Raw genomic sequence first — 72089 nt, 5'->3', positions numbered from 1 at the left:
GTGACCTTTATCCCATTTAAAGTTCCCTAATACGTTAAGTGTCTTACAAAAGGATGGTGTTAGACTTGCTTCCATGGTAATTATGAAAAAGGGATTTTTAAGTTTTCCAATATTCTAGTTTGAAAAACATTATGCCATATCCTAACATGCATTTAGTAATATGGCGATTTTGAAAACCAATTTTCAAGGTTCTAGTTATAATAAAACCAATTTTATTATATGTGAGTAATCGCTTAGTTTTAATAAACCCATTTTATTAACTAATTGACGCGATATTACCAAATATATATTAGAACCCGTTTTATGCTTGTTGTCGTTCCTATGTGACGGTTTGGATATCCTAATATCTATCAACCACACATTACATAAAGTAAAACAAACAACCAAGCATACATATGCAAAATATAGTCATAACCGAGAACCGCTAAGTTTGACCATACTTGTTAGCCGAAACAAGTATAGGTCATAAGTCACACCTAAGGGACAAAACATGACACAAGGATGGAATGTTGACTCCCACTTGACCTTGCATCCAAATGCTTCAAGTATCCTTTCCAAGTTGTTGTGTTCTTGTTGGGCTTGTTAATGGGCTCCAAACTTCCAAAAGTCTTCTTGGGCCCAAGAGTGAAATTTATGGGCCTAATGGGCTTGAATCCCATGATGGGCCGGTGAGGCCCAACAAGCCCAAAATTTCGGTCCAAGGCCCAAATCCACCAATTCTTGCATCTTCAATTTTTACAAAATGTATCCTAATACATATTTTTCTAAAAAAAAGAAAATGCAACTAATCTATTTATTACATACCAACTTATGAATAAATAAATTACATAAGCCTAAGATTATGAATTATTACAACCATATTGAATAATAAACATAATCAACATACACAAACAACAATCAACACATCCAAGGTCTCGGTTTCGGTTATGACACAATCAAACATACCAAATGTTCTAAGCATGCAACCTAAGCAACCAATGCCCAAAATCACCAAAAGGAATCGGCCCCCCCCCCCCCCCCAAAGAGGCTACGGCCCATCCCCCCCCCCCAAAATTTTTGCAATTTTGATATTTCAACATCCAAATGTTAAATGGTTTCCTAAGATCTTTGCATGCATGTCAAGATCTTACAAAACCATGAGGGGTAAAATCCACCAAAATTTCGGACCCCTTTTTCACCCATGAAAAACCCGAAATCTATGAACATGTAAGGAGCATAAGTCCTTGTAACCGGCTCTTGATGCCATTGTTGGGTTTTATACAAGCTTATCAAAGAATCAAGTTAACCATTTTAACAAGAAAACGCAACGGAAGCTTAGATTTTATAACTTGTTATGAACATACCATTATGTTAAAATTAAAACCCAATGAACAAGGATCAATATTACAAGAACAATATGCTCACAAAATGTAAATGTACCTCCTTATACCTTATAGGAAGATGTAGGTTGTTGAAGGGGATGATGGATGAAAGGCAAGCCTCCAAAGAAGAAAACCTCAAGAGAGTGATACCCCAAGCCTTTTGCAACAACACCAAGTTATTTGCTAGGATTCTTGAACACCAAAATTAGCTTACCAAGCTCTCCCAAAAAGCCAAAGTGGCCGTGAGAATTAAGAGAGAGTGAGGGAGAGTTAGTTGTTTTCTTGAACCAATTTCAAAATAATAACTAACTTGCATGTATTGAAAAAGGAGAGAGGAACCATTTTGCATGTCTTGTGATTGGAGAAGGGGTCAACACAAAAGGACAAAGTTTTAAATGGGACCAAACCTTCCACCCACATGGGTGGCCGGTTTTGATTTTTTTTTTTTTTTTTTTTTAATTTTTTTGTTATTTTGTTTTAACATTTAAAACATCTCCATCTCCATTCATTTTATAAAACTCACTTATATAAAATGTACATACATATATATATAATTATTTAACCAATTAAATAATTAATTTATATAAACAAATTATCCAAATAATTTATTTAAATCCTCAAGTGTGTTTGTTTAGAAAACCAATTTTCTAAACGCGTAGTGTTCGGTATTCGTTTAAATGATCAAATCATCAAAAGAATACATTTGGTGTTGTCTAGCTTGTTATTGGGTATGACCCGACTTGGATCAAACACAGTTAGCCACATTAATATAAATATGTGTCTCGGGCATACGTAATTCCAACATTAACAACATACGCCAGGTAGGCACTGTACCCTCGTCGTAACAAACCTTCAGCTTTTATCATCAAAATGACATTAAGCCCTGTACTTTCTTTATCACCATAAACTGTCACTTTACCACCATCCAAGGACTTTAACCTTATCAACCTACTCTTACACACTATATGAGCCTCATACTTAGATAGCCAATCCATCCCCAAAAGCCTCCTAAGGTCATAAATTACAGGGTAACAGGGAACTCACGTCCCTCTAACTCTATCTTACAATCCATAACCATTCTCATTATCCTAACCGTATTTCACTAGCGATTTCTATTGTAAAGGTTTCAGCCACTAGACAACATTTCATTGTGGCTAATTTACTAAATGGTGTAGCTACGAAACATCTATTTGCACCTGAATCAAACAATACAGAAGCGGAAATATCATTTACTAGAAGCGTACCTGTCACAACATCTGGAATCTGTTTAGCTTGCTCTTGAGTCAACATGTAGGCCCTGGTCCTTAGCCTAGACTGGTCAGCATCTTTCTTTCCACTTTCTCCGACTTTGGCATATTCCCTTTCCATATGACCCTTCTTACTGCACTTGAACATGTGGGCTCAGCATTGCATTCATGAGCGTAATGCACCACCTTCCCACATTTGTAACAAGCGTTTGACTATAGCCTGCACTCTCCACCGTGAGATTTCCCACCCTTATGGGACACATCAGAACCAGTACTCCACTTTCATTCACCACTGTGCATCCTTCCACAAGTCATACATGACTTCTTTTCCCACACCCTATGTTTCTTATCCTTGGAGTTCCACAACTGAGTACCGGGTCGTTTAGCAGGAACAACCCATTTCTTCTCTTTTTTCTCTTCCACCACCACCTCTTCCACCGCCAGGTCATCGTAAACCATCTTTATGAGTTCAACAGCAGAGTCGAAAGTAGCAGCTTTACTTGCCTTGACCAAAGTGCAGACATTCTGTGGTAGTCCCCTTATGTAACACTTGATCCTTTTGGCTTCGGTATTCACCATGTCAGGCGCTAACCTAGACATGTGGTTAAATTTCAGTAGTGTACTCGCGGTGTGTCATTTTACCCGCCTTTAAACTTAGAAACTTCATTTCAACCCTTTCGACTTCAGCATCAGCACATAATCATTTCATCACTAACTCTTTCAGGTCATTCCATCTCATAGCCTTAACTTCTTCTCGAGTCTTTCTCTGCTCCACGGACTCCCACCAGTACATCGCTTCATCTCCGAATGATTGGGTGGCATAACCCACTGCTTGGTCGGGACGACTCTCGCTAATTCGGATAACCTTTTCCATGGCGGTTATCCATTGGAGAGTAGCGATTGCATCCCCCAAACCAGTCACCTTTGGCCGGTCGCAACCTTTGTACGATTTATAGTTACACCCACCTCGGCCTCTCTTTCTCTCATCAACCTTTATAAATCGAACTTCACTCGAATCGCCTTCTCCATCATCAGCTTTCTTACCATCATCCCCTGCCCTCTCAGCAGTCCTCACATGGCTTCCAGCAGACTTTTGAGGTTGCATGTTCTTCACTACAACAACTACAGCTTGAGCAATGGCGGCTTGAACAACGGGATCTAGTTGATACCCTCCATTGTTGATTGGCCGACGCAGAGTTTCACTACTTTCTTCTCCTGAGTTAATAATAGGTTCTACAGAAGGTCCTCGGACAATACGTGGCCTACCACGACGTCCCGTGTGAAGTCCTTGTCCAACAACTTTCATAGCTCCAGCCATTCGTATTCTGTAAGGAAACACAAACGTCATCACTCAAGGAACTATTTAGTACAAGGATAGTGAGGCTAACAGGTAATAACAGTGGCCAGCTTTGATTAGCTGATCACGTTACTCTCTGTGTCCTATACACTTCCCTTTGTGATTTCACTTGTGCTAGTTCTACTTTTGACAGTTACATAATCGAACAGTTCATATAATTATATACTCCTATATCTAGAATTTAAGCTAACTTCCTTACACATTCTTACATTACATGTGAAATTAATCATATACTTTACCTTTACTTAGCTTACTTGAGTGACACATGGCTTTCTTGAACTGACATCTTCTTTCTTTTCTTACTTAGGTCCCATCCTCTGTTCGAGTCTAAGCATGTAGGATGCTTAATTCTCTCGAACTTATGCTTTGATACCAACTTGTAAGGCCCCAGTCCTGCTGCCCTACATTGGTGTTGGATTTACTCATAAACACAGTTCTAAATATCAGAGTTAATTAAAACTTTCGTGGAATAATAAAACTTCATCATTCATAACAAAATATTCAAACTTGTATTTAAAATAAAACATAACATAATTTATTAAAACATCATGGCAAATCTTCGTTGGATGCCAGTCCCTTCAAATCATGCCATGTGTCTGCCTCTCAAGCCAGCTGCTTCAATCTATTCACCTACGTGCATACTAAAAGTCAGCTACGTTGAGCGAGTTCTAGTTAAAATATGCAATATACCATACATTCATATGCTTATGTAACATCACGTAAATTTCGGCCAAAAATATCAATTTCCAAAGTCGAGGGATCAGTTCTGCCAATTTCCAAACTACAAGGACTAAAGTGTAAATTCTGATTTCCTGACCTATCGCGGTACGCGATGGGCCAGAGGAGACACCCATCGCGTACCGCGATAGGGATGTCTGACACACGTGACACGTGTGCCACGTGGCACACGGTGGCAGCGTCTGCCTCCACGTGTCACCACGTGGCAGCACGTCCGCCACGTGTCGCCACGTGTAAGCGGTGCCTGCCACGTGTCGACACGTGGCAATTCTAGGCACTGACTCAGCAAGCCTACATCGCGGTACGCGATGGGCTTGCCAAGTGACCCATCGCGTACCGCGATGGGGTCCGAGATCAGCCTTATAAATAGTGAACTCCGGCTCTTCCCATTTGCACACCAAAAACACACACTTTATTCTCTCACTAGCTTCTCTCTACCTCGTAAAGCGTGCCCACGATCCACCTCGAAATTCGTGCCCCGAAACTCCGTTTTCCGTGCCTAGTACCTCGTTATTCGTGCCACGTCCCGACGATGTTCCAAACTAGAAGAAGGTGCTGCCCGACATCTTGACTACTACCTCGAAGTACGTGCCAAGAAGTATTGGTGCCTCGAGAAACGTGCCAAGTGTGGAAGGAAGTGTTGATCAAGTGAAAGTTGAAAAGCGAGTAGTGTCGGAGTGCTGTCCAAGTGTCTAGGGTATTTCTAAGCCGAAAAAGGTAGGCATAATGCCCGACCAAAATAATAATAAAATATTATAACGGCTTAATACCCGAGTCGATATTATTCTCGATAAACAAAGAAATGAATAACAAAGAAAATATAGAAAGAGAAATAAGAAATATATATGAGTATATATATATAGATATAAATATTCTTTGTTAGAAATTTATTATTTAAGTATATTGAGTGTACTTAAATAATAAAGAAAAGAATACGTTTCTTAATGAATAAGAAACATCGGGTTTTTATAAACTTAAAGTTTATTAAATATTACTTTTCAACTAAAGGTTTTAAAGTAAAATGGGATAATGAACTAAAGGTTCATCGAGATAATTAAGACTAGAGGTCTTAAAGTCGGATCGTGTATCCGACTAATGAATGTTATACTCGTACTGTAGGTGCGAGATAGCAAGAAGAGATCTGCGGACGGTGTTGGAAGCCGATCCTATTGAAAAGGTGAATACGCCCCACTTTTACAAACTTGTTTTCAAAGAAACAAACGTGTTATGTGTAAAACTTTACATGAGGCTATGTGTCTCTAAAAACATTATAAATAAGAGTATAAGCCAGCCCTCAGGCTATGGTATACGTTTGTCTGGATCCTTACATATGTGGAACGCGGTGGGCACATCGCACCACGCTTGGTCACGACCTCCAGCCACGATGGGCCAGACGTAAGTTACGTCCGAGTGGGGAATGGCCATGTGTATATTTATGGTACCTAAGTTATGTCATAAACGCTGCAGTGTTTCGCTGAGGTGACCTAGTGCAGAGACTCGAGTTTATGATGATTGTTTTAACTTGATTATTCCTAAGTCAAGATGGGCCGAGACTTACGTGGTCTCGAGGGGTAATTAAGTAAAGGAAATATTTTAGCGTCAGTATATTCACCAGCATTCGTTGCTGACGTATTTTAATAACATTTTGCAGGTAATCAAGATCAGAGCTTGAAGGACGAAGAAGCTCTAGAATCCGATGGCTCGGATAATTTTGTGTAAATATTAAAACATGGTGGTTTTGTAAACTATAAACAAGTAAATACTAAACGAGCTTTTGTTTCGTCTTTTGTAATGTAAATATTTTATATTATCGATCCTTATGTTTTTATAAAGACTTCCGCTATAACCCGTTACTCTGATTTATTTACAAATATGGTACCAACTATGGTTCACACTCCTAGGCCTAGAATGGGGGTGTGACAACTTACTTATACGTATCCGAGGATACATATTAGTAACTTAACATGTTCATTCCTTCTATCGTACATACATAAGTATATACATTCATTCTTACTTTCATTCTTTCTTTCTTTCATACTTTCTTATTTTATATTATGTTACATAAATACTTATACATTTTAAAGAGTCTTTCTCCCTATAACCTCACAGATATTATTAGTGTCTGCCACCCTCCTTCACAAATATTATTAGGGTCTGCTGCTCTCCTTCATAGATGTTGTTAGGGTATGCCACCCTCTATCACAGATATTATTTGGGTCTGCCACCCTCTTACCGTCAATTCATACATACCTTCCTTTTCGTTTATTATTTTTTTTCATATACTTTCATATATACTATTAATCCTTTCTACATCTTTCATATATCATACTTACATCATTCATGGACATTCATATATCATACATACATCTTTCATGGACATTCATATATCATACATGCATTATTCATAAGCATATACATAGAATACACTTACCACTTAAGGTAAGTGTATTAATTAATCACATCGAGTATGCACACAGCCCTGAAAACATAACAAGGAAGTGGGGCTAGAAACTCACCTGGATCCTATTTATTTATGAGTTTATAGTAATGACCCTCTTTAGCTGTGCACGGCTAACTGTATAATAAGTACAAGTATCAACTAACTAACCCTATCAATATTATACTTCTAGATTAATAAAACCCTCAACGAACGAGGGTCTGGGGACAGCGCCCCAGGCAGCAGGGTTCTAGGGGAGACAACCCCTATTCAAATGCCTTTGTATTCGAATACCCTTGTATTCGAATATATTTGTATTCGATTAGAGTTTGTATACGATTAGCATTTTTATTCTAACAGGTTGGTATTCGTATAGACTTGTGTTCAAATAAACATGTATTCGAATAGGCTTGTATTAGAATGAAAGGAACTTGTATTCGAATACAATGTGTATTCAAATGAAACTTGTATTTTCCTTCTTTTCTGTCTTTCTTCCTTTCTTTCTTTCCTTTTGAATCGTTGAACTTGTAATGTTTGTATTCGAATGTCCGCCCCATTCGAATACACCCACTGTATGTTGTCCATACCTTTATTATCATTATCTCTCTATGTTAGTGCACAGTTTTGCGTCTAGAGTCTTTGTATTTATCATTAATGTATATTTGATGATTAATGTAATATTTAATGTTTATTTTGAACTAGTTCGTTAAGTTTAAGTCTAGTTCGCTAGGGATGTTAGCGAACTAAGACTAGTTCGTTAAGATTATGTCTAGTTCGCTAGAGATGTTAGCGAACTAAGACATTATTATGTATTCCCTCCTGATTCGTTAGGGGATGTTAACGAATCAGGGGGCGGTTCGTTAAGTTAAATTATGTAACGAAGGGGAAGCTGGTTCGCTAGGGGATGTTAGCGAACCAGGTCGCCTTCTATATATAGTGAACAACTGTTCACTTGTAAAGAGAGTTTTTGAAGAGAGATATAACATTATTCAGAAAAGAATTAAAAGTATTTACTCTCTCTCTCTCAAGCTTCACATTAACGTTATTACACATACATAACATTAAATCAAGGTTAATTATGAGCTAGATCTATAAACGTATTGATAGTATAGATTTGGATCTATGATCTGTTGATTGTTATCGATACGGGTATCAACACTCTATATATATATTAATACCAATCTCCTATCATAGTATAATATCACCTTTTAAGCGTTTCCACTTCCCTTTTCGACTAAGATCTAGTACGTTTATCCATAAAGCTTGAACCTTTATTGGGTTTAAACGTGTTTAAGCTAGATCTAGGGTTTCTAAGTAACCCGTACATACCACAAGTCTACTAAGTCCATTTTTAACATCAAGTTTGCACTTTTATAGCATAATAATACCCGATTTGCCTTAGGGCTAAGTCTAAGAGCAAACCGTTCTTAAAAGCATAATCTTTGAGTGTAAAGAACGTACCTTTTTCACGCGTAAAGGCTACGGAGAAGCTTCGATGTATGCTATGGACTTTTTCTTGCTTGTATAAACAAAATCTAACAAAAACTATGCTCGGTTTTGGTCTTGGATCTTGATCTCGGTCACGACCATAATATCAAGAAGTGTTTGTGTGTGTTTTTGAGTATGTAGGAGGCTAGGAGATAAGAATGGAGGTTTTAGGGTTTTAGGGAGGTTTAAGGAGTATTTATACTCTCTTAAGCCCATGGACCTAAGGCCCATAACCATTCCTTATTCCATATTTTAATAACCAAGTCCATACTCTTTTTATCTTATTTAATTTAATTAAATATTAACACATTCGGAGAGGTCCAACATAATCGCATAATAGTATGATCATACGCTAGTCGTTATAGCTTTGTTCTTCTCGACATCTCAGTTATACTTGCTCATTGGTTGATTTGTTATCCTCATATGACTTGTTGCAATTACTTATTTTCTATATGAACATTTAAACTGGTGTGTTGCTCACTCAACCTTGTGTTAACAAAACCATTCTATTTTCAACGCATATGCAGGTAATCGTTTCATGTGAAGTAACCGAAGTACAAGATCACTTAAGGATTTATGCTAGAAGAAAACTTAATGAGACATATTGTTAATGATTGATATATATATATATATATATATATATATATATATATATATATATTTCGTTTATTTGGGTTCTGTATGGATGATTGTTAATTGGAAATTGATTTAATAGATATCGAAACTTTTAATATTGCATGATAGTAACCTTGAGAACTTGACAATCAGTTCACGCCCCGGCATTCCGCCGTAGGTTGGGGTGTGACATCGGGTAAGTACTTTTATGAACCTTCAATAGTCTTTACGCGTAAGCTATAACCTTCCCTCGTTGCATTAACACAAAACCTAACCCACGATGCGAGGCATCGGTACAGACTACCAAATCCTCATCACCTTCGGGTAAAGTAAAGATTGGAGCTTGTGTTAGTCTTTTCTTCAACACCTCAAAAGCTTCTTCTTGAAACTTACCCCAATTGAATATTATAGACTTTCGGGTGTTTGTTTGTGTTTTTGAGTGTGTAGGAGGCTAGGAGATAAGAAGGGGGGTTTAGGGTTTTAGGGAGGTTTAAGGAGTATTTATACTCTCTTAAGCCCATGGACCTAAGGCCCATAACCATTCTTTATTCCATCTTTAAATAACCAAGTCCATACTCTTTTTATCTTATTTAACTTAATTAAATATTAACACATCTTTAATAAACAAGTTTCCTTTTATTTGTTATCAAAAGTAGGATGTTACAAACGTGGTTTGTATTAAATTTTGGATATTTACTTATTTTTTATTTAATTATTGAGTTTAACCTTTAAAGTGAAGAATGTGATTCTGTAAAATAAAGATTTGAACATGCGAAAACTGTAACACCCACAAAAATTTCTAGATAAAAATGTCAATTTTGAAAAGTTGTAGAACTAAATTTTAATACACGACATAAGTGAGGGTACTTACACAACGTGTCTATTTTAAATAAAATATTTGTATGCGAAACATTAGTAAGATGCATGTAGTAAAAAGAAACTATCGTTTGAATTATGAGGTCCCAATACGACAATTTAAAATAATCCAACTTCGTTTATGAATAAAAATATACAAACATTATTTATCACATATATATATGTATATATATAAAGTACTATATTAATAAAATGGATGTATGCATTTGCCATTCAAATCTGCTTGACAAAACTATATGTTATAAAAATAATATATATTTAGTAACATGATTATAAAGTATTTAATAATGGATATAAGAATAAACAGCTCAAGTTGCGCATCTCTTCTTCAACTTCCCAAGTGGTATCCGATCCCTTACGATGCTTCCATATCACTTAACCACAGGGATAACTTTATGACGAAGTTGCTTTTCCTTGCGGTCGACTATCTCTATAGGCTGCTCGATATAGTTTAAATGTTCATCAACCTCGATGTCTACTAATGGCATATGAGACGCGTCATCAGCTAGGCATTTTCTCAAATGAGAAACATGGAAGGTAGAGTGTATCCCTTCTAACTCTTCAGGAAAATCTAACTTTTAAGCGACCTCACCCACGCGATCTACAATCTTAAACGGTCCAATGTACCTTGGGCTCAATTTCCCCTCTTCCTGAAACGAATAATTCCATTCCAAGGCGAGACATTGAGCATCACGTTGTCACCTACGCTAAACTCAATCGGTCGTCGTCGCTTATCGACATATGACTTTTGTCGGTCTTAGGCAGCTTTCATCCTTGCCTTGATCTGATCAAACCTTGAAGAGGTTTCTTGCACAACTTCCAAGCTTCTAATCTCTTTCTGGCCAATCTCTCCCCGATATACAGGAGTTCTACAATGTCTACCATACAGAATCTCAAACGGCGGCATACCAATACTCGAATGGTAGATGGTTTTATAAGAGAATTCTGCAAGATGTAGATGATCATCCCAACTTCCTCCAAAGTCTAAAACACAAGCACGTAGCATATCCTCAAGGGTCTGGATCGTCCTTTCAGACTGTCCATCGGTTTAAGGATGATACGTCGTAGTGATGTTCAGTCTTGTCCCCATAGCTTCATGGAACTTCTTCCATAATCTGGAAGTAAAGCGAGTATCTCTATCAGACACGATCGACAATGGCACTCCATGCTTAGTCACAACTTCTTTTATGAACACATTCGCTAACGTTTCTGACGAGATAGCCTCTCGTATCGGTAGAAAGTGAGCACTTTTAGTTAGACGGTCCACTATCACCCAAATGGTATCATGATGCTTATCTATACATGGTAGCTTAGTTATGAAATCCATGGTGATGTGTTTCCATTTTCATTCTGGTATTTCTAGTGGCTGCATCTTCCCATAAGGTTTCTGGTGTTCAGCTTTGATTTGCAAACAAGTTAAGCACTTGCTGACATAATCTACTGCATCATTCTTCATACCCAGCCACCAGTAGTCTCTATTTAAATCTTGATACATCTTGGTGGATCCTGAATGGATGGAGTATCTTGACTTATGAGCTTCATCTAGGATTCTGCTTTAAAGATCTCCATGGCCCAGAATCCACATGCGGTCAGATCTAGCCTTTACACCATGACTGTTTTCCGTCAGCTCATCTTGTTGTCCAAAGATTCTTTCCTTCTTCACTAGCCCTTCATTTATAAGCACCTCAGACTGTACTTTGAGGATCTCTTCAAAGAGAGCTAAGTTAATAATCAACTTATACGACTTCACTGTTGCAATGATTTCTTCATTCTTACGGCTTAGCGCGTCAGCAACCACATTAGCCTTACAAGGATAGTATTTGATATAACAGTTATAGTCTTTATTAACTCCAACCATCGTCTTTGTCTCATGTTTAACTCTTTCTACTCGAAGAAGTACTTCAAACTCCTATGATCGGTGTAAATAGTACACTTAGTACAATATAGGTAATGTCTCCATATCTTGAGAGCATGAACTACCGCTGTTAGCTCTAAGTCATGCGTCGGGTTTAACAACTCGGATCTTTCGATAATAAACAAATACCAAATTACCCTACCCGGTTTCAATATTCGAGAAATTTTAACGCATTTATCGAGAATAATTTACTTATTATTATATTATTATTTAAATTAATTATATATTATATAGTCTAACTTTCTTATCTTGGCAAAAACCACCCAAAAACAAAACCTTAACCCCAATTGCTTCCCTCTTCAATCTTTGGGGACTGAATTACAATTATATAATCTATAACCCACCAACCCGGTTTACCCAAGGACCAACCCAAACCCGATTATCGTATTCGCAAGCCCGATTAACGATTGGAATGTCTTGGACCTTAATTCTCGCATCTATTATGGCAATTGAATCAACGAACGTATTAAACATGCTAATTACGGCCTAACCTACACTCGTATTTTGTTAATTAAATCAAAACGGATCTGCATTTGCATATAAACCTAGCCGACCCTAAGCCTATTCCGTTATACATATAAACGATTGTAAAAATTCAATTTATCTTGCAGAAACGATCCTCAATCCATTCTCGTCCTTAGCCGTATACCTAATTATATTAAGAATCCTCGTAGTATCGCGTTCTGGAACTAGCTTAGGCCAGCCTTATCGTTCGTCATTACCCCGCCTCCGTACATCGTATGACGTAATTGAATATATGGTTTTGATCACGATTCTTTGTTCTTCGTTAACCCTATGTTTAGTTTGATCCACTATAACGGATTGGATCAATTTGATTTCTAGGGTTTGTTTATTCAAACTGATTGTTTCTGGTTGTGTATATAATTAATAGAAACCAGATCTGTTTGCAAGTGCTGGATAACCCATTTGGTTAAACACATATGTTAAGGGGTGGAGTTCGTGGGTTCAACCCCCTGCACCCGAGTTTTTAGTTATTTTTGGTTAAAATGCTTTTTAAATTCATTATTAATTATATTAATAGTACTAATAACTAAATAGATTATTTTAATAAAAACCGACTTTGTAATATCCGTTTAACTCTCGTTTTCGTTCGTGTATAGACATATAAGCAAATATGTATATATATAGAGAGAGAGATAAAGTATATTATAACTTAAAAACTAATGTTTAAACAAGTAAACTTATAAAATTTCAAATAATATTTATTAAGTTATATTTTTCATAAATCAAAATAATTGTTTTATAAAACCTTATATATGTAATTTTATATTATTATAATATTCACTTAATATTGGTTATCGAGTTGTTGCAATCGACCTTACCGTTTACTTAGCGTATCCATTTTCTCTTTGTTCCTCATTAGGCTTTATCGTTCGCGTGTGACTTTCCCACATTCTTATTATCTTAATCACCTTTTTTCGTCTATCGAGGTGAGTACCACATTCCCCCATTTTACTTCTTTTTCCACGTTTTGGAGACATATGCGTAAATTGTATTTCTCATATATACTTATACACAAAACTGCAACTATCGTCTTATGTGTTAACAACTTATACTTTACTTGTTTATGTGCTTATATGCTTTCGCATTCGGGAAGGTCCAACATAATCGCAGAATAGTATGATCATACGCCAGTCGTTATAGCTTTGTGCTTCTCGACATCTCAGTTATACTTGCTCATTGGTTGATTTGTTATTCTCATATGACTTGTTGCAATTACTTATTTTCTGTATGAACATTTAAACTGGTGTGTTGCTCACTCAACCTTGTGTTAACCAAATCATTCTATTTTCAACGCATATGCAGGTTATCGTTTGATGTGAAGTAACTAAAGTACAAGATCACTTAAGGATTTATGCTAGAAGAAAACTTAATGAGACATATTGTTAATGATTGATATATATACTTCGTTTATTTGGATTTTGTATGGATGATTTTTATTTGGAAATTGATTTAATAGATATCGAAACTTTTAATAATACATGATAGTAACCTTGAGACATTTGACAATCAGTTCACGCCCCAGCATTTCACCGTAGGTTGGGGTGTGACATCGGGTAAGTTCTCTCATGAACCTTCAACTGTCTTTACGCGTAAGCTATAACCTTCCCTCGTTGCATTAACACACAACCTAACCCACGATGCGAGACATCGGTACAGACTACCAAATCCTCATCACCTTCGGGTAAAGTAAGGATTGGAGCTTGTGTTAGTCTTTTCTTCAACTCCTCAAAAGCTTTTTCTTGAAACTTACCCCAATTGAACATTATAGACTTTTCGGGTGTTTGTATGTGTTTTTGAGTGTGTAGGAGGCTAGGAGATAAGAATGGGGGTTTTAGGGTTTTAGGGAGGTTTATGGAGTATTTATACTCTCTTAAGCCCATGGACCTAATGCCCATAACCATTCTTTATTCCATCTTTAAATAACTAAGTCCATACTCTTTTTATCTTATTTAACTTAATTAAATATTAACACATCTTTAATAAACAAGTTTCCTTTTATTTGTTATCAAAAGTAGAATGTTACAAATGTGATTTGTATTAAATTTTGGATATTTACTTATTTTTTATTTGATTATTGAGTTTACCCTTTAAAGTTAAGAATGTGATTCTGTAAAATAAAGATTTGAGCATGCAAAAATGTAACACCCATCAAAATTGTGAGATTAAATTGTCAACTTTGAAAAGTTGTAGAACTAAATTTTAATACACGACATATGTAAGTGAGGTTACTTACACAACGTGTATATTTTAAATAAAATAATTATATGCGAAACATTAGTAAGATGCGTGTAGTAAAAAGAAACGATCGTTTGAATTATGAGGTACCGGCCTATACGATAATTTAAAATAATCCAACATCGTTTATGAATAAAAGAATACAAACATTATTTATCATTATATATATAAAAAGTACTATATTAATAAAATGCATATATGCATATGCCAATCAAATCTTCTTGACAAAAATATATGTTATAATCTACCTATTCTAATAAAGTAAATAACTTGGACACGTGTCACTTGGAGATTCATTCTTAGCCACAATTTCCCGCTCAAATTAATTTCTATTTTTAATAAAACCATATTTATATCAGTGTAATCAAAACATATCAGTTCATCTTTTAATTAAATAACTAATTACCTAAATTATAGAAATTACGAATATGCAGGTATTTATGTAACTACAATTAAATTATTTATATCTTTAATGAAATCAAATATATGTCTAAAATGATAGGAAATAAATTTTGAATGAATAAAAATTTTATTCTCACATATTTATTCAACCTAGGGGTGCTTCGAGTTTGCCTTTTGGGTTTATGGCTTCTCGGGTCGGGTTCTTCGGGTTTCAAAGTTTTAAATTTAAAACCGAAACCCAATCCAAATCTGTCACAGTTTTTCTGGTTAGGGTTGTTTGAGTTTGTGTTTTTCAAGTTGGGCTACTTAAGTTTCGGGTGTCTAACAAAACAAAATGTATATAAAAAAGTAAATAAAAGTTACAACGTGAAAACTAAAGCAACGCACACTTTTTTATTCCTTATGTAAATAACCAAATAATGAATAAACATAACCCGGTAAAATAAACATTATGTTTTTAAACAATAAATAGTCGATCAACTATAATAGATGGAATAAGAACAAGTGGAATGCGTAGAGTATTCCCTGTACGTATACATACCTAATAATAATATTATGCTTTTAAACAAATAGTTTATTCGGGTTTTTCACGTTGACCCAAAACCTAGACATCAAACCCAAGAACCAACCTGGATTACTTAGGTTCCGGTTTGGTTGGCATTTTCTCGGATTCGAGTTTTTCGGGTCAGGTTAGTTTTGGTTCGGGTTCGGGTTTTCTCGGGGTCAGGTTTCAAGTAAAAAAGTAAAAGTGACAACTCTAATTCAACCTCCATGGATCCATGAAGTTTTCATCTATCTCTTTCGAAACTATAGTACAAGCATGTTTTATTCATGCTAATTTTATATATGATGTTTTATGTCATTATTAATGAAACATTTTATCATATTTTGTTAGAATTTGCTATTTCATTAAAAAAATATAATTAAAACTTATAAAATCACTAGGTGCGTATTTTTTGTGATTACGAAGGAGCTGTGTAACAATGCACTACGTATTCGTATGGATATTCGATTTTGTACTTATAAAACCATTTAACTTGATAAAATATAGTTTTATTAGTTTAAACTTAATCATTTAATTTTATAGCTTAATTGTATTACTTTTAATCGTCACATGTGTCACACGTGCTTTAAAGCTAGTAATAATATATATTTGTAATATGAATTTAAAAGTATTTAATAATGGATATAAGAATAAACAGCTCAAGTTGAGCACTAATTGGAAATTCCACGCTTTTGATTAGGTATCGCCCTAACTATAACGTGTCAGTTTTGTAGTAATAACTTACATATGAAGTTGGTGCAAATATACGTATATGGGTATAAACTATGAATAATATATATTTCGGTTTATATTCGAAATATTGTTACTCAAATATTAAGCCAAAGAAATAATCATTTGAGTTATAAGATATTTCAACAAAAGTTTAACATTTTCAAATATTAATTATTAAACTAGATAAAATAGTAATATTTAGTAAACTATCAAAAATTTTAAATAATAATATAAATATTACGTTAAGTAATAACACTACATCTATGTATAGTAAAATAATAAATTAATTCATATACATATGAAGAAATATACGAGTGTGGGAAACTTGCATGCAGATGGATTGCCACGTTTTAATGATTGACACTAATTTAACATATATCCCACCTATCACTTAAAAGTATATATTTTTTTGAGTATTACTCGTCTCATACTTTGTGACCAACATCCGGTTAGAATATATATACATCTACCCTGGAATCCCTTTGCACTTAATAAACACAACAGTTTCTTTTATTACTAAGATATTCAGAGGGTAACAAAGAGAGAAAACAAGAAATACATATATGGGTACATATACAAATATGTACTATGTGAGAGGCAATAATTAATGCTGGTGAATAATGGCCAAGAAAATTAACAAGTAGAAATCATTAGTCTTGAAAGTACGTATAGAAGTCCCGACGTCCGACATATCATTCCTTCGACACCCCTACGACCACCCGACGAGTCCCCCAAGCCTCGAAGTTCGTGCCATCAATTTAGAATCTCGGCGCTACTCTGGAATTTACGACATTTCATTCCTTGAAACTCTCGACGTATATTAGAAGTGTTGTTGCTCGTTCTTAAGCTTTATATTCCGAATACCCGCTTTAAGGTAGGAATTATGCTTAAGTTATTATTTTATTATTATATGGCTTAGACCCTAGTCGAGGGTATAGCCTATACCCTGATTGATTATAAGTTAAATATAGTTTTTCATACGTCAATGATATAAACAAAATAATATTTCTTTATAACTAAGAAACATAAAGTTTATTAGGTAAAAGGTATAGTTGAAATATTGTTTTTTCGTGATTTAGAAACATAAGATTTTATACATATAAAGGATCATAGTCCGAATATTGTTTCTTCGTGATTAAGAAACATAAAAGTTTTATATACAAGTGTTTGGTCAAATTAACGTTTCTTCTTGAAGAAGAAACCTTACGTTGACGTTTTTGCATGAAGAAGAAACGTAGCTGAAGAAACACTAAATGAACCCTGGACAGATTATAGATAATCTGGGGGTTAAGTAATGTTTCCCACGGATGAGATCTAGCTGAGAAGGCTGTTCTTCAGGAGACCTGCAAAACAGACACCGTAAGCTCGTCACTGAGAAGGGGGGGGGGGTTCCTCCTTGTGACCACCCTCCGGTGTGAGAATCAGACTAGGTTGCTCTGAATATAAGAGTATATTAAGAGATTGCTAGATAAGATTGAGATATCAGATGCCCTTACCATTCCAAGATGTTGGAGTATTTATAGCCGAAGGTAGGTTTCCTAGAAGGTACAGCCGGCTGAATAGTATTCCTGTTCTACCAACAGTGGATTATGCATAGGCCATACTGGTTGGTGGATAGGTTACGGCCAACAGTAACAAAGTCGGCTGCACTATTCCACCAACTGTAGATTATGCACGTCCCACCTACTGTGGATTATACGCAGGCCATGCTGGTTGGTGAATAGGTTACGGCCAACAGTAACACTATTCTACCAACTGTAGGCTACGCACGCCCCTCAGTAAGAGTTGGTGAGTAGGCAGCGGCTAATAGTGACAAACAGTACTAGAGGGTGCTCCTCCTCGTACTGTTGTCGGTGAGCTGTCACCCTGTGATTGGCTCATGGGTTGTTCTGGTCAGATTGTCTGTCCTATCCATACCTTGGTAGGTATAGTACAAAAGATCTTTCAGAATCATACGGACTGGCTCATTTTGGCGGGATTGTTCCCGCCTTGCTCATTCCTTCATGTGACTACTGAAGTAGCTATTGCCTTGTGCGTGTAGCCCTGCTGTCTGCGGGTAGCCTTCCCTGATGGCTTGTATCCGCAACTGCGGGAACAGGCGGGGTACTTCACCATTGGGAGGCTTTCCCTGCGTGTACAGCTTGCGTACTGCGCGTAAGATTCTATGAGCATGGTGGGTCCTGCGGGAGCAGATGGCCTTTGCGCAGACGTCCCTGTTCAAGGTGAGTCTTGCGGGACCAACTGGTCTCTGCTGGGACCTACCTCTTCAAGTCCCCCCAGTCCAATGTTCTTCTCATGAATGTTTAATAAAGTGAGGTGAACTTTTGGACTTTAAGCAAGGGGTTTTGAAAAGGGTTTTTAGTTTTAAGGTTCTCCGTGGGGATTCTTCCCGCGGGTTTCCTAATGTCACTTGCAAAAATTCCCGATTTTTTTGCTTGATCTTTGGGTATGATGCGGGTAGGTATGTAACCTTCTCGCAAGTCAGGAGCGTTGAGTCTCACTTGTGTGGATTCTCCTTGAGGTTTTAGTGGTTTTGAACATAGTGATCAATTATGTTTAAACCACCAATTCCATCCTGGAGCCTCAAACAATGTAGTTCTCGACGTTCCCGCTATGCGGGGATGTTATTTCCGTTTCCGCAAGCATTGCCCAGAAGATCCTTCTTGGTTTCAATTCCCTGCGGAGCGCTAGGTATGTGAAGGGTTTTGCCTTAACACTGTACCCGCGCTCGTCTTACGGTTACTTTACTTTCAAGGTACCCCTGGCGTCAATTCCCTGCGGGTGCTAGGTATGTGAAGGGTTTTGCCTTAACACTGTACCCGCACCCGTCTTATAGTTACTTTGTTGCCGGGGTATTCTTGGCTTCAATTCCCTGCGGGTGCTAGGTATGTGAAGGGTTTTGCCTTAACACTGTACCCGCATCCGTCTTATGGTTACTTGGTTGCCAAGGTAAGGGGTATTTTCCCGCTTACTTTTGAATCTTTTTGAATTTTGAATTTTGAAATTCGAAAGGTTGGTGAGGATAAGAACAGTCCAAACAACTGAAACGTCGTGCGACGGTTTCTTCTGACTGTGTCAGGACGTGCTGGAAGTTATGGTGACGTGACAGTACATGGTCATTCCAGACGCTTTTTCAGGCGCGTGGGCGCGATTTTTTGGGCGCGTGGCCGCGAAATTACTGGCACGCGTCCTTTTGACAGCTGTTGCCAGCTTGCTTTTTGCCACGCGTCATAGTTTCATTGCACCCTCAATTTCTCTCTCCTCCGCATTAAATTCACCGCATTAATTGCGATTAGTATATAAAGGGGGAGAGGGTCCTTTGTAATTCACACCTTCACCCTTCTCTTCTTCTTCTTAGCGATTTCCGGCAAATACTCCCCTTTTCAGGCAAGCATTTTCCCGAAATCGCTTTCTTTCTGCAAGATGTCTTCACATGATCTCGAGTCTACCACCGATGACAGGAGTACTGCTGGTGAGTGCCAGTGTGCTCTGCCCGGCGATCAGTACCGGTATGTTGTTAGGAAGTTCATGCTCGATCCTTTCGAGCCTGAGTTTCCTGAACCCCATCAGACCGTGTACGATGCCCCCAGAGGCAAGATCGGGGTTTATGCAGCATTCTTTGTCTATGGGAATCTTAGGTTCCCATTGACAAAGTTTGTTTACCGTGTCCTTGAGAGGCACGGTGTTCATCTGACCGATTTGCACCCCATGGCGATCGCCAAGATTCGCCATTTCGAGTGGGTGTGCCGGATTCTGGGCATTGAGCCCTATGTGGACCGCCTGATGACCTTCTATACTTGGAGGTGCATCCAGGGGTGGTACACCCTGACAACCCGGATCAAGGGTTTGAAGATTTGCGCGACCGAGCGCAGTCTCCGATCGTGGAAGCGGGAGTTCTTCTACATTTCTGCCCGCGCCATCCCCATTGCCATGAAGTTTAAAAATGGCCAGGCAATTCCAAGCCACCACGCCACCAACTACCAGGAGGCGGAATGGTTTGCGAAGATATCCCGGGTCCAATCTCCGGTTTACCGGTTTGCGGAGTCCGGGATGGTGATGCTGGGGATGAGCCGGGTATGGAAGGAGGCGTCTCAGGTTCCCATCCTTCTCGAATACGGTTTGAACTCTACTCCTTATGGTATGTCTTGTCTTTCTTGCTGATATGAGTTTGTCTTCTAACTGTTTCTTTTCTTTCAGAGGGGAACAATTTGGAGTCGCTCCTGTACCCGCGGGAAGCTGACGACCCTGTGCGGGTGGGTACTCGTGCTCTTGACGAGAACGAGTTGCCCATCCTGGAGCAAACAGCGGATCGGTTTGTGGAGGTCTATCCGCTGGGCCACGAGATCCTGAGCCACCGGCGGCCAGGTAAGGCGTTATTCTCTCCTCCACCCCTCAGTGCTGTACCCGCTGCTGGAATTCCTTACATCCTGTCTTCTTCTGAGGAATCCGCAGATGGTCCTCCGTTAGTGCGGAAGAAGAGGGCTGCCGGCGGGAAAGGGAAGGAGAAGGCGGCCTCCACAGCCGATCCAGTGCTCCTATCTGACACTGAGTCAGATAGTGAAGAGGTGGCGGGGAACCCCGGTGGTGAGAAGACCACTGTTCCGGAGGCTACGACTGTTACCTCCGGAGAACCAATGACGACGACGGTGACCGGCATCAAGAGACCGGCTCCATCGGGTTCGTCCCCGCCCGTCCGTACGTTCAAGCTCAAGAAAACCCGTAAGTATAACTCTTAGCTTTTATCTTCGTAGATTAATCCTCAAGTCTTTTAACACTTTTCATCTTTACGCAGGCGTGGATGTTGGCGCATTCCAGGGTGAGTGGCCGAGTACTACCTCTCCGCCAATGACGGTAGGCTTGGTCAGCCTACCTGAGGCGTCGACCCAGGCGCCTGCGCCTGCTACCGCTGGTTCAGTTGCTCATTCTGAGCCGACTGTTCCAGCCGAGATGACGTCACCGCCGGCTGTGAGTGCGATTTTTACAGCATCCTTCACAGAGCCGGCGGTTACTTTTGCTGCTGAATCCGCGGCGGCGACCGCGGCGGACACCATGCCTCCGCCATCGACTGCGGCGGAAACCATGCCGCCCCCGCCATCGGCCTCGACGGCCGAACCTTCAGGTACGCGCGGGGCTTCTTGCCAATCTTTGTTACCTTCCCATCTGCCTGACCTTTTGGATGGATTTCCCTTAGGTTCAGGTGATGGGTTCGGTGGTTATCGGCCTGTGATCGACCCTACAGGTGCGTAGGGTTCTTTTGGCCTTTATGTATTTTTTATCATCTTTTCCTAACTGCTTTGTTTCTTTTGCAGTGTCGGATTCCAATGAAGTGTATGTTCCAAGATGGAACATTCGCCAAAAAATAACCCTTCGCACACCTGTGGAGTGCGTGGACTGGGCTCGCCACGCTGCTCCCCATGGTGCGTTGGGGGAAGCCATGGTTAGCTACCAGGAGGGTAGGCTAACCAACGAGCTTCGGGTTCTCCTGGCCCGGATGCAGCCACGCGTCGAGCTGCTTTGTCGTGAAAACGACAAGTTGAAAGCAGCTCGCGTTAAAGAAGTATCTCAGGCGCGTGCTCTCCGGGAGGAGAACCAAAAACTAACCGCAGTGGCTGCGGAGAAGGAGAAGGCCTTCAAGGCCCTCGAGGTTGAGGTTCAAGCGCGACTCGAGGCCCGCTCCAAGGCCGCCCAAGCTGTTAACGAACAGCTTCGGCTAGCTAAGGAGACTGCGAGGAACGCGACCGAGAGGGCCACCAAGGCTGAAGCCGTTGCTGAGCCTTTACGCGTGGAGAACGAGGAGCTCAAGGCCAAATTAGAGGCTCTCCAACGTGCTCATGATGCCTTGGCGATGGAAGATGCCAAGAAGCTCCAGGAGATCTTGGACCAGAGGGGCGTGCTTGACCATACCGAGCGGAAGCTTAAGGGCGTCGAAGAGGCTGCCGCAAAGGAAGTGCTACTTGCCAACCTTAACAAAAGCGAAGCCGAACGCGCCTGCACCCAAGCTCAAGCCGCCCTTAAAGAAGCTCTGGTTGCCAAGGAATGGCTTCTTCGAGAAGCGTTGTCTCAGGTATGTCTATCTTCATGTCTTCACGCTTTTCTTTGTAGATAGGGTGTTGACACTTGTATATTTTCTTATGCAGGTTGTGCATCGGGTCTTTTCAGAGACATCTTACGACGATGCAATGAGCGCAGCCCTCAACGCTTCTCACGAGGATGGGGAACGGGTCGGCTTCCTGCTTGGTCTAGGGTTTGTTGAGAAAGGCGTCCCGCCATCCAACTTCCCTTTGTACAATGTAGATACTTAAGCCATATATGACCAAGCAGTAAATCAATACGCCGCCTTCCCGCATCCGGTGGTGGAGAAGGTGAATGAAATTGCTGCTGCTGATGACGGGCTACTTATCCTTAAGGCTTACCTTGAACAGCCACGCTCTACTGACGGCGCTGGTCCAAGTGGAAGTGGCCCTGAAGCCTGATCCTGAAGATCCCTTCCCGCCACTAGGATAGATTTAGTTTGTATAGATTTACTTTCTTGTAGGCGGGTAGTTACCCGGCCATTCTTGTAACGAATATTTATGAAATGTAAATCTTTGCGCGGCTAAGACCGCTTGATTCATTGGATTCCTTGCTTTATAAACGTTATATGACTTACATACTTAAGTTTAAATTAGCAATTTTCCAAGTGTTTAGAATAAGTTAACCTCTGAACGTGGTAGATAGGTGTGAAGTTTTGCTTCCTCTTCCGTGATTGTGCGGGTAGGACCGTCACTTGCACGTAGTAGGATGGCTAAACTTTACCATCTGACCTGCGTGTAGGTTTACCTTATTTGAGGATAAGTTAACCTTTGAACGTGGTAGATAATAGGTGTGAAGTTTTGCTTCCTCTTTCGTGATTGTGCGGGTATGACCGTCACTTGCACTTAGTAGGATGGCTAAACTTTACCCATATCTGACCTGCGTGTAGGTTTACCTTATTTGATGATAAGTTAACCTTTGAACGTGGTAGATAATAGGTGTGAAGTTTTGCTTCCTCTTTCGTGATTGTGCGGGTATGACCGTCACTTGCACTTAGTAGGATGGCTAAACTTTACCCATATCTGACCTGCGTGTAGGTTTTCCTCATCTTATTTTTTTTTTTTTTTTTTTTAGGATAACCTTTGAACGTGGTAGATGATAGGTTGAAGTTTTGCTTCCTTGTTTGTGATTGTGCGGGTAAGACCGTCACTTGCACTTACAAGGATGGCTAAACTTTACTTACATCTGACATGCGTGTAGGTTTCCCTTATTAACGTTGTGTTTATGCGGGTTTTTTCCGCCTTCCACACGTAACGACTTACTTCTTCCCGTTTATGCGGTAAATACCGACCAGTGAGAAGTTCATAAGTATAAAGGTAAACACATTATGAAAGGAGAATCATTTCCATTAGAAGTGGCTCTAGGCCTTTTCTTTACAAGTTTTGGAATTGATCTACATATAACATTTGCGTAATTGAGCTCCATTCCATGTTCTTGGGATGGGAGTGCCATCGAGCCTTTCGAGCCGGTATGCGCCCTTTCCCAGGACTTCTTTGATAATGTATGGCCCTTTCCAAACCGGGGCCAGCTTTCCCGGGCGCTCTTGGTTTGAAGCCTCGTTGTTACGCAGTATGTAGTCTCCTATCTTGAAGTTGCATAATTTTACCCGCGTGTTGTAGTACTTTTGCATTTGTCGTTTGTAGTTCTCTTCACGCACTGCGGCTAAGTCTCTGCGTTCCTCGGTTAGCATAAGATCCAACCGTCTTTCCGCATCATTGTCTTCTGGCTGAATCAAGACCCTTGGCGAGGGTAGACCAATTTCGACCGGGACCATGGCTTCAGTGCCATAAGTGAGGCTGAACGGGGTTTCTCCCGTACTGGCCTTCTTCAGCGTTCTGTTTGCCCAAAGGACGTGCGGAAGCTCGTCCACCCAGCCGGATCTGTGTTCCGATAGTCTCTTCTTGATGCCTTCGACGATGCTCTTATTTGCTCTTTCCACCTCACCATTACCTTGCGGGTGTGCCACTGAGGTAAAGGTGTGGGTGATTTGAAGTTCTTTTAGCCACTGTTGTAGCTTCTTGTCAGCAAAGTTGGGGCCGTTATCGCTCACCAAATTCTGTGGAAGTCCAAAACGACAAATAATAAATTCCCAAATAAATTTTTTGATATGTTTCGCGGTTGTTTGGGCTAAAGGTTTTGCTTCTATCCACTTGGTGAAGTAGTCGATGGCTACCACTAGGAACTGAACATTTCCTGCTGCTGTAGGAAATGGGCCTGTCACATCGATGGCCCACTTCTGAAATGGCCATGAAGAAGTGACTGGAACAAGTTCATTCTTCGGGCGGTGCGTGTTGGGTGCGTAAAGCTGGCAAGACCTGCATTTTCTGATGTATGCCAGTGCATCCGTATGCATCCCCGGCCAAAAGTATCCCGCGTTGTTTAGCTTGGCTACAACAGCGCGAGGACCTGCGTGTACTCCACAGATGCCTTCGTGTACTTCCCTTAGGAGGTAGTCAGCATCTTGGTTGTCCACGCATCTCAAGAGTGGGCCAAGAAAGTTACGTCTGTAAAGGATGTCATTGACGAGCTGATAATTCAGTGCTTTACAGCGTAGTTTTCTTGCCTGTGTTTTTGACTCTGGTAGTGTTCCTGCTGCAAGGTAATTTATTATTGGTGTCATCCACGTTTCTGTACCGGTTTGGATGACACAAATTTCCTTGTGCGGGACTGATGGTGCTTCGAGGAGTTCAATGCGGATGTCCTTTCCCAAGTGGGTGAAGGCTAGTGATGCAAGCTTGCTTAACGCATCCGCAGATTTGTTTTCGCTGCGCTTGACGTGTATGACTTTACAATCACTAAAATCACGCATAAGGGTTTTTGCCTGGGCGAGGTACAGGGCCATTGTGTCGTTCACAGCCGTGTACGTCCCATTTATTTGGTTGGCCACCAGCATGGAATCCACGTGGGCTTCCAAGTTTTTCACTCCCATCTTACGCGCAATTCTCAAACCGGCCAAGAATGCTTCATATTCGGCTTCGTTATTCGTACTTGGAAAATCCAACCGAATAGCGTAAGTATATTCTTGGCCTGCTGGGTTGGTTAATTTTAACCCTGCGCCTGAACCCTCGTTACTGGCTGCTCCATCAGTGTAGAGTCGCCAGACATCATTGATGTCCTGTGCTGGGGAGGGTTGAGCCTCCTCCTGGCACTCTTTCTCCCGCGAAGCGGGGACTTCTGCAATAAAATCGGCCAGGACCTGGCCCTTTATGGCTGGTCTTGGCTTGTACTTAATTGCATATTCTCCCAATTCAATTGCCCATTTGGCTAGACGTCCCGATAATTCGGGTTTGCCTAGAACGTTTGAGAGTTTGAAGTTGGTGAGAATGGTGATTGGGTGGCCCTGGAAATATCGTCTTAACCTGCGTGAAGCGTGTATAAGTGCTAAGACCAATTTTTCGAGGGTAGAGTACCGGGTTTCTACGTCTGTTAGTACACGGCTGACATAATAGATTGGCATCTGGATGCCTTTTCGTTCTATTAGCAGGACTGCCCCGGTTGCTCTATCTGTTGCGGAAAGGTATAGGATTAACTCATCTCCCGCTTGTGGTGCTGTAAGTGTTGGGAGTTCGATCAGGCGTGACCGAATCTCCTGAAAAGCTGCTTCCGCTTCTGGTGTCCAACGGAAGTGCGTTTTCTTTAAGCAGTTTCTTAATGTTGACACGAAAGGAAACGACTTATCCGCATGGTTTGCCAAAAAGCGATTAAGTGCGACTAGTCGTCCATTCAGTGTCTGAGCCTGTTTGATGGTGGTAGGTGATTCCATTTTAATAATGGCTTCGACCTTTTCAGGGTTCGCTCTGAAGCCATCTTTAGTAACAATGACTCCCAAGAACTTCCCTTCTTCCATCCCAAATGAACACTTGCTCGGGTTGAGCTTCATGTTTATCTTTCTGAGCGTGTTGAAAGTTTCTTCAATGTCTTTCAACATCGCTTCTGGCTCGGGGCTTTTGATGACCAAATCATCCATATAGACTTCCAAGTTTCTCCCGATTTGGGCATGAAACTCTTTGTCCATCAGTCGTTGGTACGTGGACCCTGCATTCTTAAGTCCGAATGGCATCATTTTATAACAAAATGTACCATCGGGCGTCCGAAATGCGGTTTTGTCCTGGTCATCTACGGCCATGTGGATTTGATGGTACCCCTTATACGCATCCAAGAAGCATTTAAGGCGAAATGGTACCAACGAATCCACCTTAAGATCAATTTCTGGTAACGGATAACAATCTTTGGGGCATGCTTTGTTCAAATCTTTGAAATCTATGCACATGCGCCATTGTTTGTCATTCTTCGGTACCATTACGGGATTTGCAACCCATGTTTGATATCTGCTAACGCGTACGATGCCTGCGTCAAGGAGTTCCTTGACTTGGGTTCTACACGCGTTAGTTTGTTCAGGCCCCATTACTCTGCGCTTTTGTACGACTGGCGTAACAGCCGGATCGCACTTGAGCTTATGCTCCGCCTTACTTCGGGGTACACCAGTCATGTCAGCTGGTGCCCACGCAAAGATGTCAGCGCTTTTCTGCAGTAAGCGTTTGAGTAGGGTGCGGGTGGGATCAACGATTGTTGGTCCAATGGTAACGGCCTGGTCGGGGTATTTGCCATTGAAGGCCCATTTTTCCGGTTCGGTGATGGTTGGTTTAGCCTTTTTCGGTTTGGGTTTAGATGAGACAGATGCGATGCATACCTGGGGAATGCCAGTGATCATCGCTACACCCTCAGCTGTTGGCCATCCCATCATGCCGTGGACTGAAGATACCACGGCGTTGAATCTTGCCATCCCGTCTCTTGCGAATAGGATGTCGTACGTGTGGTGTGGCTTTTTCATCACGACAAAATCCACGTCTTCTGTGCGTGAATGATTCCCATCAGTAAGAGTAACGGGGAAAGATAGGATACCCAGGGGGGTTTCTGTACTGCCGTCAAACCCTTCCATTGAAGCGTAGACCGTTTTCAAGCGTTCTTTGTCTTCATCATCCAGCTTATCAAAGAACTGCATGTACATCACTGTCGACGAAGCGCCGTTGTCAGCAAGAGTGCGGGAAGTAATGTAATGCCCCAGCTGGCTTCTGATGACGATGGGGCCTTCTTTGCTGGGGCCTCCTGGCACTCGCGGGAAGCGCACCTCAGCTTCCTTCCACGCGCATGGTTCTGTCACTCGTCTTTTTCTTCCTCTGACCTTGCCATGAACCATGTTGATGCTGATGTCGACGGGCTTTCGTCCGTTACCTCTGTACCGGTTGTCATTCCTTCCTCCCTTCCTGATTGATGCCACGAGATGTGCAAGTCTTCCATCCTTGACAAATGTCTCAATAATATCCTTCAAGGATGTGCACTCTTCAGTACCATGACCCTTTGTCCCGTGGAAATCACAGGATTTGCTTTGATCCGCATTAGGTTTCTGCCGGATCAATGGGGCTTTTGGCCATGGCAATTTTTCCGTGGCAAATATCTCCGTGACGCTCTTCGTGAGTGGCGTCCACCGGTGTTTTCGGTTTGAAGGGTGTGTGTTGTCCCTTCCGCCAACAAGAGGGCGAGAGCTGGATGAGGTGTCAAAGTTTACCCTTGACTGCCAAATTCCTAGCCTCCTCTTTTTGTTCTGCCGGGCGATCCGGACATTGTTTTTTCTTGTCCTCTGCGTGTAGAGGTGTGTACTCTGGGGAAGATCCCTTCCCAGTTGCTTTTCCGTCTCGGCAAAGCGCTTTGCCGCCGTCATGATGGCATCCCATGTTAATGGCATGCCATCCTTACCCGTCAATGTGCGGATAAGTTCTGGGTAATCGGCGCCTTGGATGAAGGCGGCGCGAACCAGATCCTCACTTATGTTGCCGAGACTTGGCTTTTTGGAGTTGAAGCGAGTGATGAAGTCTAGTAAAGATTCATCCTCCTCTCTCACGCAGTTGAGGATCGTCCACTGCTCTTCAGTGTACTTCCTCTGTTGGCTGAAGTGCTGGCTGAACTTGTTCTGAAAGTCCGCCCAGTCATATATGTGGTGGATCGGTAAACGATCGAACCATGCCCTGGCCGCTCCGACCAGAGTCATCTGGAACATGTAGCACCACGTGGGTTCCGTCCAGTTGCTGACGGTAGCCCCCGCAATGAACCTGTTCAAATGGTCGTCTGGGTCGGATAGACCATCATAAGTGCCAATGTTGGACATTTGTTTGGCACTTCTCGGGGCGATTGCTTCCGCAATGTCCCTTGCGAATTTTGACTTTCCTGTATTTGTAGCAGTTGGTCTAAAGGTTTTGGAGAAGTCACGCGGGTTTCTCTCCGCGATTGGTTTAAAAGCTTCCCCAAAATTCCTTTTTGGTTGGACGTCCGTTTCCTTACGCTTCCCTTTCGCCTTATGGCGAGGGTTTGCGTCGGTATCGGACTCCAACTCGTCGTCTGAGTACTCGCAGTCACTGCTCATATTGAGGTGTTGGCGAGTACTGCCGAGTTCGTCAGCCTGTTGAGCTGAACGCAAGCGTTCATCCAATTCGGCTTGGAATTCTCTTTGCCGTGCTTCGGCCCACGCCTTCACTTGTTCTAGTGTTTGGCGAGGGACCCTCGTTCGTTTTTCCAGCTGGGTATCGGTGAACCCCAGTGGAATATTTACTGCACTTGCCCCGGCTTGGGTAGTCGGGGTAGTGTTCGTAAGGATTGTATAACCGCCGGTGTTCCCCCCAGTTGCTGGGGTTGTTACCGGGGTTTCTTGGTCGGTTACTGGCCTTTGGACCGGAGTAACGTTAACCATTTCTCCAGGAATTGTGAAAAAACTAAAATAGTTCTAGCTTTTATGCACGGATGGCGCCAATGAAGAAACACTAAATGAACCCTGGACAGATTATAGATAATCTGGGGGTTAAGTAATGTTTCCCACGGATGAGATCTAGCTGAGAAGGCTGTTCTTCAGGAGACCTGCAAAACAGACACCGTAAGCTCGTCACTGAGAAGGGGGGGGGTTCCTCCTTGTGACCACCCTCCGGTGTGAGAATCAGACTAGGTTGCTCTGAATATAAGAGTATATTAAGAGATTGCTAGATAAGATTGAGATATCAGATGCCCTTACCATTCCAAGATGTTGGAGTATTTATAGCCGAAGGTAGGTTTCCTAGAAGGTACAGCCGGCTGAATAGTATTCCTGTTCTACCAACAGTGGATTATGCATAGGCCATACTGGTTGGTGGATAGGTTACGGCCAACAGTAACAAAGTCGGCTGCACTATTCCACCAACTGTAGATTATGCACGTCCCACCTACTGTGGATTATACGCAGGCCATGCTGGTTGGTGAATAGGTTACGGCCAACAGTAACACTATTCTACCAACTGTAGGCTACGCACGCCCCTCAGTAAGAGTTGGTGAGTAGGCAGCGGCTAATAGTGACAAACAGTACTAGAGGGTGCTCCTCCTCGTACTGTTGTCGGTGAGCTGTCACCCTGTGATTGGCTCATGGGTTGTTCTGGTCAGATTGTCTGTCCTATCCATACCTTGGTAGGTATAGTACAAAAGATCTTTCAGAATCATACGGACTGGCTCATTTTGGCGGGATTGTTCCCGCCTTGCTCATTCCTTCATGTGACTACTGAAGTAGCTATTGCCTTGTGCGTGTAGCCCTGCTGTCTGCGGGTAGCCTTCCCTGATGGCTTGTATCCGCAACTGCGGGAACAGGCGGGGTACTTCACCATTGGGAGGCTTTCCCTGCGTGTACAGCTTGCGTACTGCGCGAAAGATTCTATGAGCATGGTGGGTCCTGCGGGAGCAGATGGCCTTCGCGCAGACGTCCCTGTTCAAGGTGAGTCTTGCGGGACCAACTGGTCTCTGCTGGGACCTACCTCTTCAGTAGCATATAAATTACAAATAAACAAAAGGGACTAAAGCCCCAAATGTTTTATAAAAGGAAAGGACATGTCAAGGTTAAAGCTACGCATACAGACTAAAGGTCTAAAGCTAGACCGTTGATCTAGTATTTACAAACGGTTAGTCTCGTACTATAGGTCCGAGGTAACGCTCAAGTATAAATTAGTAAATTGCAGTGATCATAACAAAGGTGAATACGCTCATATCTATAAAACGCTTTAATCGAGTCATTTACCCAGAAACCAAAGTTTACATGGGATAATGTATCCCTAAAATTTTAGTATCTGCTGGCAATTGAGCTAGTTATACTTGTGTTTGGATCCTTACATATGTGGGTAGAGGGTAGGCATACCCCACCACGCGTGGTACCAGGTCCTCGTCTCATTGAGCCAGTCTATAGGGCTGTGAGGGCTGGACAAATGTGATATAATTGGTACTCCAGTCTAGAGGGCCGCTGATTGTTTCGAGTATGAACTAAAGACTTACATAAATGATTTAGCTTGCTTATTTCCTATGCCACGATGGGCCGGGTCTTAAGATACCCGAGGGGATAGTTAGGTTCATATAAAAATATTTTCAAGTCAACGTGTTCACCAGCATATAGCTGACGTATTTTCTTAACATTTCAGGAAAGCAAGTATATTACATGTAGCAAGGATTTGAGTCACTCATGGAGTTAGAGGTTCGTTATATGTAGATGGCTCATTTTAATTATTAAAATATTGTAAACAAGTTTACCAAAAATTATAAATCAAACACTCAGATATTCACTATCCGAGAAGTTTTCGGAATATATAATATTTTATTTGCAAGTACTAGGATACTTAATACCCGAGAAGTTTTCAAAATAAATAAATATTTTATTTTAAACAAAGTCTTCTGCTAAATACAACCCGCAACTCTAATATATTTACAAAACATGTACCAACTATTGGTCACATGCCTAGACTCTAAGTCGGGGTGTGACAAAAATGCTCAGGCCCATTATTTGTTTTAGGCAAAGGGAATCATTTGTCTTCATTGTCTTAGGCTCCTAGCCCACCGTTTTTGAAGTCTCCTAATTTATTAGTCGATAAAAAGTGGACCATGCAAATATTTAAAAAGTTTCTAGTTATTTTTTCTTAAATAATTTTATTTGAAAATATATTTAAATTTTAATACTAACTTTTATTTTTCTCTAAATTTTTATGATAACTATGAAACCAAAGTTTTTTTTTAAAACACTTGTTTAGTTTTTTTCATAAGTAATTAAAAAAGTAAAATTTAAATAATTTATAATAAATATCATAAGTAATTTAAAAAGTATAATTTAAATATTTCATAGGTAATTTATTTTTTTAATTTCTTTATTAATTTGGTTACTATATAAAAAAATATGTAATAAATATTTTATAATAAATATTATTAGATATAATCAAAAAAGTAGAGAAAAGTCTTTTTACATGTCAGTATTGTTCACTTCCGTCATTTGAAATGACTGAAGTGAATAGTATGGTCAAAACGGAGAGAGAAAAGTTTTGCCAAGTCTTTCATATGTCAGGAATATTACTATTCACTTTCGTCATTTCAAATGGCGGAAGTAGAACAAATGTATAGGGGTAGGCTATAAAAGGATAAAAGTGGGGTTCTGTTATTTGAAATGGCGGAACAGAACACATGGAATAAATGTCACTTTCGTTATTTGAAATGGCAGAACACCAGAAAAACCTCCAGCTCACCAGAAAACTTCTAACACGCTCTGCAACCATTATGCGTTCCGTCATTTGAAATGACGGAACACCTAGAAATCCAAAAATATTTTCTCTCTCCTATAAACCATTTCAACTAGAGAGGAGCATTTTGTCCTAAATACCCGTACTTGTACTCGTATCGTACTCGTACACCTACCCGTACCGATTTAGCCTATTCGGTACGGGTATTGGTACTCATTTTTGTTGAATTTTGGTACAGGTACAATCGGGTATAGGTACGGGTACGGTACGAGTACATTTGGTATTTTGTACCTGTTTGAATTATATAAGGGTTTAATTGAGATTCTTCATATTTAATATATAAAATAAATTCTCCAATCATGTTATTATTGAAGAACTACCAAACGTTTCTTCAAAATTAAATAATATGACATCCAAGACACGAACCAACAAACAAATCAGTTAAAGTCGGCGACCGAGTTAGGGTTCTTCAATATATCTTATCATTAAATTATTAGCCAATTTGGTACCTGTACTAATTTGGTACCCGTCACGTACCTGTGCAAGTACCGATGCCTGGACTAATTCAGGTTGTTTGTTACTTGTATCGGTACCGGTTTCAAGATCGTTGAAAATTTGGAAATAAAAAAGCAAAGTGGTATAAAAACGGGTATTGTACCAAAATACCCGTACCAATACCCGTACCCGTACTCATACCATACCGAAAAATCTGGTACGAGTACAAACGGGTACAAGTACGGGTACGGATACGGGTACTGTCCTACGCTCATTCCTAATTTCAACCATTTCATTTTTCTCATTTCTAAAAAGTTTTCCGCCTTTGATGAGAGCCGATTGATTATTTAAGTAGCGGCTTAGACACGTTCTCTCCAAAACCTCTTTGGTAAAGAATCTTGATATATAATCGCACAAGCAGTTTTAAGTACGTGTCAATGTTTTGTTCCACGCCCCCCTTTTGTTGAGGAGTATCTTGACATGTGGTTTCAACTAATATGCCCTCTTGCGCATAAAAATCCTTCATTTTGTTAGGTGAATTCACCTTTGCTCACAGTGTATCTTGTTAGTTGATATCCCAAATTGAGTTTTAATCAAATTTTGGAAATTTATTAAACAGTCATTCGCATCACTGTTGTGCTAAATAAGAAAAATCCACACAGCTCTACTGAAGTCATCAATAATTGTCAAGAATATATTGTTGTTTGAAGTGGATGGTTTTTAGTATTTGCCCTATATATCAAAACAACCACTTGACTTAATAAAACTTTTACGAAACGAGGAGCGTTAATGTTTAGCCTTATTACAAGCATCACATGAACTATCTTTAAGATTGAAATTGAAATAAATATTTTCTAGGATATTGACACGACCCAACGTATCGTATGAAGCATGACCAAGCCTTTTATGCCACACCTATCATCGCTCTATTTTCTTTTACCATCATGCCCATTCGATAGAGACCATTGATGAGTTTACCCAAACCAATTAGATTCCTCGTGCTAAAGTCCTACATGAAGCAAATATCTGGAAGAAAATAAACCAAAAACTGTAGATCTTTAGCTAATCGACTAACAGAGAGCAAGTTACATATAAAATCTTGTATGTATAAAACGTCTTTAATTTTTGAACCATTCATTAGGACACAATTTCCTTTGGCTTTAACTGAGATGTTATCCCAGTTGATTATGATAACCGGCATTTCGTTTACAACCTCTGTATGATCATTAAGAAATTGTGGATCATGGACTATATGTTGCATTGCCCCGGTGTCTATAATCCAATCACCGTCTTTATTTGACTTAACTGCCATGTTAGCCCTCGGGATTTGTTGATCTTAGACGTATCATTGGCTTCGGTGAAGTATGTAGGGTAACATTTGATATTATTTTCCGGATAACCTGGCAACCGTCTTTGGTTCGGTGTCTACACAAGCAGCCTTCTTCTGGTTCAACCTTATTCCTCATGGCTACAATGATGCGCTGCTGCTGGACATCTTCTTTACCGACCATCTAGACAACAAGAAGGTTTTTAGGGTTTGTAGAGTGGGATAACCCGCTTTGATACCATGAAAAATCGGTAGCAATAATATGTTTTATTGATCGAATAATGTTTTTAAATTCAAAGGAAAAAATCCCAATTCAAATCGTAAAAGGAAACAGAGAGAACTATAATCATAAAGGCGATAAATACGTAGGAGAACTATAATCTTAATATTATTCGGTACTTGGTTAGATTTGTTTATATCATCTAACTAAAGTAATATGCATGAAAGGATAAAAGGGGGTGACATGGAGGAATACGGGTGAGTAGAAAACTGAATTAACTGAAAACCGAACCCAAAAACCAAACTGGAACAATAATCGACGGTTAATTTTTTGTTTTTTGAAAAACCAAATTTTCGGTTTCGGTTCGGTTATCCATTTTTAAAGAACCAAAAAAATGAACCGAACCGATTGATGGTAGCGAAAATGATGAAGAGTGGACTAAATTTTGAAGATCAATAGGACGATAAATGAAGATTGAGACTAAACTTTTATTGTTTATAATTAAAAACTTTGTTGAATTTTAAACTCTACCAACCAACTTTGTTTTTGTATGGTTACTTCGTAAAACACGCCGCTTTTTGTTTTTTTGGAAATCATATGTTGTACTCTAATACGTTCTCACAAGCTCAAAATCATCATTTTTATTTTTTTTATTTTTCTTTGCAGTGTCTATACAGAGTTGAAAAAAACTTGAATAATACCGAACCGAAACCGAAAACCAAACGGTTTGTATATTCAAAAAACCAATGTCTTCGATTCCGATTTTGCCTAATAACCGAACTGAAACGAACCATGCTCAAACCTATGGAGGAATGTCGTTGAGCTCAAAACACAAATATTGTAATCAGCGTAGTTAGTTAACGCTTACATTTCAACTTGGGTCACCCTCCCTTGCTAAACATATCCCCACCCCACCCCACCCCACCCCCACCACCCCTCCTCAAAAAAAAAAAAAAAAATACTCATTTCACTTAGCATTGTAATTGACATGTAAGCTCGCTAAATAAAGAATATAAAAATTGCTTTTTTTAAATGTTTTTTAATATACATAAAAATATAAATAGAAAAAAACTTTTAAATAAAAGTAAAACAAATGTTTTTTCAAATAATAATGATAATAAAAGATAAAAAATGACAAAATAAACAACAAAAAGATTTAAATCATAATATGATTGCCTTGTAACCGGGTCTTTATAATACTTGATATATATCTAACTATCTATATAATTACATACCATGAAATCTTTCGTGTCGCTCTCAGGTTGTCCCCCCCATTTTCTAGAGCCACAAGATTGCTTGATTTGTAAATGGAGGTCCTCATGCATTTGACCCGAAATCGCGGGTATGAGTCTTACCAAACCCAGATAGTCTTTAAATGGGTTATAACATTTCATTTATTTGTGAAACTTTTTCAAAATCAAATAATAATTTTCGCGGGTCATGAGTCTCACCAAACCTGGATAACCCTTAAACGGGTTATATCTCTTTTATTTGTGAAATAACCCATAAATCATCAAAGAATAATTTCCACAGGTTATGGGTCTTACCAAACCCTAATAGCTCTCAAATGGGTTATAAGATCTTATTTATTGGTATGTACTTTCATCCTCAAACCCTAATTTAATTTTTCTTCTTTACATGTCCTCCATTGCAGGTCTATCATCTCCATCGCCGACTAACTTCCGATACTACCCGCCATCGTCAACTACATCAGCGTCCCCTGTTTCATTAGACAAATATTTGTATTCATGTTTGTTCATTTAAAAAAATCAACATGTTCGTGTTCGTGTATTTTTGTTCGTTAAAAATCTAAAAACATACACATCTCAATTGAAAATACCCAAACGCAAAAAAATATAATAACAAACTAATATATATGTATTAATTTAAAACAAACTACGTTAAAAAATAAAATAAATCATTATAAAAGTAGCAAAACGATTAAAAAAACTTAAATAAACTCCCGTAACACAAGAGATAAACCATATTTGGGTCGGAGTGTTGTAATTTTTTTAATGATTCACCATTTTATGACCTATATTGATTACAATTGACCATGATTCACTATGACCGACCAGTTTTGACTATGTCTTACCATGCTTGAGCTTATGATGTTCTTTCAAGTATATGTATCCTTTCTTGTAAGTTCATTTAATTTAACTATTTCCTAAATAGTTTATTACTTTTTCTAAGGGCAGTCCAACCAGTCATGCAACCAGTCATGCATTCTTGTATTGAATCGGTCGTATATGGGGATTTTTATTTGTTGTTTAATCACTCGGTGACTCGGATAATTTATTCTACGATTCAAATTAATTACACCATCAAGAGGCACCTTAAACGTATGTTCGTCTAGCCGGCCATTAGTGCTTTTTTAAATGGTTCCTTTCAATTTGGAAGATGTGCTAAGTTTAATCGAAATTGTTTTTTTCTTTTTCTTTTTTATTTGGAAAGACCATATAATATTAAAAAAAAACCCAAAGGAACTCCCGCAAGAAGCCAGAGCCCATTAAAAACAAGGATACAAACTAGGATTAAAATCTGTTCAAGCCTGAGAGTTGGCTTGTGTAACTGAATTTTCCCTTAACTAGAATTAAAATCGGTCATTGGCGATTTAAGTCATTGTCCAACAATATATAGGTTTTGATGGCCAAACAATGCTTAACTGAATTAATAGTGTTTGGTTGTAGTTGTTGAAGTTCAAAATGTGACATCTACGTTGGCATTATCTCAAAAAAAATCAAAATATGTTACACGTCCATTGTACCTTTAAATTGAATTATAAACTATGAATGGAGTCCAGAAGTACGCCCTGCTTGCGGTGCGCGCATATAATGTATATATGTGTGAACCCTCGGGTGGGCAAAAGTATAATTGCACTAATTTTAACGTTATTTTACTAATCTCGTGAAAATAACGTTAAAAGTGGCGGAAGGTTAATCAGGCATCATGTGGTGGCGCTGATAGCCGAAAGACAATGGTACATGGACCAATCAGCCGGTGTACCGATGATTGAGTGCTATGTGCCTTATGTCCAAGGCTTGATGCAAAACTACTATCGAGCCGGGGGTCTCATCGGAAGCAGCCTCTCTATTCCTATGGGGTAGAGGTAAGGCTGTCTACATCTTATCTTCCTCAGACCCTACCATAGCTTTGCTATTGGTGGGATATACTGAGTACGATGATGATGATGATGATGAATGGAGTCCATAAGTGTGTGTACAATGTAATCCGTTCATTGCGAGGCCTCAACCATTCTGTTTTCCCTATAACTATTCACATTATAATGGTTAACAAAACTAGTTACTTCATTCTCCACATTGTACTTATTTAAATATGAATACGAATGGTCTCCAGTCTCCTACTACCCATTAAAATAAGAGGCCGGCATGTATGCTAGAGAGTTGACATGAATGTTATCTTGTAAGAGTCAAAAGCAGCACTTTGGACATGGTTTGAATATTGATTAGTTACATTGTGTTTGCAAGTTATATGTCAAGCACAACAACCTACCAACAAGCTTGCAACTTTTTAGCAGGTTTCCAAAATCATGCCTATATTAACTTGTTTGTTTCTTGCTTTAGTCCCTTATGCAGCTTCAATTACTTTCAATTTCACAAATATTACTCCACTAAATTCTCAGGATATAAGATTCTTAGGTGATGCAGCTTATACCTCTGATGATGGAATCCAAGTGACATACGACGATCATAATTCGAGCTGGTTAGCAGGTCAAGCTACGTACTTCAGACCTCTTCATCTTTGGGACTACAACTCTACTGATCTTGCCAGCTTCTCTACCAGTTTCACTTTTGTGATCGATTCATACGAGAGCGGTAATTATGCTGACGGTCTAACATTCTTCCTTGCTCAGAATAATTCTGTGATAAATACCGCAGGAGCCATTGGGCTGCCATTCAATAATAAAAGCAACACCAGCACATATCCATTTGTCGCTGTGGAGTTCGACAGTTTTAGCAACGATTGGGATCCAGTTGATCCGGTTACCAATATTTCCATAGGTCATCATGTAGGTATTAATATTAACTCAATGACTTCTGTTAGGTATCAGAAATGGTTAACCAATATACAGCATGGGCAAGAGTGTAGAACCTTAATTAATTATTATTCTGATTCTAAAACTCTAAGTGTTTCATTTACCAATTTCATAAACAATTCACTTGTATGGAAAACCGGGCTTGATTACACCGTTGATCTAAGGATTGTGCTGCCCGAATGGGTAATCTTTGGATTTTCAGCGTCCACTGGAGTTTGGTCTGAGAAAAACAGTGTGCGATCTTGGATGTTTAATAGTTCTGAATTTAAGGTTGATCAAATCAGCAGCCTACCACCAATCAAGAGCCCGAATTCAATGAAGCAGAAAGACAAGACAAGGCTTATGGTGGGATTACTAGCTGGAATGTCGGTGCCAGTTTCTGTTTTGGCTATATCTGCATACTTTTTATGGGGGAGGAGGAAGAAAAGCAATGATGATAGAGTGGAGGATGATGGATCTGCTAATTTGGAAATGAGCAACGAATTTGAAATGGGGGCCAACATACCTAGAAGGTTTTCTTATCTTGAGTTAGTTGGATCAACTGGTGACTTTGCAGAGACATAGAAGCTTGGTGAGGGCGGTTTTGGAGGCGTTTACAAAGGTTTTCTAAACGATTTAAGCATGTATACGGCGGTCAAAAGGGTGTCTAACACTTCCAATCAAGGCATCAAAGAGTATGCCATTAGCCGATTGAGGCATAGAAATTTGGTGCAACTCATTGGTTGGTGCCATGAGAAAGGACAACTCCTTCTTGTTTACGACTATCTGGAAAACGGAAGCTTAGATTTACATCTCTTCAAGAGAAAGAGTTTGTTGGCATGGAGTACAAGATACAAAATTGTCCGTGGTTTAGCTTCTGCCTTGCTATATATACACGAGGAATGCGAGCAATGTGTTTTGCATAGAGATATCTAGCCGAGTAATGTGATGTTGGACTCAAATTTCAATGCGAAGCTTGGTGATTTCGGGTTAGCTAAGTTGGTTGACCACGAGAATGGCGCAGAGACTACGATGGTTGCTGGAACCATTGGTTACATGGCCCCTGAATATGTAGCGACCGGCAAGGCTAGCAAAGAATCAGACATCTTTAGCTTTGGAGTAGTTGCACTGGAAATAGCGTGTGGGAGAAAACCAATCGACTCACATGCTGAAGAAAGGAAAACAAAATTAGTAGATTGGGTGTGGGACCTTTATGGTGCTGGGACTCTTGTTGAAGCAGTAGATCCGCGTCTAGGCACAAATTTTGTTGAAGAAGAACTGACATGTTTGATGATCATTGGATTATGGTGTGCGCACCCTGACTCAAAACTACGCCCGTCAATGAGGCAAGCTATTCAAGTATTCAACTCTGAAGCTTCCCTGCCTATACTCCCTTCAAACATGTCCTATGTGACTTCTTCTGCACTGCCACATTTTTCATTATATGCCTGTACTTTGAGAACTGGCTCTAACAAGTGCTCCTCTAAAGTGTCAACATCTACTTCTTAGTCTACATTAATGTCCCTATTGCATTCGATGTAACTAAAGGCATCCTGTATTTTAATGTATTCGCATGTATTATGTTTTGCTTAATTTGAATTCAGACAAGTCATCTTGTATTATAATAAGCGTATTTTTATCTTTAACATGAGTATGAATTTGTTATATGAAAATTAAAATAAAAATTACGTCATTGCGTCTTTCTGCCAGTGATTGTGTATCTTTTCGTCATTGCATCTCTCTGCTTGTTATTGTGTCTTTCTACTCATCATTGTGTATTTTTTTTAACACGAATAACACCGTTGTGTAATCCTAATATATAAATATAATGATAAGATAACAACAAATTATCAAATACATAAAACACAATGATTAATTCATGTTATACAATAACTTGAAACGTAAAATACAATGACGAATACATACTACACAATGGCTAAATTGTAAAAAAAATGGAAAATACATATTACATAATGTCCTGAATGTGCCACATGTCAATCTCTAACAAAAGATAATGAACATAATACACAATGACTAAAACATAATAATGAGTAGAAAGACACAATGATGAACAAAAAGTTAACAGCAAGAAGTAATGTAACAAAAAGACACCATAACGTAATTTTTGTTTTAATTCTTATTTTTGATATGACTACCAATCGAAAAATGCAATGACCATAACCTATAACATAATGCATAAAAATCCTAATTAAAACACACAATGACTAACCGATAACAAAATGTATAAAACCCACTAATTGTTTTTTTATATATAACACTATAATGGTCATATTAAAGATAAAAAAAACGTTTGTTATTATAGTGATTTTTTTTAAAATTTTTGTATGAAAAAGTTATGCTATTTTGAAAATGGTATGGAATTCACAGGTGTCTTGCATGTGAAGAGATAAAGTAAACAAATGCGAGTTATTACTTTTATGCACTTTTTATTATTTTTTTCTCTTAAATTAATCACAACCATTGTTTTTTTACTGTTTTTTTAATACTAATAGCGTTGTTGGGTAACCATAATATGTAAATATACGATAAAATAACAAAAAAATATCTAATACATAAAAAATAATGATGAATATATATTATACAAGAACCTGAAACGTAAAACACGATGATGAATACATATTACACAATGACCTTAAACATAAAACATATAGAAAATACATATTACACAATGACCTAAGATGTAAAACAAAATGAAAAATATTTATTACACGATACCTGAACGTAATATTTTTTTTTCTCAAATTAAGAGAATGTCATATGTCAATCCCGAAAAAAAGACAATGAACGTATTAGACAATGAATAAAACACAATGATGAGTAGAAAGACACAATGACTAACCAAAAACATGATGAGCATAAAGACACAATAATGAACAAAAAGACACAACGAGTAACCAAAATGATTAATTTTTGTTTTAATTTAAAGTTTAAATTGAGTACTAAATGTAAAACACAATGACAAAAACCTACACGCATAGAAAACCCCAATTGAAAAACACAATGAAAAGTCGATAACACAATGCATAAAGCCCGCTATCGTTTTCTTTTATTTGTATATAATATTATGATATTGATACTCATATTAATAATAATTAAACACTTGTTAATATAGTGGTTTTTAAATTGCCATATGAAAAGTTATAGATGTTTTAAAATTATGAAAAACTAATATGGGTTTTGCATGTGATGAGATAAGTCAACAAAAGTTTGTTATTACATTTATGCCATTTTCTTCATTATTTCTTCTTAAATTAATCACACAACCTTTTAAATATATGATCAATGGACTAAATTTTCTCCTACACTTCTCATTTGTATAGTCCTTTACATTTTAATTTTAACATTCCTAAGTAATAACAGTAATTATTTATATAAATTTCATAAATATAATTCTTGTAAGAGGAAAGAGACACACATTGAAATAAATAAAAAAGCAAGAGTAGACAAAACTAAAGAAAACAAGATATGTTGGTCATTGTGTTGAGCGTGTCAATCGGATACCGCGGAGTTCGGTGGGTCATCTGTTCAACTACGGCTGTGAAGGCCGGTTCATGGCTCCCTTCCGGTTCACACCCTTTTCAGTTTATTTATTTAATTATTTTTTTAATTCCATTTGACTTACCAGTCATAATTAAACTTTTTTCTTTCAACTTTTTTATTTATAAATTCATATTTTATTACTACTTTAAATAAATATACTTTTAAATATTAGAACCTCCAATTTCTGTTCTTATAAATCCCAGAAATATATCCTCAACATATACCCTTCTTAAATCCATTTTAAACTCATAACCTAAATCAGAGTTACAAGAGGTGTTAATTTATTTTCTAGAATTCAATTTTTTTTAAATATTAGTGTGTGTTAAAACACTAAATCCAAATTTGTAATTCAAATTCGGATCTAATTACAGTTTTTCATTACTAGAAAATGAGATATTTTTCTACAACTGAATTCGCAGGAAATTTGAAGGAAAATTCAGTTTCTAACAGTTTTCCAACAAAAAGTTACGTTGGATAAACACATGTTTGAAAATCGCTTTCAACTGTTTTCCAACAACTTTTCTTACAAAATTACTACAAAAACATGTGGTTGTAAACTTCCTAGAAAAACTATTTTGACTTAACATAATATTTATTAGATAATATTCTAATAAACTTAGAGCTTATTTTCTTTATTGAAAATTTGTTGAACCTATTTGTCATAGAAAATTTGTAGGATATTTTTGTGGAAAAATAACTTGTTTTCTTAGTAGTGTTTTAAGGCCAATACATATAGTAAACATCCAAATTATTATTCAGTTGTCTATTACTTAGTCATATTTTCCTTTTCTCATTAGTACATCTTGTGTTATATTCTGAGTGTGGGTATATATATTTAAGTTATTTGTGAAGCAAAGCACGACTACATACCAAGAAGTTCAAAACTATTCTAGCAAATTTCCAGACTCATGTCTATCTTAATATGTTTCTTTTTTGCTTTAATCCCTTATGTTGCTTCAATTACTTTCAATTTCACAAATATTACTTCAAAAAATTCCCAGGATATACTATTATCAGATCATGCATATGCCTCTGATGAAGGAATCCAGGTGAGCTACAATAACGGCAATCGTGGTTGGGCCTGGTTAGGAGGCCGAGCCACGTACAACAGATCTATTCGTCTATGGAACAAAGACTCTAATGTTTTAACCAGCTTCTCTACCAGTTTCACATTTGTGATTGATTCATACGGGAAAGAAGGTTCTGGTGATGGTCTCGCATTCTTCCTTGCTCAAGAAAATAATGTGATAAATGGAGGAGGATCCATTGGGCTTCCATTCACTGATACAACTAATACCAGTATATATCCATTTGTGGCTGTGGAGTTCGACACTTATGATAGCAACAAGTGGGATCCAAAGTCCATAGGTGACCATGTAGGTATCAATGATAACTCCATGAATTCTGTTACGTATCGGAAATGGTATAGCAATATAACACATGGTAAAGAGTGTAAAGCTTTAATTAATTATTATTCTGATTCCAAAAATCTTAGTGTTTCCTTAACTAGTTTTAAAGATAATTCACTGGTATGGGAAACTGGCCTTGATTACCACATTGATTTAAGGGATGTGTTGCCCGAATATGTAATTTTTGGGTTTTCAGCTTCCACTGGAGATGGGTATGAGAAAAATAATGTAAGATCTTGGACGTTTAATAGTACTGAGTTTAAGGCTGAAGAAAACAATGGGTCAGCACAACCCACGAGCCAGAACGCTGTGAAAGGGAAACACAATACCTTGCGTAACCCAGAGATTATAGCTGGAACGTTGGCTCTAGCTGTTATTGTTTTGGCTATAGTTGCTTATTGTTACAGGAGGAAGAGATACGATGGTGGTAAGCTGGAGGAACTTGAATTTGCTTTAGAGATGAACAATGATATTGAAATTGGGGCTGTTCTACCTAGAAGATTTTCTTACCATGAATTAGCTTTGTCAACTGCCAACTTCACAGAGACAGAGAAGCTTGGAGAGGGCGGCTTTGGTGGAGTTTACAAAGGTTTTATGAAAGATTTGGGCACGCATGTCGCAGTCAAAAGAGTGTCAAAGACTTCTAAACAAGGGATAAAAGAATATGCATCGGAAGTCAAGATCATTAGCCGGTTGAGACATAGAAATTTGGTGCAACTCATTGGTTGGTGTCATGACAAAGAAGAACTCTTGATTGCTTATGAGTATATGGAAAACGGAAGCTTAGATTTGCATCTCTTCAAGGGAAAGAGCTTGTTGACATGGAATACAAGATACAAAATCGCCCTTGGTTTGGCTTATATGCTTTACTATATTTACATGAAGAATGGGAGCAATGTGTCCTCCATAGAGATATCAAATCCAGTAATGTGATGCTTGACTCAAATTTCAATACAAAGCTTGGTGATTTCGGCCTAGCTAAGTTGGTTGATCACGAGAAGGGTTCGCAAACAACGATGTTGGCTGGAACCTTGGGTTATATGGCTCCTGAATGTGCTGTCATAGGAAGTGCAACCCGGGAATCAGATGTTTTCAGCTTCGGAGTTGTTTTACTGGAAATAGCATGTGGGCGAAAACCCATTGATCACATGGCTCTAGAAAAAAAATACGATTATTAGAATGGGTTTGGGAGCTCTACGGGGATGGGAATCTTTTAAAAGCAGTTGATCCGAGTCTAGGATCATGCTTTGATGCAAGAGAAATCGAGCGTTTAATGATTGTTGGGTTATGGTGTGTGCACCCAGACTCGCAACTTCGCCCATCGATGAGACAAGTCATTAAAGTAATCAAGTTTGAAGCTTCCCTTCCTTTACTACCATCAAATATGCCTGTGCATCTTATGTAACACCTCCGATTTCCTCACAAGCAAAGCTCTTTCCCTCTGGCCAATACCACTTATCTAGTAGCATCTCTAAATCAATATCAAACCAAATATCGTCAACTTCTTCATGCCCATCTGCATCAATACACTGAAAAGCCTATATTGTTTAAGGTTAAATACAATTAATGACAACTTCCTTAGATCACAAACTACAGATTTTGAGTATATGATACTACAAGTTTTGTAAAACATTGAACGTCAAAAATACTCTTTTGTTTATTAGTGTATGTTACAGGTACGAAAAAAGAAGAAAAAGGAAAAAAGAAAAAAAAAACTTTGGTAGAAGATTGCAATAAACTTCGGTAGGAAAAAGTTAAAGTTTCTCATATTCGTCATATTTGTCATAATGCATCTTGGGTTTTGGTTAATGTAAAAGTATTATATCTTTATCACAGAACGTTTCATAATTTATCCTGTCATGTTCAATGCAAATTAAAATATAAATATTTATAGTTCTAAAGTAACATAGAAAACAAAAAAACTAAACAAGAAAAAAAAATAATTAACTCAACCCACACGTCTCGCCATTGTTCTGCATGAATGTTGGCAAATTCGGATTGAAATAGAAGAATCAACATAATTGAACGAACAATAGATTGAATTTGATAATAATACTTATTTCAATAATCTTGCATATCATGTTAACGTACAGACTTGATTGTGTTGGAGGGTTTATATAAACCAGCTAGATTTAAGATTTTCGTTAACAAAATTGTTCGGGCATAATAAATGGTCACCGGTTTCCGACAATCTTAAATATATAAGTAAATGTTGTTTCAGCCGCAAATTCTGTCACAAATTAACCGACCAAAATTGTTAGATCTGAAAATAGTGACACTTATCAAATGTTATAAAAAGTAAAATGAAAGTTAAGTCGGACACAAAATCGATCGGAATTGTTTCGGTCACGAAAATAGTCACTAGTTGATAAATAGGAAAAAAAAGAAAAAAAAAAATAATAAAATGGTGGCAAAAACGATCACATATATAGAAACTGAAATGGCTTTGGTCACAACTATAGTTACTAGTTTTAAAAAATAACTTTGAAAGTGAATATATAAACATTAAATGGTCACAAATATAGTCGCTAGTTTTAAAAATTAATTTTGAAAGTGAATACAAAAGTTAAATCGGTCGTTCAACGGTCTTAAATTTAGCGATAAAAAAGGTTTTGGTTGAAAAACTATTAATCATTTATAAAAAATAATTATACATTGAATAGTTATATTACCGGTCGTGAAGACGATTAGATATTATATTAATAAAAAGTCAAATAAATTTTGATCGCAAAAACAATCACAATAATTAAAAAATCAAATAAATTGTTCTTTACCCTCTTTGCGCGGACTCGAGGGAGACAAAAAATCGTCTCTTCAATTTTTGTGCTATTTTGCTTCGAACATCTGGCAAGGCATAAACGGTTGTTGTAAGACTGACACGATTTTTGTCTTTACGACCTGCTATAATCTTCAAAATCGTTTAACCAAAACTGTCACATCGGTTCGGTCATGATAATTCATTAACTGGCATCGCGGTTATGGTTATGGTCAATGTTTTCATAACCGGACCAGACATCGAATCGGACACGTAACTGGTTTACAGGTCGGACCGGTCTCACCGGTCGGCTCGGATTGAAGAACTGAATGACACTATAAATTATTTAGAAATTACACAATATATATAATATAACAAAAAATCCATACCTATTGAGGTTCATTATACACCATTAAGAGTAATCATGACTCGTCAGACAACGCTATAAGTCATACTAGCTTTCTTTTTAAACAAGATATACTTATAAATCCACTAAGAAACGCTTTATTTTAATAAAAAATAATGTCTATATATTTCTTTTCTAGGAAATATATATCTTTTGTGATATTTATAAACAATGTAAAAGTAGAGAAAATATCCAATACAATAATAGCTTATCGTACAATAGGTATGCGAATTCCTTTTTTCACGAAATCGATCCATGAAATCGCATCCCAACATCTCGGAATCGTCAATACATATCCAATTAATCATTGGTTCAACGAAAAAAACAGTTTTGGATCGTTAATCGATCAATTGTCACTAATATTTGTATGTGTGAATAACTGAATATTTCCAATTTTATAGTTTGTATAATTTGAATATTTTGTTAAAGTTGAACTGAAAAACATTTTTAAAAATAGTCTCGTTACAAAGGTTCAGTCGTAACTGCGGTTGCCATCTTGGTCGCAAATAATTTCAGCTTCAATCTCGGTCGGTAAAGGTCCAGTTACAAAATGGGTCAAAAAAACAGTTTGGTTGCAATATCGGTCGTTAAAGAAACGGTCATAAAATCGGTCGTAAAAATAATTTGGCTGCAATCTCGGTTGGTAAATGTCCGGTCAAAAAGTCGTTTGCAAAAACAATTCGGTTGCAATCTTGGTCGCCAAAGTTCGGTCACCGAATCGGTTGCAAAAACAATTCAGTCGCAAATTCGGTCGTTGAGTTTGCATCTAAAACTTTAGTTGCAAAATCGGTCGCAACAGTATTTTCGGTCGCAAAATATTTACCGACCAAAGTTTAACCGACCGACAAAAAGGTCGCAAATCGGTTGCAAAAGGGCATTTGCGACTGAAAAGGCAGTCGTTTTTGCCCATTTCTGTACACAAAGACCCCTATACTTAATATTTAGTTTATACTTTTCAAGGTTATTGAAATAAGTATTATTATCAAATTCAATCTATTGTTCATTCAATTATATGTTGATTCTTCTATTTCAATTCGAATTTGCCAACATTCATGCATAACAATGGCGAGACTTATGGACCCCTATACTTAATATTTACTTTACACTTTTCAACACTCCCTCTTAAACTAAATATAGTTTAAAGACAGTATTCAACTTTCTTGATTTTTCATAGCAATGCGATCGCATCGTCGTCGTAGATGAGATTGGATTCTTGCTCCTTGTTCTTCCATTTTGTTTATTCTTTTGTGAAATGACCGACTTATCCACATCCATAACACTTGAACTTGCTTTTGTCTTTATTTCTTCAACCAGTGCCTCTTCCATATCCACTTGCTTCTTTGTTAGAATTTCTACCACGACCTTGATTTCTTGAACTTGCAATTAGAAGTCTTACCTGATCATTGTCTTCTGGTTTTTCTCGGCTTTTGAGATGTTTCTCAAATGCCTTTATTCTTCCAACGGCTTATGCAAAAGTCATTTCATCAATTTCTTAATATTGCTCGATCAGTAGAAATTTCAGCGAGACCGAGATAAGCAGTTTCCTCATGAGTACTTTATCTTTCAAAGTACAACCGAAAGTTTAAACTTGGTGTGTATACTGGTTAACTTTCCCACAAAGTCACTTGCAGTTTCGTTTAATTTCATCTACAAAGCCTCTAGTTCACTTCTCAGCGTTTGTAAACGTGCCTTCTAAACTAGATGTCTCCAAGATCACTAGCAATGACTATTGCACGACTTGTATTAAAACATCTTCTAGAAATGCTTCCTTGTTCACGAGTTGATGCAGAAACACTTGAAACGTTTCCTTTATCTTCTTGTCCAGTCATGCTTTTTTGTTTTACCACCAGTGGGCTTTCGGACGGGTGAGTTTTTTCCGAAACTGGAGATAACTTAAATGCGCTTAAGGGCTCCATACGGTTGAGTTGGGCAAGCTGGCGGTGATCTTTTGCCAATGGGTCACCCCATACATTAGACATTCTATTTTTGTTGGGTTTTTTTTAAAAAAGATCTATACAATATCACTTGATATTAATTCCCCTTTCTTTTTTTTTTCAACTAATCATAAAATTTAACAAACTAAAATTTTAGTTTAAACTTGGACAAGTGTCAGTTTTATATGTTTTATTTTTCGGTTAAACTATTTCTTTAACTTTGCTTTTGTATGTCACACCCCAACTTACGGCGAAAATGTCGGGGCATGAACTGATTGTCACAGCTCACAAGGTTACTATCATGCAACATTATAAGTTTCAATATTTATTTAAGAATTTCTAATAAAACTTTTACAATATATATATATATATATATATATATATATATATAGGGGAGGGTTATTTTGAGAACCATGATAAGTTTTAAGAACTTTAAGAACTCAATTTTGAACCACACATTTAATTAAATGATATGAAATATGTGGTTGAGATCAAATTTAATTAAAAAATGAAGCAGGAGAGAGAATAAGTATTTTTGATAATTACACAAGCTTAAACATTAGTTACACATGTGTAAAAAGTGGATCCGGTGTGTAAAAAAATACCGTAATTTTTTGTACATCACTTACACTTACGTATTACACATGTGTAAAAAAAATTCGAAAAAAAAAATTTGTTACGTTGAGTTCCTTTGAGTTCTTAAAACTCAAAGTGGTTCTCAAAAGAAATCAATCATATATATATATATATATATATATATATATATATATATATATATATATATATTTGTTATCCATGTTTATATATATTCTAACTTTAAAAAAAATAAGGGGACATGGGTGGCTCAATGAAGAAAGATTAAGATCTTTGTGATCTCCAGTTCGATCTTGAGGGCGTCCAGGTTTTACCACCAGTGGGCTTTCGGACGGGTGAGTTTTTTCCGAAACTGGAGATAACTTAAATGCACTTAAGGGCTCCATACGGTTGAGTTGGGCAAGCTAGCGGTGATCTTTTGCCAATGAGTCACCCCATACAAAGTACTTAAAACATTCTATTTTTGTTGGTTTTTTTTAAAGAGATCTATACACTATCACTTGGTATTAATTCCCTTTTTTTTCATTTTTTTCAACTAACCATAAAATTTAACAAACTAAAATTTTAAAGTTTAAACTTGGACAAGTGTCAGTTTTACATGTTTTATTTTTCAGTTAAACTATTTTTTTAACTTTGCTTTTGTATGTCACATCCCAACCTACGGCGGAAATGTCGGGGCATGCACTGATTGTCACAGCCCACAAGGTTACTATCATGCAACATTATAAGTTTCAATATCTATTTAATAATTTCAAATAAAACAATTATTCATTACAATATCTCAAAACAAACACAAATCAAAATCATAAAATTAATTGTCTCATTGAATTTCTTCTAGCATAAGTCCTTAAACGATCTTCTAACTTCAACTACATCATACGATGACCTGCATATGCGTTGAAAATAGAATGGTTTTGTCAACACAAGGTTGAGTGAGTAAAACACCAGATTTTCATGATTTTATATAATAATAAATAAGATAACAAACTGTGTCAAGTGAGACAAGCAATTTAACCATAGCATATAAACAAATCAATCAAACCATAAAGAAATGGCTAAACCGCTTCCATGCGAATGGGCATTGGTTACCAAAAATGAGGTGTCGGTGAAACCACTGTCAATGCGTCGGACGCCGGCCACTACGACGGTTGTATGATCATACTAGACTGAGATTATGTTGGACCTCTCCGAATGCGGAAGCATATAAAGCAAGTAAGCACATAAACAAGTAAGGTATAAATTGTTAAACACAAGTTACAATAGTTGCAAGTTGAGTAATATATAGTAATAAAATAAATATAACGCATATGTCCCTAAAACGATTAAAAATGAGTTAAAAGGGGGAGTGAGATACTCACGTGATCGGATGAACGAAATATAAATGAGGATGATGAGAGCAAAGTAAACCTCTTCGGGATATACCGTGAAGGATTCCTTAGACGAAGATGAATTGAAGGCATACGACGAACCAAGTGTGACGACCCAAAACGTTAACGGGAAAGAGTATATGCAGGCTTCATTAATGAAATTAATCATGGGGGTTAGGCTCGCGATGATGGCATGATTATTCAAGACAGTTTAATTGCAAAATAATGCTCGATATCATGTAGAATTAGAAACGGGTATAGGCGGATTATCATAATAGGAAAACATATAATGCATCAACTTGTTTCCTTAATTCGTGTTGCCGGTTAGGCCGATATGGTATAATTGACAAAACCATTGATTTAATTTCCAAATCAACGACAAGAATTTAGGTGCAAGAAAGAAAACGGGTACACGGTTTGAACATAAACGGTTAATGGGTACGGGTTACGGGTTGGTTGACTGGGTTAACGGGTTAGTTGGATATAATTGCATAATGGTCCTTCAAGGTTAAGGATGTAAACAAAAAATAAGTTAAAGTTTAGTTTAGGGTTAAAAACGTATATGTTTCAATGTTAATTAGATATATTAAATATATATAATGAACACATAAAATGATATAAAAATTACTCGATAAACACGATAATTAAATTGATAAAATTTTCCAAACATGAAATGGGTCGGGTTATTTAAAAAGAAAAAGACCGAGTTGTTACATTGTGTTTCTTATAGTTGGTCTTACAATAACCGAAACTTTTGTCATGATTTAAAAATATCCCGTCATCGCATATTTTTATATCCACGCTTCGCTTTCAGAATATGTTTGCACCTTTAAAATATGTTTTTTTCTTATAAATTCATGTTTACGAATTTATGTTGGTGCCACCAATACTAACAGAATTTGCATCGGTTCGCAGCCATAGCGTGCCGATTTGCATATCATAATTTGTTGTATTTTGGCATTGACGGGTTTATTTCTTTTGTTTAGTTCCAATGCCTTAACATGATACAGGATAAATTCGCGTCAACTTGCAACGCGTTCGTGGTTTAACGTTTTGATGTATGTTTCTTGTTTGGTTTAATGGTTCCGCAGCGAATCGCAGGTCCTAAATCCTAGTTTTATTTAATAGTATTCTTTTTCTTTTTCTTTTTCTTTTTCTTTTTCTCCTTTTTAAATTAAATTGGGGGGTCTCATGTGACCCACATGTGATGTCGGTGGTGGAGATTTCTAAAGAGTGATACATCAAAGTCAAAATTTTGGGCAATAACTTGGCTGACTTTTGATACATAATAATCACGTGGCCCACTTGGCTGAATTTTGATAAAATGACAAAACAATCTGCTTCCAATTATTGGTATCCTGATAGGGATGACAAGAAATCAATCTGAGTGTGGTATATATTCGTGTTATTTGTCAAGCACATTTCAAGAAACTCGATGTCTGTCTTAACATGCTTCTTACTCTCTTTAAACCCTTATGCCGCTTCAGTTACATTCAATTTCACAAACGTTAGTCCAACAAATTCCCATGATATAATATTCTCAGATGATGCATCTTATAGCTCTGATAATGGAATCCAGGTGACCCACCAAAGGACTAGTGATCCCTATGGTTCGGTATGGTTAGCAGGTCGAGCCACGTACATTAAACCTCTTCATCTTTGGGACAAAGAGTCTAATGATCTAGCCAGCTTCTCTACCACCTTCACATTTGTGATCGATTCATACCCAAACAATAATTACGCTGATGGTCTCACATTCTTCCTCGCTCATAATAATTCAGTGATAAATGCCGGGGGAATCATGGGGCTTCCGTTCGATTATACAATCAAAACCAGCAAACATCGATTTGTGGCTGTGGAGTTTGATACTCACGGGGCCAATGATTGGGATCCAAAATATCCAGGTACTAATAAATCCGTAGGTGACCATGTAGGTATCAATATTAACTCTGTTACTTCTATTGCTTATCGCAAATGGTTTAGCAATATAACATATGGGAAAGAATGTGTGGCTTTGATTGAGTATAATTCAGATTCAAAAAATCTTAGTGTTTCGTTCACTAGTTTTTTAAATAATTCACCTGTATGGGTATGGGAAACTGGGCTTCATTACACCTATGATCTAAGGCATGTGTTGCCTGAATGGGTAATTTTTGGGTTTTCAGCTTCCACTGGAAATCAATTTGAGAAACACAATATAATATCTTGGTCATTTAATAGTACAGAATTTAAGGTTCATGAAGACAACAGAAAAAACCATACGTTGCGCATGACAGTACCATTGACAGTTGGAACGTTGGTTCTAGTTACTGGTTTGGTTATTGAAGAAATACTAACTGGACCCCGGGCAGATTACGGGTAACCTGGGGGTTAGATAGATGTTTCCCACGAGGGGTTAGACCCGGTAAAGATGGTTCTTCTGATAACCTGCAAAACAGACACCGTGAGCTTGTCACTGAGAAGGGGGGGGGGGGGGTTCCTCCTTGTAACCACCCTCCGGCGTGAGAATCAGACTAGATTGCTCTTTAAATATAAATGTATATTAAGAGATTGCTAGAGCAGATATCAGGTATAATATGATGATAATATGATAAGATGAGATGATCATACCATTTGGGGTATTTATAGCCGAAGGTAGGTTTCCAAGGAGGTGTGGCCGGCTGAATAGTATTCCTGTTCTACCAACTGTGGCCTACGCACGTGCCCTGCTGGTAGTTGGTGGGTAGGCAGCGGCTGACAATGACCAGGCCTGCTGTGTACTATTCCTTTTCCACCAACTGCCGGCTATGCACGTGGTATGACAGGAGTTGGTGAGTAGGCAGCGGCTAATAGTGACATACAGTACAAGAGCATGCTGCTCGTCATACTGTTGTCAATAAGCTGTCGTATCTTTGGTCAGATCTTTTGCCCATACCTCGTCAGGTACAGTACAGAAGATCTTCCCGTATCGTACGGACTGGCTTAGTTGGGCGGGAGTATTCCCCCTCCCGCCTTTGTGCGGGATTGTTCCCGGCTTTGCTCATTCCTTCAGGTGACACTGAGTGATTAAGAGCTAAGTGCCTTGTGCGTGTAGCCTTGCTGCGCGGGTGGCCTTCCTTGATGGCTTGTATCCGCAGCTGCGGGAACATGCAGATTACTTCACCATTGGGAGGCATTTCCTGCGGGAACAGCTTGCCTACTGCGCGTAAGGACGTCACGTCTCTGAGCATGGTTGGTCCTGCGGATCCAGTTGGTTTCTGCGCAGAAGTCCCTCTTCAAGGTGAGTCTTGCGGGTCCAACTGGGCTCTGCTTGGACCTACCTCTTCAAGTCCCCCCAGTCCAATGTTCTTCTCATGAATGTTTAATAAAGTGAGGTGAACTTTTGGACTTAAGCAAAGGGTTTTGAAAAGGGTTTAGTTTTAAGGTTTTCCATGGGGATTCTTCCCGCGGAAGTCCTTGTCACTTGCAGAAATTCCCGACTTTCCTGCTTGATCTTTGGGTATGATGCGGGTAGGTCTGTAACCTCCTCGCAAGTCAGGAGCGTTGAGTCCCACTTGTGTGGATTCTCCATGAGGTTTTGGTAGTTTTGAACATAGTGATCAATTATGTTAAAACCACCAATTCCATCCTGGAGCTTCAAACAATGTAGTTCTCGACGTTCCCGCTATGCGGGGATGTTATTTCCGTTTCCGCAAGCATTGCCCAGAAGATCCTTCTTGGTTTCAATTCCCTGCGGAGCGCTAAGTATGTGAAGGGTTTTGCCTTGACACTGTACCCGCGCTCGTCTTATGGTTACTTTACTTCCAAGGTATTCCTGGCGTCAATTCCCTGCGGGTGCTAGGTATGTGAAGGGTTTTGCCTTAACACTGTATCCGCACCCGTCTTATGGTTACTTGGTTGCCAAGGTAAGGGGTATTTTCCCGCTTACTTTTGAATCTTTTTGAATTTTGAAATTCGAAGAGTTGGTGAAAGGATAAGAACAGTCCAAACCTCTGAAACGTCGTGCGACGGTTTCTTCTGACTGTGTCAGGACGTGCAGGAAGTTATGGTGACGTGACAGTACCTGGTCATTCCAGACGCTTTTTCAGGCGCGTGGGCGCGATTTTTCGGGCGCGTGGCCGCGAAATTAATGGTACACGTCCTTTCAACAGCTGTTGCCAGCTTGCTTTTTGCCACGTGTCATAGTTTCATTGCACCTTCGATTTCTCTCTCCTCCGCATTAAATTCATCGCATTAATTGCGATTAGTATATAAAGGGGGAGAGGGTTCTTTGTAATCCACACTTTCACTCTTCTCTTCATCTTCAAAACGATTTCCGGCGAATACTCATCTTTTCAGTCGAGCATTCTCTTGAAATCGTTTTCTTCTTCCATCTGCAAGATGTCTTCTCGTGATCTCGAATCTACAGCCCAGGAGGCTGGGGTGTTTGCCGATGACAAGAGTACTGCTGGCGAGTGCCAGTGTGCTCTGCCTGTCGATCTGTATCAGTACATCGTCAGGAAGTTCATGCTCGAGTCTCTCGAGCCTGAGTTTCCTGAACCCCATCAGACGGTGTATGATGCCCCTAGAGGCAAGATCGGGGTATATGCTGCATTCTTTGTTTATGGGAATCTTAGGTTCCCATTGACAAAGTTTGTTTACCGTGTCCTTGAGAGGCACGGTGTACACCTGACCGAGGTGCACCCGATGGCGATCGCGAAGATTCGCCACTTCGAGTGGGTGTGCCGGATTCTGGGCATTGAGCCCTATGTCGACCGCCTGATGACCTTCTACACTTGGAGGTGCATCCAGGGGTGGTATACCCTGATAACCCGGATTAAGGGTTTGAAGATTTGCGCAACCGAGCGCAGTCTTCGCTCGTGGAAGCGGGAGTTCTTCTACATCTCCGCTCGCGCCATCCCCCTTGCCATGAAATTTAAGAACGGGCAAGCTCTCCCCAGCCTTCACGCCTCCAACTACCAGGAGGCGGAATGGTTCTCGAAGATATCCCGAGTCCAATCTCTGGTTTACCGGTTTGCGGAGTCCGGGATGGTGATGCTGGGGATGAGCCGGGTGTGGAAGGATGCGGATGCGCAAAAGATCCCAATCGTTCTTGAATACGGTTCGAACTCTGTTCCTTACGGTATGCTCTGTTTCTTTTTGTTAATTTAGAATCTCTTCTAACTTCTTTCCTGTTTATTTCAGAGGGGAACGACTTGCAGTCGCTCATGCACCCGCGGGAGGCTGACGGTCCCGCTCGGATGGGTACTCGCGCTCTAGACGAGAACGAGTTGCCCAACCTAGAACAAACGGCGGATCGGTTCGTTGAGGTCTACCCGTTAGGTCACGAGATCCTTAGCGCCAGGCGGCCAGGTAAGGCGCTATTCAACCCTCGACCCCTCAATGTTGAAACCTCTGCTGGAATTCCTCTAATCTTATGTTCTGATGAGGAATCCGCAGATGGTCCTCCGTTGGTGCGGAAGAAGAAGGCTGCCGGCGGGAAGGGGAAGGAGAAGGTGGCCTCCACTGCCGATCCGGTGCCTCGGTCTGATTCGGAGACCGAGAGCGAAGAGGTGGCGGGGAATCCCGGTGGTGATAAGACCACCGCTCTGGAGGCTGCGACAACTGTCACCTCCGGAGAGCCCAAGATGACAATGGTGAGCGGCGCAAAGAGGCCGGCTCCATCGGGTTCGTCCCTGCCTGTCCGCACTTTCAGGCTCAAGAAAACCCGTAAGTACAAACTTTATTTATCTTTTAACTTCATAGCTTTCCATCATTAACACTATCTTCTTTGTGCAGGCGTGGATGTTGACGCATTCCAGGGTGGAGCGCAGAGGAGTACCCCTCCGCCCATGACGGTAGGCTTGGTCAGCCTACCTGAGGCGACGACCCAGGCGGCTGCGCCTGCGCCTGCTTCCGCTGGTTCAGTTGCTCACTCCGTTGAGCCGACTGTTCCAGCTGTGATGACCTCACCGCCGGCTGTCAGTGCCATTTTTACCGCATCTTTCACTGAGCCGGCGGTTACTTTTGCTGCGGATTCCGCGGCGGCGACCGCGGCGGCTTCTACCATGCCTCCGTCATCGGCAACGACGGCCGATCCTTCAGGCATGCATGGGGCTTCTCGCCAACCTCTGCCTCCTTCCCATCTGCCTGACCTCTTGGATGGATTTCCCTTGGGTTCAGGTGATGGGTTTGGCGGCTATCGGCCTGTTGTTGACCCTACAGGTGCGTAGGGTTCTTTTGGCCCTTTTCATTTTTTTTTTCTTTTCCTAACTGCTTTATGTTTTTTGCAGTGTCGGATTCCAATGAAGTGTATGTTCCACGATGGAACATTCGCCGAGGAACAACCCTTCGTACCCCTGTGGAGTGCGTGGAGTGGGCTCGTCACGCTGCTCCCAGTGGTGCGTTGGGGGAAGCCATGGCTAGCTACCAGGAGGGTAGGCTAACCAATGAGCTTCGGGTTCTCCTGGCCCGGATGCAGCCGCGCGTCGAGCTGCTTTGTCGTGAAAACGACAAGTTAAAAGCAGCTCGTCTTCAAGAAGTAGCTCGGGCGCGGGCTGTCCGGGAGGAGAACGTAAAGCTTACCGCAGCTGCTGCGGAAAAGGAGAAGGCCTTCAAGGCCCTCGAGGTTGAAGTTCAGGCCCGGCTCGAGGCCCGTTCCAAGGCTGCCCAAGCTGTTAATGAACAGCTTCGGCTGGCTAAGGAAACTGCAAGGAACGCAACCGAGAGGGACACCAAGGCTGAAGCTGTTGCTGAGCCTCTACGCGTGGAGAATGAAGAGCTTAAAGCCAAATTAGAGGCTCTCCAGCAGGCTCATGATGCCTTGGCGATGGAAGACGCCAAAAAGCTCCAAGAGATCTTGGACCAGAGGGGGGTGCTTGACCACACTGAGCGGAAGCTAAAGGGCGTCGAAGAGGCTGCGGCTAAAGAAGTGTTGCTTGCCAACCTCAACAAGAGTGAAGCCGAACGCGCCCGTAACGAAGCTCAAGCTGCCCTCCAGGAGGCTCTGGTTGCCAAGGAATGGCTTCTTCGAGAAGCGTTGTCTCAGGTATGCTTTTCATGTCTTTACGCTTTTCTTTGTAAATAGAAAAGGTTCTGATACTTGTATATTTTCTTGTAGGTTGTGCATCGGGTCTTTGCTGATACGTCTTATGACGATGCTATGAGCGCAGCCCTCAACGCTTCTCACGAGGATGGGGAAAAGGCCGGCTTCCTGCTTGGTCTAGGGTTCGTTGAGAAAGGCATCCCGCCTTCCAACTTCCCTTTGTATAATGTTGATACTGAAGCTGTTTACGACCAAGCAGTGAATCAGTATGCCGCCTTCCCGCATCCGGTGGTGGAGAAGGTAAACGAAGTTGCTGCTGCTGATGATGGGCTAGCTATCCTTAAAGCTTTCCTTGAACTGCCACGCTCTACTGATGGTGCTGGTCCAAGTGGAAGTGGCCCTGAAACCTGATCCTGAAGATCCCTTCCCACTGTTAGGATAGGTTTAGCTTGTATAGATTTATTTTCTTGTAGGCGGGTAGTTACCCGGCCATTCTTGTAATGACTCATTGTGAAATATAAATCTTTGTGCGGGTAAGACCGCTACTTTCTCTGGATTCCTTGCTTTATAAACGTTATATGACTTGCATACTTTAGTTTAAATTAGCAATTTTCCAAGTGTTTAGAATAAGTTAACCTTTGAACGTGGTAGATAATAGGTTGAAGTTTTGCTTCCTCTTTCGTGATTGTGCGGGTAGGACCGTCACTTGCACTTAGTAGGATGGCTAAAATTTACCTACATCTGACCTGCGTGGAGGTTTTCCTCATCTTTTTAGAAATTTCTAAGTGTTTAGGATAAGTTAACCTTTGAACGTGGTAGATAATAGGTTGAAGTTTTGCTTCCTCTTTCGTGATTGTGCGGGTAGGACCGTCACTTGCACTTAGTAGGATGGCTAAACTTTAACCTACATCTAACCTGCGTGTAGGTTTTCCTCATCCTTTTGTTAGAAATTCTGTTTTGAATTAAGTTTTCCGTTCGACGCGTGGTTGTCAATAGGTTCGGTTTCCTCTCATGATTTGTGCGGTTAGGACCGGCACTTTCATTTAGTTGACCAAAGTTTACCTATGACTAACCTGCGTGAAGGTTTGCCGTTTTTTTGGGTTTATGCGGGTTTTGCCGCCTTCCCCACGCACCGACTTTCCACGTAATTATGCGGTGAAAACCGGCATATCCGTGTTTAATAAATTAACCGTTCGACGCGCGGTTGTTAATAGGTTAGTGTTCAGTTTCCTCTATCATGATTCATGCGGATAGACCGGCACTTTCATTTAGTGGGATGACTGAACTTTTCCCTTTTAACTGACCTGCGTGAAGGTTTGCCGTTTTTTGGGTTTATGCGGGTTTTGCCGCCTTCCCCATGCAACGACTTTCACACTTATGTATGCGGTGAAGACCGGCATCAGTGTTGACAGTTCATAAAGTATAAATGTAAAATTATCAGCGTCGATGTTCTAAGGAGAATCATTTCCATTAGAAGTGGCTCTGGGCCTTTTCTTTACAAATTTGGAATTGATCTACATGCAAACTGTGTAATTGAGCTCCCTTCCATGTTGTTGGGATGGGAGTGCCATCGAGCCGATATGCACCTGGTTCGGGATCTCGTTGTTTGCGCAGTATGTAGTCTCCAACATTGAAGCTGCAATTTTATTCGTGTTTTCCCCAAGTGGGGTTCTACACGCATCAGCCTGCTCAGCGTTCATTGCGCCACAAGGTGCGCGAGTGTCCCATCTCTGACAAATGCCTCGACCATGTTCTTTACGTCTATGCATTCTTCAGTGTTGTGGCCTTTTGTCCTGTGATAGTCACAGTATTTGCTCCGATCAGCATTGTGACGATGTCGGATTATTGGAGCCTTTGGCCATGGGAGATCCTCAGTGGCGAATATCTCGGTGACGCTTTTAGTGAGTGGCGTCCATCTGGAGTTCTTGTTTGACTGTACGTTATCCCTTCCGCCTAACCGATGTTGCAAGCCGGATGAGGTGTCAAAGTTTACCCTTGACTGCCAAATGCCTAGCTTCCGCTTTTTGTTTAGTCGGGCGGTAAGGACGTTGTCTTCTCTCTTCTGGGTGTAGAGGTTTGTGCTCTGTGGGAGATCTCTACCCAGTTGCTTCTCCGTTTCCGCAAAGCGTTTAGCTGCTGTCATGATGGCATCCCATGTGGATGGCATGCCATCTTTACCCGTTAAGGTGCGGATGAGCTCTGGGTCGTTCGCGCCCTGGATGAAAGCAGCGCGAACAAGATCTTCGCTGATGTTACCCAGACTTAGCTTCTTTGAGTTGAAGCGAGTGATGAAGTCTAGCAAAGATTCATCTTCCTCTCGAATGCATTTGAGGATTGTCCACTGCTCCTCGGTATACTTTCGTTGTTGGCTGAAGTGTTGGCTAAACTTCTGTTGGAAGTCTGCCCAGTCGTAGATGTGGTTGATCGGTAGACGATCGAACCACGCTCTAGCTGGCCCAACAAGCGTCATTTGGAACATGTAACACCACGTAGGTTCCGTCCAATTGCTGACGGTTGCCCCCGCTATGAATCTGTTCAAATGATCATCTGGGTCAGATATACCATCATATGTGCCTATGTTGGACATTTGTTTGGCACTTTTTGGGGCAATTGCTTCCGCAATGTCCCTTGCAAATTTGGACGTTCCCGCATTTGCAACAGTTGGTCTAAATGTTTTGGAGAAGTCACGTGGGCTTCCACCTGTGTTTTTTGGTTTGAAGGCTTCTCCAAAACGTCTTCTCGGTTGGGAGTCCGTTTCCTTACGCTTCCCTTTTGCCCTATGGCGAGGGTTCGCGTCGGTGTCGGATTCCTCCGAGTCATCGTCCAAGTATTCTTCGAATTCGTCAGCTTGTTGGACGGAACGCAAGCGTTCGTCCAACTCAGCTTGGAATTCCTTCTGACGTGCCTCCGCCCATGCCTTAACTTCATCGAGTGTTTGGCGGGGGAGTCTTGTTCGTTTCTCTAACTGGGTATCGGTGAATCCCAGTGAGCGATTATTTACTGCACTTGCCCCAGCTTGGGTAACTAGGGTAGTGTTCGTAAAATTTACTTCACCTGCCCCGGCTTGGGTAACCGGGGTAGTGTTTGTAAAGACTGTGTAGTCGCCGGTATTCCCCCCAGTAGCTGGGGTTGTGGTTACCGGAGTTTCTTTAACCATCTTTCCAGAAGTTTGAAAAAACTGAAAAGAAATGAAGTTCTAGCTTTTATGCACGGATGGCGCCAATGAAGGTATCAATATTAACTCTGTTACTTCTGTTGCTTATCGCAAATGGTTTAGCAATATAACATATGGGAAAGAATGTGTGGCTTTGATTGAGTATAATTCAGATTCAAAAAATCTTAGTGTTTCGTTCACTAGTTTTTTAAATAATTCACCTGTATGGGTATGGGAAACTGGGCTTCATTACACCTATGATCTAAGGCATGTGTTGCCTGAATGGGTAATTTTTGGGTTTTCAGCTTCCACTGGAAATCAATTTGAGAAACACAATATAATATCTTGGTCATTTAATAGTACAGAATTTAAGGTTCATGAAGACAACAGAAAAAACCATACGTTGCGCATGACAGTACCATTGACAGCTGGAACGTTGGTTCTAGTTACTGGTTTGGTTATACTTGCATATTTTTTATGGAGGAGGAACAAAAACGATGGTGATGAAGGAGAGGAACTTGGACTTTTGGATATGAACAACGAGTTTGAGATGGGGGCCTCTACACCTAAAAAATTTTCTTATAAGCAATTAGCTCGGTCAATTACTGACTTCGCAGAGTCAAAAAAGCTTGGAGACGGCGGTTTTGGAGGAGTTTACAAAGGTTTTTTGAAAGAACTAGGGACATATGTCGCCGTCAAAAGGGTGTCAAAGACTTCCAAACAAGGGTTCAAAGAGTATGCATCGGAAGTAAGGATCATTAGCCGACTGAGGCACAAAAATTTGGTCCAACTGATCGGTTGGTGCAATGATAAAGGAGAACTCCTGCTTGCTTATGAATTTTTGGAAAACGGAAGCTTAGATCTACATCTTTTTAATGGAAAGAGCTTGTTGACATGGAATAGAAGGTACAAAATAGTTCACGATTTGGCGTCGGCATTGCTATACTTGCATGAAGAATGAGAGCAATGTGTTTTGCATAGAGATATTAAATCAAGTAATGTGATGTTGGACTCAAATTTCAATGCAAAGCTTGGCGATTTCGGGCTAGCTAAGTTGGTTGACCATGAGAAAGGCGCTCAAACAAAGATGTTGGCGGGAACCTTGGGTTATATGGCTCCCGAATGTGTGGTCACAGGAAGATCAACCAAGGAATCAGATGTATTTAGTTTCAGAGTGGTTGTGTTGGAAATAGCTTGTGGGAGAAAGTCCATTGACTACAATGCTCAAGAAAAACAAATGCGGTTATTGGAATGGGTTTGGGAGCTCTATGGGAAAGACACTCTCTTAAAAGCAGTTGATCCGAGTCTAGGGCTGGAGTTTGAAGAAGAAGAAATCAAGCGTTTAATGATTGTTGGCTTATGGTGTGTGCACCCCGACTCTGAACTTCGTCCGTCGATAAAGTACTAAATTCTGAAGCTTCCCTACCTTTATTGCCCTTAAAGATACCAGTGACATCTTATTTGACACCCTTAGCGTCCTCACTATCTGATTTCTCTTCCATTGGTCAGTACCAATCATTAAGTAGAAGTGTAAAACCTCATAGCATTGAATCATCAAGGCAAACAACATCGTTGACAACTTCATATTCCCAATAATTATCAGTGTTACATTTAGCGCAATGAAATGCCTAGGTTACTGTTATATAATTTAAATATTGCTTCTCCGCATAGTTTGTGTAAATGTCTATAATTTTTGGACTTACGTTTAATTTGTCACGGTTGAGTTTAGTTCTAAAGAACCATTTCACTATAATTTACTATAAAATGATTACAATAGAGTGGCAGGTAAACGGGCAACAAGCTGCGCCGCAACCCCCTTTTGAATAGCAAAGCCAATCCTGCTAAAAACGAAGCTTTGGGCCCTAGAAGCTGAAGAGGTTTCGTGTACGACGCGCTGAACCCTACTCAAAAATTTCACAGCCTCTGGGGCCAGGAAACCAAATGTATCAAAGGCAAATGGTAGAAAGACATGTTGATTATCTAAACAAGCTTTCTCGTGTTTAACAACTTTGCCCGATTCAGCCTTCAACGCAGCCTGACCCACAACAAACCCACGGTCCCTGAGCCCAACAAGAGGAGACACTCCTGTAAGATCCACACAGGCGTGTTTCCCCCCTGTCCACCCGAACACAAGAATATCAGTTGGTCGTAAAGTGGACCTCCCTTCAAAAGGATCCGTGAGAAAGTTAACAGGGGCTTCCTTTTTAGCAGAAATCCCTGCCCGTTTAAGAACATCACACAAAACATCCCTAACCAAATCATGTTTGTATTTAAAGCCAAACAATTCTTTACAATGCACCGCATGGTCACCAAAAGAATCCAAACAGACCTTACGACAAATTAGGAAGGTTCATCAGTCGGGAACATAGGGACCATTAACCGGTACTTAAGAATAGCCCGATACTCCAAACTCGACATACGTTGGCCTAATCCTTCAATGGGTATACATATGAATTTTATAATTTTATGTTAGAAGCGATTGAATTTCCACACTTGGAATTGATAAGTTTCAAGATCTTCGCTTCTGATGTGTTTCTATTTTTGAATATTTTGTTACTACTTCCACTGTTTCTGCACAACAAACCCGAACCCCGAAACAGACCCAAAAAGAACCCGGAACTGGTTTTTTTTTATAGTCGGGTTTTTAATACCCGACCTCACCCGTAGGGTACAAATAGGGTATGCATTTCGGTACCAAAACCCGTACCCGAACCGGACCCGATTTGTACCCGATAATACCCGAAAACCCGAACCGGTTCCATACCGGGAACCGGTTTTTCCAATACCCGAATCCGGGTTTTCAAATACTCGAGCTATACCTGAAAAATACCTTAAAATTACTCGAAAATACCCCTAAAAAGTGCAATCCCATAAAAAATTCAATCTATACCCGAAAAATAACCGGAAAAAACTCGAAAAACCCCAATAATAGGGTTTTTTCAATACCCAGAGATAGGGTAGTCATATACCCGGTTGTAGAATATCCGTATCTATACCCGACCCGAACCCGATACATAGGGTATGGTTTTTAGAGGTAATATCCGGACTTGAACCCGAACCCGACCCGTGTATCTCCAATACCCGATTTTCCAATACTCGGTCATACCCCGAACCCAGTTTCATACCCGAAACTGGGTATTTGAAAAACCCAATTTGTGCACCTCTAAATACAAGACCTAAGCAAAGCATTGAGTTTTATACTTTTATTTACAAACCTAGTAGTCTCCAAAAACAAAAATGTTGCAAACCCAACTGAAACATTAAAGCAAGATGTTTCCATTACAATTTATTACTTATTCTTTAGCTTATCGACATTGTAAGGGTACAAGGGGTGCAATCCTAATGGTAGCAAAACTACCTTAAGCATCGATCAATCGTGCTCGTGCACTGGCATCTCATTTTCATTTTATCTTAAACTACCTTGGATTACGGTATTTTTTTTTAACTAAAATTAAAACTAGACTCTAGTAAAAATTTTATTTCTAAATAAAAGTAGTTTATTTCTTTTAACCTAAACCAATCCTTTCAATCAACCTGAACCATTTTTTCTTTTTTCATTTTAACAAAAAGTTAATTATACATTTACTTAACTATTTTTAACTAAAAATATATTATAAACTATATATTTAGTTAAAACTAAAATATACATAAACTATATATTTAGTTATCTATATCTATATCTATATCTATATTACATATTAGACCATTTGATGGATGACTTGGTAATTTGACAAAATAAGACGCCGTTAAGGAGACGCCACTAAACTTAGATGCCCTAACGCCCGACATCTTTCCCTGGTCTCTCCGGCGTCTTTCCATGTCTTTCCGGCGTCGTTATTAAAGCAACAGCAACAGCAATGAAACCCCTAATTAGCCATCCTTGTTACTGTCTTCAATCAGTGGCAATCAATGCTCGGTGGTTATATTCAATTGTATTAATCTGGTAGATGGTTGCTTCTGCAATCTTAAGCGATTGCAAATAGCAGGTTCATGAACATCAATTCATGTATATTAGCTAGCTGCAAACGATTCTGCTAGACTAATATGACTTTATTTGAAATATGTTGCCCAAATGATAATTGATTACAACTTCGTTTTGATACGTAGTCGCAAGCGAACTGATGTGTTCCTGTCTTCTGATATGGAAATTAGATGTTTTTGGCGTGTTATAAGGTGCTCTCTTCTTTCTTCTTTAGAGGTGTAAATTGGTGTAATATTGTTACAACTTAAAAGTACATTAATGTTGTTCAAAAAAAGATGCAGCTTACTGTATGAATTCCTTCTTTGGGTATTTAATTTCCTCCAAGATAATCAAAGAGACCATCGTATAATCAACATATTCAAAAGATTAGTAAATGACCCTTCTACCCTTTTCACCATTTTAACCATAACACTACTTACCTCTCAGGCTCACATGTGGGAATACATTCAAATCAGTTTACAGCAGAATAAGAGTCGAAGAGGCATTTCGATATTCGAGCAGGTTAAAATTCATCAGGTTTTAGAAATAGTATACGGGAGTAGTAAAGGGTGGCAAGTCACAATATTTGGTAACGGGGCATGAAATTATTGTTGTGTCTGGATCAGATCTACTTCAAGTTTTGGATCACGGGTATTTTAGGAATAGATATTTTTCATCACTATTCAGATTGCGGGTCAAAAACTGTTGTATTCACGGTTTAGAAGATAGAGTATCAGTTGTTTGTTATACGAGACAACGTTTAATCAAGTCAAAAGGGGTGTAGATTCGTTTTGTTGTATGTGGCAGTTTTGGAATCATTTAGCCACATTGCAGAGTAATTAAATAATTAGTTCATCTTCGAGTCAAAGATATGTATTTGTTATAGTTTAAGGATGTGTGGCCAATTTCATGCATGCTTGTTGTTACAATTTCTTTGTCCTTTTTTTTCCTGCAACCCTTCATTAGATCACATATTTCTATTGTTGCTGAGATAACTAAACTTCATTAGATCACATCGAATATGTGATGCGCTTGCACCGTGCATCGGATTTTTGGACAAAACTCTTCGGATTTTTTATAATGTTCATCATATTGAAAATCGGGTCATTTCAAAGTGGCCTGGTTGGGTTTACAAATTTGACCATTTTTATGAATAATTAACGTGTTAATGGTCACAATCTTGTACCTGTCTGCTGCTGATATTTAACGATAAAAATTATTTAAGGTTTAACAGTTCTAATTGTATTCTTGAACTTATGACTTCATGTTCACAGAATTTCAAGAATATGAGTGTCATAGAGTTACAGCAAGATTGTTAGTTTTGTTGGATGCGTTTTTTAACTACTTAACAATGTTAAATTTGAGCGTGTTATGAGTAGAGGGTCTAGAAAGCGACTTCAAGTTGTAGAAGGGCATGTTGAGGCTGGAAGACTTTTGACTTTGTACTAGGTATGCATTTTTACTCTATGGTGACCGCTTGTTTTCAGGTTAGATATATAGACCGTATTGTTTTTGTACTCTACTAACCTTCCATCTTGTGGTTTAAGAACATAATAGCAATCTTTTCTTTTTCAATGAGAGAAAAAAAATTTCTTTTCTACTATTTCTTTGAATTCTCTCTACATCATAGTATAAAGTATGTCATTTTCCTTTGCCTGAAAGACTGTGTTCCATCATTCTAATGTTGTTGTAGTATTTTTTTCTATTAAAAAAAAATAACATGTTACATATGGTTATTCATAACTCGGTTTTGACCATTTTTAAGTTAAACATAGTGAGACAAACCGTAAGTAACGATTTTTTGTTGACGAAACTCGAAACTAAACTGTTATAAATTGAAACAGAAAGTTAAAGAAAAAACGAATTGTGAAACCTAACCGATGGCCGGTTTAAACGATTTTAAAGTTTTAAACCGAACCATGAACACACATAATTGTTACGTGATTACCAGAGTTTGTATTCAAACACAGCGGCCTCCCGTCTATTGTGTGTATATATATATAATTTTTTTGAAAGGCCAATTTAAAAAAAATAAAACTAAAAGAGGACCGCTTACAAGAAACAAGTAGCCCAGAAATAATATATACCACCGAAAACTAACAACCCATAGAACAAACAACAATTGAAAAATAACGAAATTGAACCAACACCACTTCTTTCATTCTATTCCAGTCTCTTGATCCAGTTACATACACTACCAAAGGAACGACATGGCCTTAATATCAATAACTAATTGCGCTATCGAAAATGCTTACTATCAAAGATCTTCTTATTCTTTTTTAATCAAATCATCCAACAAATTGCCAACACAATACCTTTGAATCACTTCACATTCCTTCTTATTAGTCTTATTATCCTTGGATGGTTATTCGATTAAGAATAATTTTCCCTACTGCGAGAAAATTACAACACATTATTTAATTTATTTTTCCTAAATTGTTACGATATTGTCCCTGCTATTTGCGACAAAACTAATAATTATTACTCTTTAAGTATCTCGACAGTATTAATGCGACAAAGTTGATACTTAAATATTTTTTAACTGTTGCAACGATATGTAGTGGCAGCTCAAATAGTGTTTCAAGAAAAGGTCAACATATTCAATAGAAACAAGTAGAATAAATGTGTGATTAAGAACAATGTGGATGCAAAACGATCATGGCGTTCTCCCATACCCATCTCATCACTTCGTTTCTTCTTGTGTTCATCCCTTCTATAGCTTCACTCACCTTTAATTTTACAAATTTTAATAATCAGAATCGTGACATAGTTTTAGAAGGTGACGGATCTTACATCTCATACGAAGGAATCCAGGTGACCCCGAACGAGCTTGGTTCTGATCGGAAACAGAAAGCGGGACGGGCGACATATAGCACTCCACTTCATCTTTGGGACAACCGATCTGGTGATTGATTCAATGGGGAGCACAAGTTACGGTGATGGTCTCGCGTTCTTTCTTGCTCAGAATAACTCCAACATCACCCGGGGTGGAGCGATGGGGCTTCCAATCCATCCCATCACAATTGAGCCCACTAGCAAGTTTGTTGCTGTGGAGTTTGATACTTTCTGGAACGATCGTTGGGATCCAGTAGCCGGTGCAAATCACTCCGTGGGTGATCATGTGGGTATCAGCATTAGCTCTCTTACTTCTGTTAGGTCTCAAAAATGGTTCAGCAATATAACTGGAGGGGCAGTTTGTCAAGCTTGGATTGCGTATGATTCAGTTTCTAAAAATCTTAGTGTTTCCTACACTAGTTTTCAAAACAATGCGACCGTGCGTCAAGATGGTCTAGTTTACATGGTTGATCTCAGGAACGAGTTGCCCGAACGGGTTATATTCGGTTTTTCAGAAGCAACCGGATCTGCGTTCGAAAAGAATAGCGTGAGATCTTGGATGTTTAATAGTTCAGATTTACAGATTGATGAAAAAAGCGGGATACCACCAGTCCCAGGGCCAGATCAACTGAACCCGGGGCCAGATCCAGTGAAAGAGAATGAGAGCAAGGTGGAATTAATAGTTGGAATATCCTGTACTATTGTTTTTCTTTCAGTGTTTGCATTTCTTTTGTGGTGGAGGATGAAAAGGAAGTCGATGGAGCATGAAGCGGAAGAAAATTCATTTGATGTCGAGATGGACAGTGAATTTGAAATGGGCACCGGGCCTAAACGATTTTCCTACCAAGAATTAGCTCACTCTACCAGTCACTTTGCCGAGAAAGAGAAACTTGGAGAAGGAGGATTTGGTGGAGTTTACCGAGGTTTCTTGAAGGATTCAAGCACGTATATTGCAGTGAAAAGGGTGTCAAAGAGTTCTAAACGAGGGATCAAGGAGTATGCATCAGAGGTGAAGATCATTAGCCGATTGAGGCATAGAAATCTGGTACAACTCATTGGTTGGTGTCACCAGAAAGGCGAACTCCTGCTTGTTTACGAATATATGGAAAATGGAAGTTTAGATTTACATCTTTTCAAAGGGGAGAGTTTATTGGCATGGGGAGCAAGGTTTAAAATTGTGCATGGTCTGGCATCTGCTTTGTTGTATCTACATGAAGAGTGGGAGCAATGTGTTTTGCATAGAGATATCAAATCTAGTAATGTGATGTTAGACTCAAATTTCAATGCGAAACTTGGTGATTTCGGGCTAGCAAAGTTGGTTGACCATGAGAAAGGCGCACAAACAACAATGTTGGCTGGAACATTGGGTTATATGGCCCCTGAATGTGTAGTCACTAGTAGAGCAACCAAGGAATCAGATGTTTTTAGTTTTGGAGTTGTTGCATTGGAAATTGCTTGTGGACGAAAACCCATTGAAAAGCAAATACTGTTATTAGAATGGGTTTGGCAGCTCTACGGGACTGGGACTCTTTTAGAAGCAGCTGATCCAAGTCTAGAGGATTTTCAGGAAGAAGAAATCAAATGTTTAATGATCGTTGGGTTATGGTGTGTGCACCCTGATTCAAAATTTCCCCCTTCCATGAGGCAAGCCATTAAAGTACTGAAGTTTGAAGATTCTCTGCCTATACTACCCTCGAAGATGCCTGTTGCATCTTATTTGACGCCTCCAGTGTCATCCGTATGTCATGCCTCGACATAGCCCATTATCAATCTTCAAGTAGTAGCGCCTTTTAACACTGAATCATCAAAGCAAACAACATTGTCCATTATTTCTTCCTCTTACCAATCTGTATCACTTTTACATATACTATACTGAAATGTCTAGATCATTATAAGATTAGTCCAATAAAGGCAACTATATTGGCATGTTCTTGCTATTACAAACTTCTAGTTAAGTAGAAACACCTTTTCTAAACCAAAATTTCCTCTTTGGATGTAACGATTCCGGCAAATTCAGGTATACCCTAACCGGTATATACTATTTATGTGGTATTTAATAATGAATATATGAATTATAATGTGTTTATACGAGTATGTATGATTCACAGTACAGATTATACTCGATTATACAGTTAATCGTATTGGAAATACGATCAACCGATTAACGGTTGTTGAAACCCGAACGAATCGAGGATTACATTATAGATGAGATATATGATATTGGTTTTATATAAATTTCATTTTTAAGCCGAAAAACGACCGTTTTAGCCTCGTTTTAAGCCGAATAAAACATTTAACCGAAAAACGAACTGAACCAGATTATCCAAAACATTATCCAGATTACAGAAATCTGGATATGTGGCTAAGAATGGAGAGGTGGGCCCCACCCCACCACCTCCTTTACACCGATCGGACAAGGGGGGTGGGTTAAACCCCTTGTTTCCTTCTTTTTTTCACAAACAAATTCAACAAATCTCCCTTTCCTCTCAAGTCCAAGAACTAAAAACCGAGTTTTGTAGCAAGAACAACGAGGTAAAGATCGAGTTATATTCGTTTTCATCTTCCTTTCTCGAGTTTAATTACAAGAAAATGAGGTTTCAAGTGAAAAAGGGTGAAAACCCGAGATGAAACCGATTCTTGCAAGATCAAGTGATGTATACGGGTTATACAAGGGATCTTGGTCCAAGAAAGGAGTTAAACGAACCAAAAACGAATTTTTACGGTTAAATCTTTGTTTTTATATCATAACCGAAACCATGAAAGAAATGGCTTGATTGTGGGTGTAACTTGCTTGGTGTGGTGTTATTGTGCTTGTAGGTGTTGTATCTAATTGTTAGCAAATGCTAGAAAGCGAGATCCTTGCGGTTTGAAGCTAGAAACACAAGGTAGTTCGGTTTTTGTATGATGTTTGAGAATTGGACAGATTGTGATGTGTTTAGAGTTAGGTCATGAAATTTTACAGAGGTGTTAGATATATGTAAATATGAGTTCTGTGAATTTTTGGTAATTTTTGGACAAAGGATGAATATTTGGTGAATTTAATGCTCGGTTTTGGCCAAAAATGGTGAAAAATAGTTATATATCATGAAAATTTCTGGAAAATTTCAGATAAGCTTTTTATAATATATAAAAGTCACACACAAAATTTTAGGTCCGTTGGAGAAGTCTAAGTAGGCTTTTCGGTTAAACGAGTTCTAGGGTTTTCTAGCTCGGTTCTAGTGAAAATGGCATGTAAAGGAAGATTTTGGTTCTGGAAAAATTACAGGGGACTATGTGGATGGCAGGGGTCATCCAGGAAAAATTTGGGATTTTTCTAAGATCATTTGGTATTTACGACATATTTAGTGTTTAAATGGTGTTTAAAAATAGATAAATAAATTTTAAATATAAAAATTAATTCTGGAAATATTTTTATAAAATTCCCCACTGTCAAAAAGTGAATTGTGCAAAATTTCAAGGTCCGGGATTAAACGGATAATTATTTGTGCTAAAATTAAGATAAAAACAAACTTTTAAAGCTTAAAACGCGTAAACCGGTAAAGTTCGCATAAGCGAGCTGACTGGTGTATAAAAACCCTAAAAATGAACCATTTTCATATAATTGAGTTAAACAAGTAAAAATAAATCATCCGAAAATAATTCGGATGATTTGAGTAATTTTTAACCGATTTAACAGTTTCCGGTACGCCAAGGACGGAAACGGGTCCCGCGGCCAATCGGGGCGTCTAAACCGAGCTCTAAATTCACAACTTTAATTAAATTATCAGTCAACAACTATTTTCTAGTCGTGTGTGACCAAACTCATTTTTGAAACGTAAAAACGGATAACCGTGCTAGGCACGCAAAACGGGAAAAACGACTAATAGTAATTTTGACTAGTGAACTCTAAACGATATCACAATCTGAGTCCGGAGAAGTGTTTCTGGGTTAACATTGCCCCCGGAGCGGTTACAGTACTGGGTTAACAGTGTCCCCAGGTGTACCGGTTAACACGGTTTAAGTTATGTTAATAATGATTATATAGTAACGAACTTAGGGATCGTATTACAGATCCGGACTAATAGCTGGTGTACTGTGATACCTAATTGCCTACGATAAGGTGAGTTTCACGAGCCCCTTTTTCTGAATTGTGTTTTTAAATATTTTCCCGGGGCGGAAAGCATGTTATTATTGAAATGTTTAAGTACATACTGAACACATGGAATTGCGTGTATTTATAAATATTTGATTGTACGGGAATCGTAAGGAATGGGTACCACAGTGCCCCCAGATGTCCATAGAAGTGTTTCTGGGTTAACATTGCCCCCGGAATGGGTACTGTACTGGGTTAACAGTGTCCTCAGAGGTCCCTAGAAGTGTTTCTGGGTTAACTTTGCCCCCGGAATGGGTACTGTACTGGGTTAACAGTGTCCCCAGATGTCCGTAAAAGTATAATTACATCGCTAATATATGATTATTATAATGATTTGTCACAGTTGTTTAAATTAGTGAAACTCACCAACTATTCGTAGTTGACCCGTTTTCTTTACATGCTTTCTAGGTACTCCCAAACTGGAATAAGTGCTACATGCTTGATGATGCGTGCTTTTTGTGGAAGCTTAGTGATCATTTTGTATTAAATATGTTAATGTACTGTTGGTAAACCTATGTGTTAACGCCTAGACGGGAACTAAACTTGGAACAATGTAATATGATGTAAATTAATGTAGTGGTGTTTTCTTTATAAGCAATGCTGTTTATATCAGATGTGTCTGTTGCATCCCGTTTACGTTTCCGCTGCGGTTACGGGGTGTTACATTGGATGTCCAAAATTTCTAACGAGTACCCTTTATTGCACAAGGCGTCACAAACATTGGTGAATATAACATCTTATTAGGAAGGATAGTACTGCATGAATGGTTTGTATCATCATTTGAAAAATTATTAGT

At 39.3% G+C, this 72089-nt stretch overlaps 4 pseudogenes; all 4 read left to right on the top strand.

Annotated features, from left to right (window-relative positions):
- Window positions 1-37665: 37665 nt before the first annotated feature.
- Window positions 37666-39771, top strand: LOC143631518 (L-type lectin-domain containing receptor kinase IX.1 pseudogene; annotated as a pseudogene).
- Window positions 39772-42601: 2830 nt separating this feature from the next.
- Window positions 42602-44685, top strand: LOC143631535 (L-type lectin-domain containing receptor kinase IX.1 pseudogene; annotated as a pseudogene).
- A 6856-nt stretch (window positions 44686-51541) lies between these two features.
- LOC143631526 (L-type lectin-domain containing receptor kinase IX.1-like) lies at window positions 51542-61988 on the top strand (annotated as a pseudogene).
- A 4913-nt stretch (window positions 61989-66901) lies between these two features.
- On the top strand, window positions 66902-68952 carry LOC143631528 (L-type lectin-domain containing receptor kinase IX.1 pseudogene; annotated as a pseudogene).
- The last annotated feature ends 3137 nt before the right edge of the window (window positions 68953-72089 follow it).

This window comes from Bidens hawaiensis, unplaced genomic scaffold, assembly GCF_021521415.1.
Source record: "Bidens hawaiensis isolate Kalapana, Puna unplaced genomic scaffold, B.hawaiensis_p1.1 tig00006086_1, whole genome shotgun sequence".
NCBI classification, from domain to species: Eukaryota; Viridiplantae; Streptophyta; class Magnoliopsida; order Asterales; family Asteraceae; genus Bidens; species Bidens hawaiensis.
Note: the sequence above shows the minus strand (reverse complement) of the source record. Positions and strands in the feature narration are given on the sequence as shown.